Here is a 72,089-nt window from a genome sequence, read left to right as displayed (position 1 = left end):
ATCCCTTTTTCCCCCAAATTACAAAACTAGGTAAACCCTAAAAAGACAAACTGACAAGACTCATAGGACTAGTGGCTTACCGACGCAAGAGAGGGATGAACAAGACTAACGAACAATTCACGATATTGAGAGAGATTAGAGGTGATTAGAGTTACGTTTGAATGTTTTAGGTTTTGTAAAAAGTAAAAGTGAAACTGTTAAACTCAATTTATAACTCTAATCCTCTTTAATCAAACCGCGGAAAATAATTCCCGTCAGACCGGATACTCGGTCGTGTATAGAGTATACTCGGCCGAGTATCCCTTACACGGTCGAGTATTACCATACCCGGCCGAGTATTCCTGGACAGTAGCCTGACCAGAAACACACGACGCATTACTCGGCCGAGTAATAAGCCCTATTCGGCTGAGTAACAGGACTTAGAAAAACGTAGTATTACACTCAGGCTAGAAATAAAAGCATAGACGCTGATTCATCATTGTTATCCAACCATTCCAACTCGACCAAATATGCAAAAGAAGACATGTTTTTGAATTTTTGAATTTTTTTGTGTTTTTTTATTATTAAAGCAAGAAACAATGCATGCGGAAATGCAAGAAACATGCAAACAAAAATGTAATAAATATGCAAATGGATGCAAACAGACAGATGCATACCCTCCCCAAACCAAATCACACAATGCCCTCATTGTGTTCAGCAAACAATCAGCAACAGCAGAAAATATGGGAAAGGGATACGCAGAACGAGATGAATACAAATAAAGTAAAGCATAAGAAAGGAAACTTACAAAATTATACAAAAATGGCCTCCCCAAACTAGTACAAACTAAAGGAGGGATGTGGCCAACGTGCCACTAATCATCAACCTTCATCTAAGTGTATGTGAAAGTAGGCGCTCAAGGCCCTTAAAAGCTTATCATAAATATGCGCATGTGCTACACAAAAGCATAAGTAGCACCAAGATAAAATGTGAGCATATAAGATCAAAGTTAGAGACCGTCTCAGCTTGCTGGAATTTCTTTGACAACTCTCATAGAAATCCACCAAATTATACTACCCATCAGCTAAGCATGGAACATCAAAGCTCAAACCATAAGGCACGAAAGACAAACAACCGACTCCCACATCGACAACATGCTTAGACGGGTTTTCTATGTGAGTTGGAGGAGTCAAGTGTGCAATAGGAGAAGGTGGGCAGTCATCCCAAATACAAGGGGTGGTAGTCAATTTTGTCAATGAGATCTCCCATAATAAACTCATCTATTATATCGTCATATGTGTCCCATTTGACCTCGAGACCTTCCAATCGCACATTCTCACTCTCCTTATAGCAAGACTCGTCACAAAAGGGTTTCTCTAAGGCGCCCGTCAAGTCTTCCTTACGTGGCTCAGTTTTTGTAAAGTTGTCATAGAGGGGATCTAAATTAGCCTCAAAGAAGGGGTTATCAACTGAGTATATGGTCTCCTCCTCTATGCTTATGTTGACAACTTTTTCATTCTTTAAAATGGTTTCTATGGTCTCACCCACGCCCTCATCCATGTCTGACTGAAATGAGAAAGTGGGTTTAATGCATTCAAGAGCAAGCCATTCAAAGAAACAAAGGACATCGTCAATATTCTTACCACCATAATTGTAGGTTAATATCCGTATACTACCCCTTAAATTGCAGGACTATAACATAAATTTAGACATGCGAATATTGTCATAAAACATAAAAACAATAGAAACGATAAGGAACAAGAAATAACCTCGGGTCCTTTAAATTGTGGCGTAAAGAACAGAAATCAAAACAGATTTCCTCCTAATCGTTACACCCAAGACTTTGTCCGAGATATGCCCTTGTGCTAGTACAGTGTTCTCCGATTGCCTTGCAATATAGGGAGAACTGATGTGAGTTTTGTCGAGATGAGAGATCTCAGGTTTTTCAGAGGAGAATGCTCTTCAAAACCCTAGTTTTTCTGCAAATGAAATTGTCTAGGTCAAAAGGAGAGGGAGTCTCTCCTTTTTTGTTTGGGCCGGACCGAGTGCATGCATGGGGAAGTGGGCTTCCACTTCCTCTTAATTTTAGCTCGAGGTCCAGTTCGCCAAATGCTAAAATGTATATGACGGGTTTATATTATAAACTGTTATCGGTTATCGGAAATTAAGGCATCAGCTAATAATACGGGTTAGCTGAATTATTAATTCGTGTCCGACAAAAACAGTATTGTATAATTATATTCAATATACATTTAATTAAATATAAATCGTTTATATTTAATTTTACGAATTAACTGGTTAATTCGCCATAGCCCATGATATTTAATCCGTATTAAATATAATATCTCAACATCACATATTTGACTAATTACTAGTCAAATAACTCGGACTAATTGGTTAGTCAATTTTGCATCTACATGATTGTATTTCCATCTTTGTCACGTCTCTCAATCGTATCCTATAGGTGTGACTTTTAGGGACCAGTTGATCACCGCCATCCGTATGACAATAACGTCAAACTTATCTAGCAAGCCAACCGTTATTGATAAACGTGGATCAATTGATAATAATACCAAAGTATGCCCTTTGATCCTTTTAGAGGTTTATAAGTCCTTGCACTAACTGTTAAGGACACCAACCCCAACAAGCTCCCACTTGTCCGTACAAGTGTATGTGCAATGACGTTATCCGCACTAACTGGAGGACACAAGCTCCAACAAACTCCCACTTGTCCGTACAAGTGTATGTGCGATAACCGATTCTCATATTCATTTAAAAATTTCTCCCACTCAATGTAAAACAATTTTGCAGATCCGGATCCGCAAAGGTCGTATTTTACAATCGACCGTATCTAGAGTGGTTTCCCGACTAGAGAGTAACTTAAGCGATAAAACGAATCCGTATCCGAGCATGGCCATGCATTTCGATTCTGACTCCTCGAGTGGCCCCGAGAAATATCGAGTACCGATAAAGGCTGAATATTTCCTTCAACTCGACTCCTTCCGATCTAAGCACGGCATGAAATGACCCAGAAAAAATCTACTTGGCCCCCTGTTACGGATGACCGTGAGAAAGAAACCAAAGTCACCCAAAATCGCAGTAGTCTCAAGAGACGAGTCGATAGTCAAGAGATTCGACTCTAAGGATCACCATGGAAGTCCTATCCACGGCCAAGACAACGAATGTTATAAAACATTTAGGACTCCACGTCGATGTCACAATGGTGTCCTACGAAATATCCGTATAAATCGCCTCTGTGATTGGTCGGTCAACCGGTTGACTTATGGCTCGTTGAACCCACCATCAACCAACGTCACAAAATAATTGCCGAGTTATCAGCTCATGTGGGCAATTAAGGACTAACAAGATATGATGTTTGTTCGATTCACTTTGTGGTGTTCAAAATCGTCGTACAATTCCACATGAAAAACAAAATATATATATATAAAATATCAAAACGATGATGTCGTATAGAGTACAAAGGAGAATGAATCTGATCCATAAAAGAGTACTACAACTTGGGAACACGTTTGATTCCCATGGAATTAACGTGCCCTTCATGCTTATCTTGTCGTAATGCTTTAGTGAGAGGATCTGCAATGTTATCATCTGTAGCAATCTTTTCTATCACTACTGTCTTTTGCTCCACGTAATCCGGGATTAGATGAGCTTTCCGTTGTACATGTCTAGACTTGTTGCTAGACTTAGGCTCCTTAGCTTGGAATATGGCACCACTATTGTCGCAATAGATGGTGATCGGGTCATTCGAACTAGGCACTACGGATAGTCCATGTAAGAATTGACGCATCCATATCGCTTCCTTTGTAGCTTCTGACGCGGCATAGTACTCGGACTCAGTCGTAGAATCTGCATAACGATTTGTTTGAACTCTTCGGTGTTATCTTATTATTAAGAGTAAAAACGAATCGACCGAGATTTCGAGTCATCACGATCCGTTTGGAAGCTAGCATCTGCAGAATCAGGTTGCGCATAGCGTTTGGGAGCCTCCATAAGTCAATGCCCAATCTTTAGTCCTCCGGAGGTACTTAAGAATGTTCTTGACCACCCAATGTGGTTCACCTGGTTCTTTGTTGGAATCGACTTGTCATACTCAATGCATATGCCACGTCCGGACGTGTGCATATCATGGCATACATGATTGATCCTATAGCCGAAGCATAAGGAATCCGTGTCATGCGCTCTTTCTCTTCCGGTGTCTCTCGGTGCCCGAGACTTGCTCAAATGCACCCCCGGAGCCATAGGAAGAAACCCCTTCTTGGAGTTAGTCATCTTTGAATCTCTCTAGGACTTTGTCTATGTAAGACTCCCGATCGAGAGATAACATCCGTCGTGATCTATCTCGATAGATACGGATGCCTAGAATTCTCTGTGCCTCTCCCAGATCTTTCATCTGGAAATGGTTTTTCAACCATACTTTCACCGAAGTTAAGAGAGGTATGTCATTCCCAATCAGGAGTATGTCGTCAACATACAATATTAGGAAGACAATCTTGCTCCCACTCGACTTGATATATAGACATGGTTCCTCGACGATCGAGTAAATCCATTCTCTTTTATCACTTGGTCGAAGCGATGATTCCAACTCCTTGATGCTTGCTTAAGTCCATAAATGGAACGCTTAAGCTTGCACACTTTCTTAGGATGTCTTTGGATCGATGAACCCTTCGGGTTGTACCATGTACAACTCTTCCTCCAAAAAGCCGTTTAAGAAGGCGGTTTTCACGTCCATTTGCCAAATTTCATAGTCATGAAAAGCGGCAATCGCTAAGATAATCCGAATGGAACGCAGCATAACTACGGGTGCAAAAATCTCATCGTAGTGCAAACCTGGCACTTGGGTGAAACCTTTTGCAACTAGTCGTGCTTTGTAGATATCTTCTTTGACCTTCCACGAGAATGCTTTATCTTGTAAAGCCATTTGCATTGAAGGGGACGAACCTTAGCGGATAAGTCAACAAGATCCCATACGTTGTTCTCATACATGGAGTCCATCTCGGATTGCATGGCCTCAAGCCATAACTTTGAGTCGAATCGGTCATGGCACCTTTATAGGTTGCGGGTTCACTACTCGTTAAGAGTAGAACGTCATCTATGTCATGTTCCTCGACCATACCGATGTATCTGTCCGGAGGAAAAGAGACTCTTCCCGACCTCCTAGGTTCCTCAGGAATGTTCACCGCAGCCGGGATTGAAGGAATAGGTTCCTCCAATGGTTGCTCGGTGTTTGGTTCTGGAATCTCCGACAGGTCGAAGGTTCTATCACTCTTTGCATTCTCGAGAAATTCCTTCTCTAAGAATGTCGCACTAGCCGCAACAAAAACACGTTGTTCGGTTGGCGAATAGAAGTAATGACCACGTGTTCCTTTAGGATAACCTATAAAGTATGTCTTGACCGATCGCGGGCCGAGCTTATCTTCAGGTCTCCACTTGACATAAGCCTCGCAGCCCCAAACCCGTATAAAGGACAAGTTAGGGACCGTTCCCTTCCATAGTTCATATGGAGTCTTGTCAACAGCTTTAGACGGACTTCGGTTAAGTATTAGAGCGGCTGACAATAGAGCATAACCCCATAATGAATCAGGTAAAACCGTGTGACTCATCATGGATCGAACCATATCAAGTAGTGTTCAATTTCTCCGTTCGGACACACCATTCAACTGAGGTGTTCCAGGTGGAGTTAACTGTAGGGCAATCCCACAGTCCTTTAGGTGTTGATCAAACTCGTGAGAAAGATACTCGCCACCACGATCTGAACGTAGTGTTTTTATCTTTCTACCAAGTAGGTTATGCCCTATTCTGGTATTCTTTGAATTTCTCAAAAGATTCACTTTTGTGCTTCATTAAATAGACATAGCCATATCTACTTAAATCATCCGTGAAAGTGATGAAATACCTATAGCCTTCTCGTGCGGTGATTGACATAGGACCACATACATCCGTGTGTATGAGTCCTAATAGGTCAGCAGCGCGCATTCCAACACCTTTGAAGGAAATACGAGTCATCTTGCCGATGAGACATGATTCACACGTGCCAAATGATTGAAAATCAAAGGCCGAGATAGCTCCATGTTTGATGAGCTGTTTTACGCGTTTCTCATTAATGTGTCCCATGCGGCAGTGCCATAGATATGTTTGATCTTTATCACCTACCTTTAACTTTTTATTCATTACGTGTAATATTTCGGTCGTCTGATCTAAAACATAAATTCCGTTCAAGGAGACTGCCTTGCCGTAAATCATATCGTGTAATGAGAAAATGCAAGCATTGTTTTCTATTACAAATGAAAAACCAAGTTTATCAAGCGCAGAAACTGAAATAATGTTTTTGGAAAGACTAGGTACATAATAGCAGTCATATAATGACAACTCAAATCCGCTTGGAAGCTGGATCACATATGTCCCCTTGGAGATGGCAGCTACTCTTGCTCCATTCCCAACACGCAGGTCCACCTCACCCTTTACGAGGGGTTCGATGTTTCGGAGCCCCTGCACATGATTACACAGATGAGAACCACAACCAGTATCAAGTACCCAAGTTCCGTAACTTGCGTGGTTAATCTCAATCATATGAATAAAAGTAGAAGAGAGAGAAGACATACCAACAGGTTTAACACGACCTGCCTTTAAGTCCTCATGATAAACTGGACATGTGCGTCTCCAATGCCCAGTCTTGTGGCAATGATGGCATTCCATGTTTTCACTCTTGCTCTTTGTCATGCCCGATGAGTTGCTCGCCTCACCAGGACCACTCTTACCTGAACCCGACTTCTTGAACTTCGCCTTGCCCTCGTTAGGTTTGCCGGAGCTTTGCCCTTACCTTTCCCTTTGTTTGACACAACGAGAATATCCTGTTTCGAACTCCCACTGAACTTCATGTCCTTCTCGGTGCATGTACGAGGAGGGAGTGCAATTCATGGGGAGTTTTCTTCAAATCATTCATATAGTAATTCGCTCTGAATTGCGAATAACCATCGTGGAGTGAGTGAAGAATACGGTCGATAACAATATTCTCGCCGATGTTGATTAAAGGTCTCAGATTTCTCGACATTCTCAATCATGCTTTGAGAATGTGTGGGCTAACCGGTTGGCCCTTTCGGAGTTTCGCATCAAAGAAGCGAGTGGTATGCTCATAGGTCACGATTCTCGGTGCTTTCGAGAATTCCTTAGTGAGCGTGGTGAAAATCTTGTTTGCACCATGGGCTATGAAGCGTTTCGGCAAATTGGGTTCCATTGCAAAAATAAGTACGTTCTTTACCGCACCCGCTTCTAAAGCGAAATCGTTATACTTGTCGATCTCGTTTATTCCAGCCGTGGGGCCGGGGTTTAACGGCATGGGCTCAAGCGGATATCCGAGCTTTCCGTCGTGCGGCAGCATTCCGTAATGCCGCCTCCCGATCCGTGGGTTGGATCCGTCATTCTTGATCGAGTAGATCGATTCATCCGACTCATGAAGATCCTAAGCCAGGACTCACGGTCCAATGTGGCACTTGGCATTGGGTTATCACTTGAACCAACCATTTGTTGTTTAGCGAGTTTAATACGTGATCTACACCGAAAAGAAGGAAAAACAAAACGAAATAAGCAACTCATCGAGGTGATTTAAGTCTATTTTAAAATTCATTTTAAACATGTAGACTCTTGCACTTGCATAATTGATCTCCCTCAAGAATGATACAAGTGATCCCAAGACTCAATTTCAGTAAATTGATAAGCCAACTGTTTAGCTAATTCTTCCGGAAGAACTCTTGGTCGATAGATTTCGTAAATCCTATCTATAGTCCACCATGATCACAGGATCGTACGAGTGACCATAGTGTTGAGATAAAATAGGTCAATTGGTTCCAACTTACCCGACGTAGAAGGGGTCATAGTATGCCTACCGACGAAGAAGGGACTCATTGGAGTTTGACCTATAAAGACCGTTCTCAATTTTAGTTTATACGAGGAAGATCCCATCAACTAAATTATAATTCATTTTAAGTGAACGAATAACTAGCGTCTGTCGTGAATGAATTTATTTGGATGATGGCTTAAAACGTGTGACATGAGAATGTCAATGAAAACTAACTCGTGACCTCTATATGTGTGGGTTTTCATGCAATAAATTATAGGTGGTTTGGTTTTTAGGCGGAATATGATGCAAATAATCGTTGCGAAAAATAAATAAAGGAATGCAATACGTAAATAAAAATTTCCTAGTGTGGCCTATCCTAGTATAAGAACAAAATACAACTTTGGAATCCACCGTTGGACCCGAAAAGCTTGTCTTGATGTTCCATCTTGATCCAAGTAGCGGGAGTGAGCATCGGTCTCCATCTTTGGTCTTCTCAAAAAATTACAATTTAAAATTACAAATATAAACCTATTTACATTCTAATTAAAACTGTAATTACAAGTGAAAAATCCAAAACGGAGATGCGAGATCTCAAAATACAACCAAGACCGTGTTCCATCATTACGGTAACACGTTCTACTAAGGCCACACACTAAGTTACAATCAATTGTAAAAATTAAATACGTAATAAAAAGGCATTCACGGCATTCATAATTAACGATAAATAAAATGCATCAACTAAAAACAAATTCATTCGTGACATAATTCCGTAATTATGTTAAATTTATCCAAACCACCTTTTAATGATTAAAATTCATGTGATAAAACCGCTTCTATCATTTAATTTTAATCCATTACAATCCGTCATTTTAAAGACGCTTTAAAACAACTATATGGTACGTGAGTGAACCGATTCACTATTAAGCGAGTGTACTATATCCGTATAAAGTACATATAGAAGCCAAAAGAAAATTTAAATCAAAAGAAACAAATTTTCAAAGCTGTTAAAGATGAAATCCCTCGATCCAGGGACACAAGTGCTCGATCGAGGAACAAAAGGGCTCGATCGATCGAATCGCAAGTCGATCGAGGGGTATGCTAATCAGGAGTACTCGATCGACTAACCCGTAGGTCGATCGAGTACCTATATCAACAAATCTGCTCGATCGAGTACGAGGACAACTCGATCGAGCAGAGGGGTTTTGAAGGTGTCGATCGAGTACGCAAGGACTCGATCGAGCAAAAGGTTTTGAACAGGTCGATCGAGTCACAAAGCAGGGGACTCGATCGAGCAAAAAATATCTGAGAAAAGCCACTCGATCGATTGAAAACTTGGTCGATCGAGTGCAAAAATCTCTGGAAAATTCAAAACCCTCGTGAAAACATATTTCAAGACAAAATCAATTGCAAATTCGATCAAAAAAGCATTAAAACAAATTTGACAATTGACAAAACATGACATATTGTTATAATCTCTGTATAAAACAACAATATGCAAAAACCAAATCGAAAAAGAACATGAAATTACCGTGTAATACATGACACGGTTTTAAAAAAAGCTAGTGTATACTAGGCACGGTTTTCAAAGCGAGAAAATCATCGTTTCAAAACGTTTTATGAAAAACACATGAAAAATTCACGTGGCCTCGCTCTGATACCACTTGTAGGTTAATATCCGTATACTACCCCTTAAATTGCAGGACTATAACATAAATTTAGACATGCGAATATTGTCATAAAACATAAAAACAATAGAAACGATAAGGAACAAGAAATAACCTCGGGTCCTTTAAATTGTGGCGTAAAGAAAGTAAATCAAAACAGATTTCCTCCTAATCGTTACACCCAAGACTTTGTCCGAGATATGCCCTTGTGCTAGTACAGTGTTCTCCGATTGCCTTGCAATATAGGGAGAACTGATGTGAGTTTTGTCGAGATGAGAGATCTCGGGTTTTTCGAGGAGAATGCTCTTCAAAACCCTAGTTTTTTCGCAAATGAAATTGTCTAGGTCAAAAGGAGAGGGAGTCTCTCCTTTTGTTTGGTTCGGCCGGACCGAGTGCATGCATGGGGAAGTGGGCTTCCACTTCCTCTTAATTTTAGCTCGAGGTCCAGTTCGCAAATGCTAAAATGTATATGACGGGTTTATATTATAAATTGTTATCGGTTATCGGAAATTAAGGCATCACCTAATAATACGGGTTAGTTGAATTATTAATTCGTGTCCGACAAAGCAAAAGATTGTATAATTATATTCAATATACATTTAATTAAATATAAATCGTTTATATTTAATTTTACGAATTAACTGGTTAATTCGCCATAGCCCATGATATTTAATCCGTATTAAATATAATATCTCAACATCACATATTTGACTAATTACTAGTCAAATAACTCGGACTAACTGGTTAGTCAATTTTGGCATCTACATGACTGTATTTCCATACTGTCACGTCTCTCAAACGTATCCTATAGGTGTGACTTTTAGGGACCAGTTGATCACCGCCATCTGTATGACAATAACGTCAAACTTATCTAGCAAGCCAACCGTTATTGATAAACGTGGATCAACTGATAATAATACCAAAGTATGCCCTTTGATCCTTTTAGAGGTTTATAAGTCCTTGCACTAACTGTTAAGGACACCAACCCCAACAATAATCTCCCTTACCTATGAAGTCAAAATAGGCTTGGGTTTGTCTGTTCATACCTCTTATGATGGTAAGCACACAGTAAGTAAGCTGTGAGAGTTTGCCTTCGTAGTTATGAGAACGGATCCAATCATTCCATCTATGCATGTAATCGTGGAAGTTCTCATCTTCACCCTGTGGAAACTGGATGAAAACCATTAGAACGGTTTCAAGGAACTGAAGTTCCCTGAGATAAAAGACAGACAAAATAAAAACAAACATAAAATAATTGCCTCCCCGGCAACGGCACCAAAATTTGACAGGTTAAATCGCACACCTATCAAAGATAAACCAACTGGCCTAAACTAATGCAGTAGAGGAAGTCGGGATCGTATCCACAGGGAGACAATTGTGTTCCATTTGCAATTCTAATTCCGTCTGAGTCACAAAATTCGGGGGTTTGATTGGTTTATCTGTCAACTAATATAGCAAGCAAATAGAAAATTAATGTAGAAAAAGGATTTCAAATAATAGGAAGAAAGAGGCTAGAAAATCGGGTCACCACGGTCAACAACGATCAAAGGTAAGGTCAACGGTTGGCATAAAGACGGTCTGAGGGGTAATGAAAAGATCATTTTGGTCCGCTATTCGCCCTAGAGTAATAATTTAGCTTTCACTCTAATTAGGATGGTCTATTGTTTGTAGTAGGTCTAACTTCTTCCAATCTCTCGATCTAGGTCGAAGTTTCCCAGGTCATATAATCAATTGCGTGCACTCAGTTCATTAAACGCTATTAAATGCTACAATTAATAACACAAATTTATATTAATATCAAACCTAATAATCTAATTATGATCATCTTATAACCATGGCTTCCCTATATCCTAGCAAGAGAAAATTAGCTACGCATGTTTAAACTAACGATGACAATAACGATTGTATCAATAACTAGATTAGACATGATGAAAGTACGAGAATAACAATTAAACATAAAATAAAAGAAGAATAAGGAAGAGTAAAAGAAATAAGAGAAATAAATAATTGAAGAACGAAAGTTAATTGAATTACCGAATGAAAGGAGAAAGGTTACAAGTTTCAGATCCAAAATTCCAAGAAAAAGAAACGTAAAAGGAGTTTTTGCAGTATGAAAAGATAACCTAATAATATTTACTAAGTCCTCCTTAAATAACAAGAGGAGTAAATTATTAATCAAGCAACTAATGGGCCAAAATTATAGAGCATATTTCGACCTAACTGGAGATAAGTCGATCGACCAAGAGGAACAGTCGATCGACGTTTTGTCGTCGCGCAATTTCTGCAATGTGCACTGAACTTCAAATGGCCTCCATTTCTTTGTTACTTGGGAAAATAGAGTGTTTTAGGTGGCGTTGGAAAGATAACAGGATAAGCTTTCACCTTCAATTTGAATCACTTGATTATCATTTGTAGAACTTGAGTTATGGCTCTTCAAAATAGGCACTAGTAATGTAAAGCCTTTCTTTTGCTCTATAAGGTTCCTTAATTACTTCACTAAGGACTCCAAAAAGGATGATTTTCAAGCTCATTTCATACCAAGACTAGAAACGGGATCTCATCACACCTTTGTTGATAGGATTTGGCTTATATTTGCACATTTGAGCGAATAACCTGTCAAATCCATAACATGTACCCAAAGTAGCAAACGCGGGGAATATAGCAATGAAATAGCATATAAAATGCATAGAAATGCGTGCAAAAAGATAGAATAAAAGCATATAAAATGCACGCATCAGGGGTAAATTAAAGTTATGTTTTGTCGGGTCATTTCGGGTTGGGTGGTTTCGGATCAGGTCATTTTGGGCCGGGTCTGTAACGGGTCCATGAAAGCTTGGGTCATTTTCGGGCCGGGTCAATTCGAGCTTCGGGTGTCATTCGGGTGCGGTAGTTCGGGTCAATTTTGGGTCTCAAGTCAGCCTTTTCGGGTCGGGTCAATCGGGTCGAGTTGATTTTGCCAGGTCTAAATTATAGTCCTTTTTCTTTTGATCAACTGTTACCAAAGATTTTTTTTTTAAAAAAAACTATTACCTACATGTCAGGTTCGGGTAGTAAATCACACTACCATATCAAAAACAAAGTCAAAAAGAGAGGATTTCAACCATTCATTTCAAATCTTAAGTAGTATTTTCACTTCTTGTTTTGCCCTTTTCCTCTCCATTATATGTTCTTCTATTAGATTTGTCAGCAACTCCATTAATCTTTCTTCCATCTTTAATTTTCAAGTTCATCCATTTCAGTTATAAAAGTGAAGGACTGATAGCTCATACCACCTTCTTCTATGGTGTTTTTCCCTCTTTCTTTCTTCAATCTCAACCATCTCCATTATAAAAGGTTCAATTTTAATCCTAATCCACCTTCCATTTCCCCTCTTCAATCAATTTTTATCAATTTCTCTCTTCTAAATTAAAGATCCAATATTTGTGATAAATCCCCAATTTTGATTTGACGTAGTAATAGTTGATCTTAAATCCCTAGCTTAATGGGAAGAAATGGTTTAATTTTATTGGATTTGTTTTTCAGATTAATTGTTGAAGAACTCTAGGACTTTATTAAAAATTCTCACTAAATCAATGAAGAAAATGCACCTGCAATTCGAACTTATTTGGGAAATGAGATTAAATAGTAAACCTAGTCTGGGATTAAATTTGAGGAATAAGTTTAATTTGGAGGAATTTCTGATTGACCAAGTTAATTTCAAGTAATTAGGTTTAGGTTCTTAGAACAATTGATGGGTAAAAGGTTAGAAGTTAAGTTAGAGAGGAAAATGTGTTGGTAAGTAAAAGGATAACCGATGAGAGTGTAAGGTACGAATATTATGGTCTTATCAAGCACAATTTAGATGTTCGTGGTTATGTGGTAGTGAATTACTATCCAAACCTAATATGTAGATAGTAGTTTGAGTTATTTAACAAAGAATAATCTAAACTATGGTTGATCATTTTATAATAAACTCAACTTTATTTAATCTCTTAATAAATCGTACTATTAAGTATTAACCTCATATTCTCATAACACACCCAATGATCGCCTACCCGTTAGTCAGACCACCTCTAAATCAATCAACAATCTAAATCACCTCTTTATTATTTGCACTCATAATTCCCCTACAACCCTAATACGTAGAAGACTACTCACACAAAGCTAAACAATTCATAACAATAAAATGAAGATTAATCATGGATTTAAACACAAACAACACTTATAATCAATCAACAATGAAAATAAGATTAAAAAAAATTAAAGAAAGAAATAAAGAGAGATTAGAGATTATATATACCAATACAATAGGAAAATAAGAATAGATGAATCTTTTGATTAATAATATGAAGGTTTAGTCACCAATTTTTCATAAAAACCCAAAAATTCAACAACTAAAGCTTGATTAAGAACTTGATTAAGGAAAAATTAAGCTAAAATTAAGGAATGATTAGAGTAATTAAGAAAGATTAAGGCTAATTAGATGGTAATTTTCAGATATAGGGTTCGTACGTTCTAATTACAAGGGGACGGTTTATATAGGAATACAAAAGGGACGGGAAAAGGGCTTCGTAATTTTTTTTGGGCCTCCAGGATCATCCTGACCGGGAAAGGTTTGTCCGGACCGGAAAGGCCAACTGTCGAGTTTTGTCCCGATCAGGACACTACTCTTCTCCTATTATTCACTATCGTCATGCATATTTATTTGTTTAACTTTTCTATTTTATTATAAGATTATTTTAATTAAAAATAAACAAATAATTAAAACCGAAAAAACACATCCAATAACCCTTTTTTCACCCTACCAAAAATGTGACTTTAGATTTGTGGATAATTGAAAATGCACAAATTCTCATTATAGACAGGATATATCCATCTATAGTAATAGACGGGTCAAATATCCACCCACTTTAGCATAAGATAAACAACAAGTGGCATAGTGGGGCTTAAAAATGTCACCACTTTAAGCATATTTGATCCTTCTTTCACTTTAAACAAGACTAATTGTTGAAAATGGGGTTGAATAAGCTTGTCCATGTTTGAGTAGGTGGATGTAGAGTTAATTGATGAACTCCGGCCATGTTGCATGACAAGCTTGTCCCCGTCGCATCAGACACGTCTATTGTCTAAGTGTATAGCATTATCACGTATTTAGAAGCACAAATTCTCATTTATGATGGTCGATATTCGTCACAAGCTTGTCACGGGTCAAGTAAAACCCATATAGCTTAATAAGACAAATTATTTGTGATTTCATATGCATTTTAATTGTTGTCTTATCTACCCATGTAGGTAATACTTGACCCGTTACAAACTTATGATAGATATATCCGTCACAAGAAAGACTTATTGATTTAGAAGTTAGTGCTTGTGATTTTGCTAAGTTTCTCCTATTCTTTTAGCCAACTACTTCTATTTACACTATAATAGGATTACTACAACCTTCTAAAGATAATGCTGTCAATACCTACTTGTCCACTATTATTCATGTTTCTTGTTAAGGTTTATGAGTGAGAAATTAGGTCTTATTCTTTTTTTTTTTTTTTTTTTTTGGTGACGAGGGGTTGAATCCCCCCGGGCACATGCAATACCCTGCACTTAGGTCTTTTACACTAATAAAACCAAATTACAATCACTATGTAGAGAGAATATAAATTGAATGAAGGGATAGCTTGAATATCCCCTATAACTAAAAGATTAAGGTAGCTAGAAATTTTTTCCGCTTAATTTTCTTAGCAAGGGTTGGGCCTTCATTAAATATCATCACAAATATAGGAGAGTTACGGTTAAACCGGAAACTATTGTATAAGACGATTCACACTATAAAACAGTCACATTGTGTAAAAAACAACTTATATATTAGCAGTAAATGATATATATATATATATATATATATATATATATATATATATATATATATATATATATATATATTTTACAGAAAAAGACCGTATTATTCTCTGCAATTAAAATAAGTATATGACCTATAAAATGACAAATTGGTCTGTGTAAGGTCTTATATATAACAATTGATTTTTTTTAAAAGACATGTACATAAAATTTAGATATGAGAAATTGAAGTAAAATCCAATTTTTGTTACACAAATTATTAGGTAAGCGAATCATTTTTATTAAAAAAAAATTCATTTAGTTTAATACTAGTAAATGAGTTGTTTTTTACAGACTGAAACCGTCTCACATTGTCACACAATATGTATTGTTACTTTAATTAATAAAATCTCTATACATCTTAACCTAAAATACCGTGCATTAGCACGGAATCTGTACTAGTTATTGATTACAATGGTTGCTTATATAGGAGTAACAATTACAAGATAACGATAATTAGAAACATAATATGACTAGAATATATCTTAGACATATTTATGAGACATAATATTGAAAACTAGGACTAATATAATATAGTCCATCCATTCCACTTTTATGACTCACTTTTTGTATAATCCATATTCCAAATTAATTGTCCGGCCTATTTCTAAAAATAATAACTAAAATTAGTGAATTTATCTATTATACCCCAAGTTAAATAATCTTTCTTTTTCCAATTTGCTGCTTATATGTTGTCTCTAAATTTAGTGGTCAAGAGGTATTTATAATATTTCACCAATTTTTCTTAGATTAGTCAAACTAGGAAAATAATAGTGGAATTAAAGGAGTATCTAAAGATAATTTTTAAATCTAATATTTACTAGATTTCAAGCCCGGGCGTTACCCGGATGATATTCAAACAGTGTCGTTAAAGTATTACTATTTATCACGTTATTAATTAACTTGAAATCCAAAGCCTTTAGATACAAAATATTTGCGTTGCTATTTAATTTGTGTGATCTTGATAAAGTTTTAAATTGACCCATTATGAAACTGCACATTTAAAGTTTATCAATTTTAAAATAATTCGTAACAAATTGTAACAATATTACTATTATATTTTGTAGATAGTTAAAAAGATGATCTTCCATCTTTATTCTACCGATGTGGGACATGAGTTTGCACCCTAACAATATTTCTTAATATTATATTAAAGTAATTCCAAAATGCGTAAAAGTCATCTAATTCGACATTATATGCCTTGTATAGTCGTATTGATTCTACTCATATTAATGTTGTAACACCATTTCATCTGGTTTACTTATACGGTCAATTCTTGTTATAAGCTTAATTAATGTGAGAACTTACTCTCATATAATAATAATATATATACAGTAATTATATGAGACGGCCTTGCACTGTGACATGGTCCCTTTATATATAAAAAAACATTCATTTATTAATAGCAAAAAATGAATCTTTTTTTACACGAAAGAACCGTCTGATAGCATAAAACCTTCTTATTCTATAATTTGTGGATAAATAAAAAGAAACCCCCTCCTATTATGACGACTTTAGCTTGGGACACATTAAGATATATTCTATACGGTTGGATTCTATAAGAAATAACATATTATTATTGAAAAACAGAAACAACATACAAATCCTTACACTTATAAAAGTTTGGAGCTATTATCTCCAATATTAGCTTTGTTTATACGAGCTTTTTGTTGCCAGTAAACACGTTTATAGTCAAGGAGTGCATCGCGCTTTTTCAACCATCTCAATTGCGCGACTTCTAAATTGGTACTATGAGATGTGCCTAGTTGATTTTGTATATTTCTAACTTTTTTTCAGCAATTGAAAGTTGTCTAAAAATATTTCCAAAAGTAGACTGATTCCATTTCTTAGCTTTTTGTTTTAGCAATTTGCATTTTTGGGAGAGACAGAACATATAAGATCCCTGAAACTGGTATTGCCAACAACTTTTAACCTACTGAAATCATTCCGGAGGGTCCGCATGAGTTCAAATAAAAAAGGAGGGGCTTTCTTATGAAATCGGTCGTGAAACTTCACAGAGATAGGACAATGATCGGAGCTAGTGAAAGCATGATGAACAAACTGCATATTTGGATATCTACTTATCCAATTAGGAGACGCTAAAGTCTATCAAGTATTTCAAAAATATTTTCAGAACCACTTTTCTTTTTTCTCCAAGTAAAAAAATTACCGGAAAAAGGGAGATCTATACTATTTGTATTACTTAAAAACTTAGTTAATCTCACGCAACGCGCATTGGTAACCTTTGCGCCCCCATCTTTTTCACTAGGACTCTTAATCTCTTTAAGATCCCCTAGTAATAAGAAAGACAAATCAAGATTAAGGACAAAATTTTGAAATTCATTCCAAAAATCTGATTTAATAGCCGGTTGAGCCTGAGCATAAATTAAAATAAGGTAAAATTTCACATTAATTGATAAATCACACATTTCACAAGCAATGAATCTTCTTGACTTAAAAATGACATTTATCGAAAAAGTCATGGAGATACTCTTTCCAAAATAACCAAATACCGCCTGATAAACCTGAACTAGGGATAAAATCGCAATTATTAAATCCAAAACTAGCTATCAGATGAGAATCAGGCTTAGACCCCGATTTAGTGTCACAAATAGCTAAAATTTTAATTCCATTTGACGAGCAAAAGAAATTAAGTTCTTCGGCAAAATTCTTTCTTTTAGTACCCCTAACATTCCAAAAGGCAATATTCATGGAAAATACATGAAAATAAACTGACGCATAAGTGACTTTATAATGTCGCAAGGCGCTAAACTAATTAAAGTTAATAGCAACCATAACCGATAAAGTTCGTGTGCGATGTTACACGTACAAAGGAATGTAATAACAATCATATAAGATTCAAGATTATGTTTAGTTCTAATCAATATGATATTTTTTTTGTCCAACAAACAAACATTTGTCGAAACAAATGCTTGAGTATAGGCCACGAAGCAAATTAAACACAGAATAATAAATTTTGGTCTTGTTGCAGCGATAAATTAAAAGCACACCACAATCACTACGAGAATACTGTTTGTCCAGCATAAACAACATACCAAGAGACACTCTTGCTAAACAAGCTATTAGTAGATTGTTACAGTTGCGGAAATAAACTCCGTAATTGTACAAAGAATATTCTAGGACTAGAGCAAAAGAGTCAGCAAAAGCAATTCTAACAATAATCACCCGACTTAAACTAGAATGATTATAGAAGATGACTAGATACAAAAAAGCTAGCGATTTACAACACGAAGTTGAAAGTAGTACTCTAACGAATACTGAGTTCTGAAATGAAACCATACTGACAAAAAAACTTCTAATTTGGGGGGAGTATAAAGCCAAAGTTTCTTTAATGTAGACAAAATGCTGATAAGAGCTCTCTGGGTCTAATTTGGAGAGCAAATCTGTAATACCCCGTAATTTAGTGAAGTTTATATAACTAATTTACGAGATTCGAATAAATAATTAAAGGCGTTTATATTTAATAATTGAAAATAAGATGGGATAAATATAATAATAAAATAAACAAAGACGGGCTTGGTGTTGGGCCGTGTGCTATAGGGCTTGGGTCGGCCATGTATGTTGCGTAAATTAAAAATAGAGTAATTGTCGGGATCGAATAATTACTAATAATAATAATAATATATTTTATATTTCCAAATTGGTTTCTTATAACCTTAGCCTACCAATATAAATAGATGAAACCTCAAACAATGGTCCTTATTATTCATCAAATCTGAAAAATAAATTATAAAGAGAGAGAGGGAGAATAAGAAGGGGAATAACAAGGAATTTATCGTCTTTTATCGTGGTAATATTTTCAGACCGTCTCATGTATGCATGTTTGCTTTGTTATAACTTGTAAACTAGACCACCATAGGACAAGCCGTGACCATCGTTGTGACCGTGGACCACCAGGGACCATTATTGATCTCATTGGACCACCGTTGACCGGTGGGAAGGAGGTTGTTGTTAGGGTTTTCATTGGTTGTTTGGGGTATATGGTACCGAGGGTCATACGGATTTTTGACCCCTGATTTGGGTGACCCAGACCTGACCGGGGGTAGGGTTGACACCTGGGTGAAGGGTCGACCATAGTAGGTGGTTGTAGTTGGCCAAGAGTGTCGTTTGGTGCGGTTCTTGTCGGATTTCGTGGTGGTTCATTGTTGAGTAAACCGTGTATGTTCATTAAACCTGACTCTTAGTGCTCGACTAGACCTTGACCTGGGTTGGTGGGACTCGTGGTGACTAGTCGTTCTGTGTGGTGGTATTGGGTGGCTAATGGTGGTGGCTTCGAGTGGAGGCTGCCGGAATTCGCCAGAATAGGGGAAAAACGTACAGGGGGTTTATTGGTGTTTGGTTGTTGTTGTTGTTTGGGGCAGCCGTGTGTATGGTGTTGCTGTGGGTGGTTTGGGGAGATGAGTGCGGAGGAGTCTAAGCTCTAGGTGGTGCTGGTGGCAGGTTAAGGTGGAGACGGGTATGGGCTTTATACACGGTATTATCGATGTCGGGATTTCGGTAATTGCTATGTTGTGATTGTTGTTGCTAGGGCGTGAATTTGCATGTTGTAGAGGGTGGTTGGGCTGGTGGTTGGAGGTCGTCGGGGGTAAGCATGGGGTAGGCTACTAGGGGTTGGTTGTGGCAGTGTCATAGGTGGTTGGTGGTGTCGGGAAAAGGGTGGATAAAGAAGGGGGTTTGTACACGGCATATAACGTGTATATGGGTGTGTAATTGAGCTTGTTTCACGTAATTTGGGGTTTGGGTTTTTGGGTTAGGCTCGTTTAATTTAAGACGGGTTTATTTGGTGTTGACATGGGTTTTGGAAGGTCAGGTTTTTAATATAACGACTCCATATTAGTTTTATAATTAATAAAATAATTAGTTTGGGTTGTTTTAAGACGGGATTTAACTAATGGTTTGAGACGAGTTTAATGGGTAATTTACGTAGTAAATGAATTATTTTAATTACTGATTATTAATAATTAATTATAAGGAAAATATAATTAAAGCAATTAGATTATAATTAACTTAATTACTCAAAGAATCAAATAATTAATAGTTAAATTATAATTATTTATGATTAGGTGACGGTATTGTCGAGAAGCTTTATTTGGATATCTATTTATTGGATCGCGTAATTGGAGTGCTTGCTTTCGAGGTAGGAAACTACTCAATCTTGTCTTATTCCTGTTATTGCTAAAGATGGATTAAATGTATGAGGCGGTGGTTAGGTGAAGGTTGTGTTTAACTGTTTACGGCGATCTTTTATTATCTTTCTGGATTTTCTGCCTTATGTCAATATTATTGATTGTTGTTGGAGTTGGGAGATGAGTTTTGTGTGTATCCAGACTGTGTGTCTGAGGCGGGACTGTGTGTCCAGTATATCCAGACTGTGTGTCTGAGGCGGGACTGTGTGTCCTAGAGTATGACCGTGTGTCTAGAAGTGGAGTATGACTGTGTGTCTAGAAGTGAAGTATGATTGTGTGTCTAGAAGTGGGTGTGTGTCGTGGTGGGAAGTGGACAAAATGTGATTGTGGAGTCTATTTGCAAGTTGTTGTATCTTTATTAAATGATTAGTTTCCTACTCAACCTCGTGGTTGACAGTGTATTCGTGAACACCTGCCGTGAACCGTTTTATAGGGAGCAGATCTGACATGTACTAAAGATTAGCTGACTCGGGAGCAATTAGGATGAGAGCTCGACTTGGACCATAGTTGAAGTCTAGATCACATAGAATAATTATATCACTTTGTTTATTTCCGCTGCGAGTTGTAATTATTTTATATTAAGTTTTAGTTAGTTAAATTGTAATAAACATGTATTCACCAAAACTTTAATTTAAAGTACTTTGGTTTGCTGTACTTTGTTATTGTTATTCACTACCTCGGGAAACCGAGATGGTAACAATTCTATTTATTTGGGAATGTCTAGCTAAAGGCTCTTGAATAAATGGGGGTGTTACAAAGTGGTATCAGAGCAAAACGATCCTCAGGCCTAACCAATGAACAATAATGAAATTAGGATGTGTCTAAATAAAATGAACCCGGGTAGAAACTGTTAGGTGCCTCCTTAAGACTTGGGATGAGTAGGGCCCCTCGCACCAAACTTCTGGCCCTTCCAGTTTTGAAACGGTTACCTTGAGAGATATTACAGTGTGGGGTAATTTAAAATGAATATTGTTTGTTTTGTCTTGGAAGTTCTTGTTGCCTTGTTTACATGTTGTTACGGAGGAGGGATGTGATATGATTTCTTTTAAGTATTGTTATAAGCATGTTGATATGGGGAAAGTATGTTTTCATGTATGTGGGAGGTGTGAGTATGATGAATATGTGAAGTGTTAAAGAAATTGCGTGAAATTATGAAGAATGCGATTTTGGTTGATTTCTCGAAATTTTACCCTTGATTGTTTTGGCTGCCATTTACTACCTCTTTGAAATCCTTGTACGAAACTTTTATGAGTAATAGGTTTGTGAGTTAGCTTTCATATGACACTGATCTCATATTTAAATAATATACGGTTTAGGAGAAATAAATATTTTAGTAAACAGTGGTCGGAATGTCCCTGTACAGTTGTGTTTTCGCGCCATGTTTTTGTAAAATTTGCCATTTAAAAACTACATAATTATTTGTTATAATTATAACTCTACTGTTTAATAGACTCATGTATGTTTTCAAATTGATAAGCCACGTTGCAATTTAAATTTTTGACAATTTATGGTGATTTTTACAATTTAACCTAAGTTTCTGACAAGTTGCTGTGAAATTTCTGTTTTGACCAAATAAGTTGTAAAATACATTATAAATTGACCTTATGAGTTTTTGACTTGATTCTTCTTCTCATGGTTTATTAACTCTCTGTATTTTCTAAAAAGTATAAGCTCTCGAGGAATAATTAATTTATTATTTGTTTATGATTTTTAGAAGTTATAACATGTTTTCCTAGCCTTGAAATGTATAAGTTTTGTTTTTTATCTTTTGCACGTTGATAGTTTGATCTTGTAAATTATGTGAAGTAGATTACCATGTCTAGTGATATGCAGAATGTGTTACCCTAAGCCATATATATGTTCACCATGTTTAAGTTAGATATCATTATTAAGAAAAGATTAACTAAATAATTTTGCGTATTTTGTTATAGATTATTATTTATTCTGGCAATGTATTCGTCGGTAGTTAAGTAAAGTAGTTGAGTTTAAATAATGATTGGTTCGAATATACTATACAATGTGGTTTTGCTATTTAAAATTTATTTTGCCATTAATCGATGTTCTGTTGAGAATAATAGTCGTCTTATGTTGCAATGTGTATTATATGTTTTGGTGATTAATGGTATAACTATTTCGTTGGTTGTTATCTCGCACTTCGGGGACGAAGTTTATTTTTAGGGGGAAGGAATATAATACTACGAATGTTTTGAATTATTATTGTGATACCTTGTGATAAGATTGGTGTGGTTGATAATCGTAAATGGATAATTATGTTATCTTAAGTTGGATAGCGCAGTTATGTGGATGTTTATAAGTGTTGTGGTTGTAGTTATGGGCGAACTTCGGGACGAAATTCATTTTAAGGGGGAAGACTGTAATACCCCGTAATTTAGTGAAGTTTATATAACTAATTTACGATATTCGAATAAATAATTAAAGGCGTTTATATTTAATAATTGAAAATAAGATGGGATAAATATAATAATAAAATAAAGAAAGACGGGCTTGGAGTTGGGCCGTGTGCTATAGGGCTTGGGTCGGCCATGTATGTTGCGTAAATTAATAATAGAGTAATAGCTGGGATCGAATAATTACTAATAATAATAATAATATATTTTATATTTCCTAATTGGTTTCTTATAACCTTAGCCTACCAATATAAATAGATGAAACCTCAAACAATGGTCCTTATTTTTCATCAAATCTGAAAAATAAATTATAAAGAGAGAGAGAGAGGGAGAATAACAAGGGGAATAACAAGGAATTTATCGTCTTTTATCGTTCAAGGTAATATTCTCGGACCGTCCCATGTATGCATGTTTGCTTTGTTATAACTTGTAAACTAGACCACCATAGGACAAGCCGTGACCATCGTTGTGACCGTGGACCACCATGGACCACTGTTGACCTCATTGGACCACCATTGACCGGCGGGAAGGAGGTTGTTGTTAGGGTTTTCATTGGTTGTTTGGGGTATATGGTACCGAGGGTTATACGGGTTTTGACCCCTAATTTGGGTGACCCAGACCTGACCAGGGGTAGGGTTGATACCTGGGTGAAGGGTCGACCATAGTTGGTGGTTGTAGGTGGCCAAGAGTGTCGTTTGGTGCGGTTCTTGTCGGATTTCGTGGTGGTTCATTATTGAGTAAACCGTGTATGTTCATTAAACCTGACTCTTAGTGCTCGACGAGACCCTGACCTGGGTTCGTGGGACTCGTGGTGACTAGTCGTTATATGTGGTGGTATTGGGTGGCTAATGGTGGTGGCTTCGAGTGGAGGCTGCCGGAATTCGCGAGAACAGGGGAAAAACAGGGGGTTTGTTGGTGTTTGGTTGTTGTTGTTGTTTGGGGCAGCCGTGTGTATGGTGTTGCTGTGGGTGGTTTGGGGAGATGAGTGCGGAGGAGTCTAGGCTCTAGGTGGTGCTGGTGGCAGGTTAAGGTGGAGACGGGTATGGGCTTTATACACGGTGATGCGGTCGTTTTCACACCAAAAATAAATTCCTAAGAACTACTAGCAGAAGCTAGCGGCAAGTAGGGTCGATCTCCTCAGGGAAGCAGAAAAGTGTATAGTCTAATCTAAGTCTGTTGGTTTAACGGGGGTTTGTTTGATGTTTTGTCACTAAACAACTAATAAGAGTAAGGAAAGAGAAATAATAGGAAAAGAATAAAGACGTAAACAATAGAGAAAGAGGTATGCTAGGACAGTCGGTCCACCATGGTACTTCTGCAATAAACTAAAGGTAAAGGTCGGTCAAATTACTGTGACAAGGGTAGCAGTTATCTCCTTTCGGTCTCAAACTGCGAGTATCTCCTTTCGGTCTCAACTCACCCTAGATTACTTCTAGCTTGACTTTCACCCTCACTAGGTTGATCCATTAATCATGACAGGTCCGCTCTTTCCAATCTTTCGATCTAGGTCGAAGCTTAACTAAATTAATTAACTCCTCGCATGCATTCAATTCGTTAATTATCGTCACAAATTGTCTGGGGTCAATTCTCACATTAATCCTTTCTACCCTAATTATCGATTAATTGCAATATACCATGGCTTCCCTAAAATCTTAGCATAAGGGGAACTAGCTACTCATAATAACAATTGCGATAACAATAGAATACGAATAAACTGAATAAGAAAGCATAGCGATTGAATCAAATAGATCTAGAAGCATAAAGGGAATAATTAAAGCAATAACTAATAACAATAAATTGACAAGAGTGGAGAAAAGCAATTAATTAAAGAACAAGAGTTTAAGGGTAGAGATTACTAATTAATTGAAGAGAGGAAGAAGGAACGTTGTCACTGTTCCAAGCAATGTCAAGCGTAATGTAAAACTGAGAAATGTAAAATGATAGATGATCCTTTAGGTCTACTCGTGTCTCTTATTTATAATAAGAGATATTTATTATTTCCTAAAATAATTATAAAGATAAGACTAAACATAATAAATCTCGCGCAACATGATTCACGCAGCAGCTCATAGTCGATCGAGCAACAATGGCTCTCGATCGAGCACTATTCCAGCAACTCCCTCTTCGATCGAACAAGTATGGCCTTCGATCGAGTACTTTCTCAAAAAGACAAAGTCGATCGAGAAAGGGTTCCATTCGATCGACCACATAGCATAACAAAATAATTCGATCGAGCATGACTAATCACTCGATCGAGCTGCAATCAGTTCGAACCTCCACAATTGGCTTTGACGCTTATAAATACGACTTCGCGCTCTCCAATGTAGCGACATTTCCACTCCAAATCTACTCATCTCTTAAGTGCAAGCTTGTGGGACGGTTTTAGGCTCAAATATCGCTCCTTCGGGGGCACGCACCGCAAATAACACAAGAAATACCAAAGTACGCGTACCGGGACATTTTCATAGCAAATAACTACGAATAAAGTACGGAAATGCGTGCTAAAAGGGTCCTAAAACACTATATAAATAGCACGCATCAAACTTCCCCAAACCGAACCTTTGCTTGTCCTCAAGCAAACTAATGCAACTAATATGGACTAAAAAGAAAGGAGTAAAACATGGACAAGCCGTAAACCGTCAACTTAAACCATTTTAATGCAACAGAATCAACTACTAAAAGCTCAATGTCAAACAAACGAATTTATGCATATTTCAAAAAGATGTTGAACTTTCGACCTTGCAAGACTTTCAAAATCGGACTCTCACGGGTCGCTCAATCACACAATTAAGCACAAGGTGATATATAGTGTAAGGTAGAAGGAATAAAGAACACTCACCTAACTGCAACCTATAAGAACATGCATGCAATCTAACATGAATAAAGTCTCTACAACCGTACATATGCATTCCAACCAAACTGATGACCAAGACACATGCCGAGGACTTACATATGGGTAAGTGAGGTAATCGGTAAGAAGAGGCTAAAATGAATTTGGATATGTGGGGTTAATAGCCAGGCTAGCAACAACGAATCCAAATTATACAACTTCCCAACTTCGAACTCAACTAATCAAGACAAAACAGTGCAAATTGGATACACACAACTCGCTAAACACCATAAAATTATCAACTCCCCATAAAGTATAGATAAAACATGGGAGTATAAATCATAACATAATTCTTTCATTTTCCGCATATGATTTTTCTTTCTTTCTCATATTTTTTCCTTTTTTTTTCTTTTTTTTTTTCATTTTCCAATTCTTTTTTTTTTCATCTTTCTCCTTCATTCTTTCACCCATCCATCTTATAATAGGAATTAATAACCAAATGCAATCAACACATTCCCGGTATTGCTATCATTACTAGCTCGACTAGGGTAGGAAAAATATGGATTGTAGCTAAATAGGGACAAAATAGGCAATTTGGCTATGTGGAGCTCATGGGTAAAACGAAATAAAGGGATTGCCTCTCCAAACATATGTCACCAACCACAGACCCGAATGCATACAGGTACTAAGTAGACAAAACTCATGCTTATGCAATTTGATGTTACACGCCTTATAAGGAGTAACTACTCACATCCTACATGAACTGGTCATGAATGACACCGATTATAAACTCTAAACCTCGAGAAAATGGTGTAGTTTGCCAAAATTTCAAGTCAAGTCTACTAGTTCAACAAATTTTGAAACGAAATTCGAGAAATTGCACAAACTTTTGCTAAAAGAAGTGATAAAATGCAAGGCTTAAGCAAAAGACAATTTACAAAGAATGAAAACTCCAATCGACTCAACCTAAAATGCATAAATAAACATGATTTTTTTTGAATTTTTGTGAAAAATTTGTTGTTTTTATGGATTTTAATTTTTTGAAATTAAATACAATGCATGCAGAAATGCAAGAAATATGAATGCAAAACAAATGCAAATGCAGACTCAAGGATGCATTACCCTCCCCAAACCAAATCGTACAATGTCCTCATTGTACACACAAACTAACAAAGCAAAGATAGAGGATGGTAAAAATGCAAACTCAAATGCAAACGAAATGAAACTAAACTAGAGGAGAGAAAAAGAGATGGAGTAGGAAACTCACAAGACATAACCTCCCCAAACCAGCTAGGAAGTGGGGAGAGAGAGAAATCATGATCATGATAAGCGGGGATCACGAACATATATTGTCGCGCAACAGGGCCGCAACAAAAGAGGAGTAACGCGGTGAGTCACGTCAATCAAGTTTCGCAAAACAACTTGAGTTCTAATTAATAATTAAGCGGTGAACAAACCTCCCCAAACCAATTCCCAACAAAAGAGAATTGCAATAAAACAGAGATAAATAGGGGAGAAAGAACTCAGTGAAATTACCCAACAGAGAATAATTAAACCAAAATAAACAGCGTGATTTGGTTTAATTAAAACTTTGAAAAATATTTGGGTAATAAAATGGTAAATTTGTTTGCAAAAATTTGTGAAAAATAGGTAAGGGATGTAGCATAAATAAGTTAAAAAAAACAAAGGGAAAATAAGGAAGAAAAATAAACGAGAAAGAAAAGAAGAAAAACTCCCTCTAACTCGGATTATTCAAGAAGAAACACTCGATCGAAAGACATAGGTCTTCGATCGAGTGATTCTTCCCAATGAGATAGGCTCGATCGAGAGAGTAGGTTTCTCGATCGAGTGGCTCCTTGCGCGTGCCCAGCTAGTTGCTCGATCGAGAATCGCGGGGCTCGATCGAGTGGTTCTTCCATCCGGCGTACTCGATCGATCGATAAACAATTTGATCGAGTGCATGTTCTTTGGCACGCATCCCTATGCTCTATCAACTCCGCATTTACCTGAATTTTTTTTTTTTTTTTCACAAATATGCAAAACAAAAATACCAATACCAAAAACTTGTCCATAGTCATCTTAACTAAACTAAACTAAACGAAATCTAATCGTCCTAATAAAACAGTAAATAGTCTAACAAAATCCGAAATTACAAAACAAATACAAGCCGAATAGCGCTATGACTTCAAGTTCCAAAACAAGCAAGCAAACCCGCAAAGGGCTCCTGGCTCATGGAAATGCCCTCCACGTCCTTCGTCGTGGACGTCGGTCTCCAAATCGTCTTCATGGGAGACTTCTTCTTTTTCGGCTCAGCTCCAGTTTCCGTCTTCATCTCGACCTTCTTCCTTTTCGGCTGCCCATGAACATCAGCTCTGTCATCCACCTCGGATTCCTCATCCGTAGCACTACTCCCAATGACATCTCCCGTATCCGCTATACTCAAACCCGCAACAATGAAACTTGAAGAGAGTGGTCCTCCATTTTGCTCCCAAGCGGGAGGAGGTGTAAGAGCTATAACAGATACGTCATGTAAAGGAGGTATAGACTCAGTAACAGCAGGAATAGCATGGCATAGTAGAACTCGCATAGGCCCTTTATGAGTAACAGCCTTAGCGAAAACTAGTTCCTCCCCCCTACCTGAAACGTGAGGGTCCTTAACCCGACATCAATAACCGTTTGCGGAGTATGCAAGAACGGTCTTCCCAAAATGATGGGAGTATGTAAGTCTTCTGGAATGTCCAACACTACGAAATCAACAGGGATAAAGAACTTCCCTATTTGCACAGGGATGTCCTCTAAGACTCCTAAAGGTCGAGACAAGGTCCTATCAGCCATCTGGACCGTCATGTTGGTACATTGGAACTTAGTAAGTCCTAACCGTTTGGCCAATGACAGGGGTAAGACACTAACGCTGGCCCCTAGGTCACACAATGCATTATCAATTAAGTGCGTGCCTATATGACAAGGTATCGAAAAACTACCTGGGTCGGATAATTTGGTCAGACTCCTATTCTGGAGGAATGCAGAGCACTCCTCTGTCAAGGCTACAGTTTCAACAACATCGACCGACCTCTTACGCATTAATATTTCGCGCATAAATTTTAAATACGAAGGTACCTTTTTCAAGAAATTTCGATAAATGGAACATTGACATTCAATCCTCGTACAATCTCACCGAAACGCGTGAACTCAGGTTCCGTCTTCTTGACCCTCTTCAAGCGTCCTGGATATGGAGCATATTCAATGGGAACTCCTTTATGCGTGTCACGAATCAAAGCGTTATTAATCGTCCGCTTGCTCAATGGCTTTTGAAGCATTGCACTGTCCACAGGGGTCGATCGAGGAGTATTAGAACTCGATCGAACGGTTTTAGCCTCCATTCCATTCGATCGAATGGTATTAGGGGGTCGATCGAATGAATTCTCAAGAACGCATTTCGATCGAAGGGTACTTGGTGTTCGATCGAGTACATCTTCAAAGACAAAAGTGCTCGATCGAATGGAACAAGGTGTTTGATCGAGCTCTGGCACAGCATAAGACATTGTTTTCTGTACTGTTCCAGCGTGAACAGTACCAGGAGCTTCCAAGACGTCAGTTTCGGCATTTTTCTTCACCAAATCGGATCCGTCGTAAGACAAACCGCTCCGCAAATTAATCGCATTGATTGGGTCTTTATCGAAGAGTAGTGACCCACATCTATCTACCATTTGACGGAAGACTTCAATGCTAGATTGTTGCTCGAGTTGTTGCGCATGAATTGTAGCTTTAAGGTCATCATACTCGGCTTGGGTAATGCGTACTTGACCTTGCTCTATGGGATTACGAGGTTCCGTTGATCAAATCGGCATACAACTCAGAAAATGAACTTCCTTGCTTAAATTTCCTATAAGCTAGCACTCTCTTGGAATCCGCCATACAAGAAATTGGGTCATGCCCTTCCTCCCCGCATCTACCACAAATTTCTTCTTGAATATTCAAAGAAAAAACTTGCTGCACATTTTCTTTCACTTCCGTTCTAGCACTTCTTGGACTCCCATAGTCAGCTGTATAGATGGCCATATTCTCAATCAATGACCAACCCTTATCACTTGCAAGATTAGCTTGGAATCTCCCTTGTGCAGCGGCATCTAATACGGCTCTTTGCTCGTAAAGCAACCCATTGTAAAACTGGTTGCACAAGTACCATTGCTCAAGTCCGTGATGTGGAACTGAGCGAACCAGCTTCTTGAATCTTGCCCATGCTTCACTCAAATCTTCAGCAGCAGATTGAGTGAAATTGGTAATTTGACTCCTCAGCGCATTGGTTCGCTGAGGAGGAAAATACCGCCTATAAAATGCTAGAGCCAACGAACTCCAATCCTTTACCCCAGCAGCCTCCTTGTCTAAATCCCTCCACCAGTCCTTAGCATCATCAATCAAAGTAAAGAAGAAAAGGAATTCCTTCACTTTATCTTGCGTCACACCAGCAGCTAAAGGAATGGCTGAGCAATAATCAGTAAAAAGCTCAACATGTTTGACTGGATCCTCATCTACCACCCCTTTGAACAAATTCCGCTCCACCAAATCAAGGAAGGACGGATGGATACCAAAAGTACCCACATTAGCCGTGGGTAGTAAGAATCCCTTAGGCAAATCATCAGCACGAGGCTCGGAATGACTAGCAATGCTAGGCATTCTGAAAGTAGAACTGCAGCAACAGCAGGTTCAAGTGGTCCTCTCCTAGGATATATACCTGCAAACTTCACAACACTAGAGCAAATATGAGAACTGTCTCAAGGAATGAATTCCTTGAGACTAAAAACAGACCTAAATAAAACAAATAAACACAGTTGCTTCCCCGGCAACGGCGCCAAAATTTGATGCGGTCGTTTTCACACCAAAAATAAATTCCTAAGAACTACTAGCAGGAGCTAGCGGCAAGTAGGGTCGATCTCCTCAGGGAAGCAGAAAAGTGTATAGTCTAATCTAAGTCTGTTGGTTTAACGGGGGTTTGTTTGATGTTTTGTCACTAAACAACTAATAAGAGTAAGGAAAGAGAAATAATAGGAAAAGAATAAAGACGTAAACAATAGAGAAAGAGGTATGCTAGGACAGTCGGTCCACCATGGTACTTCTGCAATAAACTAAAGGTAAAGGTCGGTCAAATTACTGTGAGAAAGGTAGCAGTTATCTCCTTTTGGTCTCAAACTGCGAGTATCTCCTTTCGGTCTCAACTCACCCTAGATTACTTCTAGCTTGACTTTCGCCCTCACTAGGTTGATCCATTAATCATGACAAGTCCGCTCTTTCCAATCTTTCGATCTAGGTCGAAGCTTAACTAAATTAATTAACTCCTCGCATGCATTCAATTCGTTAATTATCGTCACAAATTGTCTGGGGTCAATTCTCACATTAATCCTTTCTACCCTAATTATCGATTAATTGCAATATACCATGGCTTCCCTAAAATCCTAGCATAAGGGGAATTAGCTACTCATAATAACAATTGCGATAACAATAGAATACGAATAAACTGAATAAGAAAGCATAGCGATTGAATCAAATAGATCTAGAAGCATAAAGGGAATAATTAAAGCAATAACTAATAACAATAAATTGACAAGAGTGGAGAAAAGCAATTAATTAAAGAACAAGAGTTTAAGGGTAGAGATTACTAATTAATTGAAGAGAGGAAGAAGGAACGTTGTCACGCCGTTCCAAGCAATGTCAAGCGTAATGTAAAACTGAGAAATGTAAAATGATAGATGATCCTTTAGGTCTACTCGTGTCTCTTATTTATAATAAGAGATATTTATTATTTCCTAAAATAATTATAAAGATAAGACTAAACATAATAAATCTCGCGCAACATGATTCACGCAAGAAACTCATAGTCGATCGAGCAACAATGGCTCTCGATCGAGCACTATTCCAAACAACTCCCTCTTCGATCGAACAAGTATGGCCTTCGATCGAGTACTTTCTCAAAGACAGGTCGATCAAGAAAGGGTTCCATTCGATCGACCACATAGCATAACAAAATAATTCGATCGAGCATGACTAATCACTCGATCGAGCCGCATGAATCGATTCGAACCTCCACAATTGGCTTTGACGCTTATAAATACGACTTCGCGCTCTCCAATGTAGCGACATTTCCACTCCAAATCTACTCATCTCTTAAGTGCAAGCTTGTGGGACGGTTTTAGGCTCAAATATCGCTCCTTCGGCACGTATTCGCAAATAACACAGGAAATACCAAAGTACGCGTACCGGGACATTTTCATAGCAAATAACTACGAATAAAGTACGGAAATGCGTGCTAAAAGGGTCCTAAAACACTATATAAATAGCACGCATCACACGGTATTATCGATGTCGGGATTTCGGTAATTGTTATGTTGTGGTTGTTGTTGCTAGGGCGTGAATTTGCATGCTGTAGAGGGCGGTTGGGCTGGTGGTTGGAGGTCGTTGGGGGTAAGCATGGGGTAGGCTACTGGCGGTTGGCTGTGGCGGTGTCATAGGTGGTTGGTGGTGTCGAGAAAAGGGTGGATAAAGGAGGGGGTTTGTACACGGCATATAATGTGTATATGGGTGTGTAATTGAGCTTGTTTCACGTAATTTGGGGTTTGGGTTAGACTCGTTTAATTTAAGACGGGTTTATTTGGTGTTGACACGGGTTTTGAAAAGTCGGGTTTTTAATATAACGACTCCATATTAGTTTTATAATTAATTTATAATTAATAAAATAATTAGTTTGAGTTGTTTTAAGACGGGATTTAACTAATGTTTTGAGACGGGTTTAATGGGTAATTTACTTAGTAAATGAATTATTGTAATTACTGATTATTAATAATTAATTATAAGGAAAATATAATTAAAACAATTAGATTATAATTAACTTAATTACTCAAAGAATCAAATAATTAGTAGTTAAATTATAATTATAATTATTTATGATTAGGGGACGGTATTGTCGAGAAGCTTTATTTGGATATCTATTTATTGGATCGCGTAATTGGAGTGCTTGCTTTCGAGGTAGGAAACTACTCAATCTTGTCTTATGTCTGTTATTGCTAAAGATGGATTAAATGTATGAGGCGGTGGTTAGGTGAAGGTTGTGGTTAACTGTTTTCGGCGATCTTTTATTATCTTTCTGGATGTTCTGCCTTATGTCAATATTATTGATTGTTGTTGGAGTTGGGAGATTAGTTTTGTGTGTATCCAGACTGTGTGTCTGAGGCGGGACTGTGTGTCCAGTATATCCAGACTGTGTGTTTGAGGCGGGACTGTGTGTCCTGGAGTATGATCGTGTGTCTAGAAGTGGAGTATTACTGTGTGTCTAGAAGTGGAGTATGACTGTGTGTCTAGAAGTGGGTGTGTGCCGTGGTGGGAAGTGGACAAAATGTGATTGTGGAGTCTATTTGCAAGTTGCTGTATCTTTATTAAATGTTTAGTTTCCTACTCAACCTCGTGGTTGACAGTGTATTCGTGAACACCTGCGGTGAACCGTTTTATGGGGAGCAGATCTGACAGGTACTAAAGATTAGCTGACTCGGGAGCAATTGGGATAAGAGCTCGACTTGGACCATAGTTGAAGTCTAGATCACATAAAATAATTATATCACTTTGTTTATTTCCGCTGCGAGTTGTAATTATTTTATATTAAGTTTTAGTTAGTTAAATTGTAATAAACATGTATTCACCAAAATTTTAATTTAAAGTACTTTGGTTTGTTGTACTTTGTTATTGTTATTCACTACCTCGGGAAACCGACATGGTAACAGTTCTATTTATTTGGGAATGTCTAGCTAAAGGCTCCTGAATAAATGGGAGTGTTACAAAATCAATGTCCACACAAAAAAGAAACTGAAGAATTAGACAAAAGGAGAGATTCCAATGAAATGAAACACTCAAAATCGGTTGGTTCAATAGGATAAAGACAACTTACTTCAGACGGTTGCGACATATTTGAAGATCTGGAATCCAAGCACACAGAAAGGTTTGTCTTCCAGGAGCGGTATCTCGCCCCATCTTCAAATGGCAACAGAGATTCTGCAACAGTGACTACATAGGCATCGGAAATAACGAAACTGCTATCGACGCCTGCTAGAGACGATCTCCAAACAGTTGAGCAAAATATTGGACTGAATTTGTAAGACACAAACAAGGAGCATGGAATAATGGTTAAATGTAGATTATACTTAGTAATGGTACAATTTTTGCCCCAAATACCTAAATAAATGAGATGGGGAACAAAAAAATCATACTCATAAGAGTATAGATCTGGAAAAAGCTTAATAAAACTGGGGACAGAGACAAGGAGGCGTCTCTTTATCCTCTTTCTTTGTTTTGATTTTTCTTCTCCTGCATTCAAGCGTACTATTTGTTCTAATTTTTTTTTTTTTTTTTTTTTTTGATTTCTCATCTCTCTAGACGATTAGACATAGTAGAAATGGTATTAAACAGTTTATAAATAAGAATGGTGCTTGTATTACTGATCAAAACCTCATTAAGCAAGAAATATCCGAGGAGTTTAAACTTAGGTTTGCGAAAAATCATCTTTGTAACTTCGACAAGAATGAGGATTTTAAGTCTATTTGTGGATTAATTACAGACAGACGAAGATAACAGATATCTTACAGGTAATATTAGTAGGGAAGAGGTTAAACAAACAGTGTTTAGTTTAGCTGCAGATAAATGCCCAGGTCCCGATAGATTTCCTGCAGAGTGTTTTCAAAAATACTGGGATATTGTAGGAAATTCTGTCACTAATGCAGTTTTAGCATTTTTCCATTCTGAAAAATTACTAAAAGAAATAAATCATACTTTCATAGCATTGATTCCTAAAATTGAAAATCCTCATACACCAAACCATTTTCGCCCGATTAGTCTTTGTTCAACAATTTATTAAATTATTGCAAAAATCTTGGCTAATCGTCTTCGAAGTGTCTTGCATAAGATTATACACCCGTTTCAAGGTGCTTTTATACCTAATAGATTCATTTAAGATAATATTCTTTTAGCACACGAGATTTTCAACTCGTTTAAACGTAAAAAAGGCCAAGGAGGTTGGATTACAATCAAATTTGATATGGAGAAAGCATACGATAGACTAGAATGGAATTTTATCGAGGAAACTTTTAAGCAAATGGGTTTTAATGCTAAGTGGATTTCATGGATTATGGCATGTATAAACACTGTTTCTTACTTAGTGTTAGTAAATGGAACACCGGGAGACGTTTTTAGACCCACTCGAGGTATTCGACAAGGAGACCCACTTTCGTTATATATATTTATTATGTGCGCCGAGATTTTAGCAAGATCTCTACAAAAAAAATAGTGATGTTAGCTCTAGTGATATTGGTATTAGAATTGGATCCGGGGTGGAGAAAATTTCGTTTCTCACTTTTGCGGATGACACTATCATTTTCGCTAAAGCCTCTAACCAGAGTTGTAGAACTATTAAGTCTATTTTAGATAAATTTTGCACGATTTCCGGACAATTTGTTAATTTTGACAAATCCACTTTTCAATGCACTAGAAATATTGAGCGTTCTCTTCGTGAATCCTTTAGAGGCATTCTTCATATGAACGAGGAAGCTCATTTGGGTAAGTATTTAGGATATCCTGTAATTGATAGAAGAGTGACTAGAAATACTTTCGAGAGCATTAGTCAATCTTCTTGCACTCAATTATCGAAATGGAAAGCGAATTCTCTATCTCAAGCAGGTAGACTAGTTGTTGTCAATGCTAACTTAGCCGCGAAGGGAACTTTTCAGATGCAAAGCTTCCTCCTCCCTTCATCGATCCATAATAGATTAGATAAAATTAATAGAGACTTTCTTTGGAATAAGAATCCTTCCCAGCGTTCTCCTAATTTGGTTGGTTGACATAAAGTTTGTTTACCAAAGTCGGTTGGTGGTTTAGGAATTAAATCTTCTGAAGCAGCTAATAAAGCTCTTCAAATGAAACTTTTATGGAAAATTTTTATGGATAAGGAAAGTATATGGGTCAAAGTGGTATCTAAAAAATACTTGAGAAATTGTTCACTCTTTGATCATAAGCCTAATTCAGCCTCTTCTTGGCAATGCCGTAAACTAATGAGTCTTCAGACTCTATTTAGAAAAGGACTGAGATGGCAGGTAGGTAATGGTAGCAACGTTAAGTTTTGGTCTGATAATTGGGTTTTTCACACCCACTTACAAGCAGTATGGTTGATGATGATAGTAACCGCGATCTTAATCTTTTGGTTAAATATTTCATAACCTCAGACAAGCAATAGGATGTTTGTAAATTATCCAATTTAGTGAATAACGATATTGTTAATCAGATTACTAACATTCAAGTTCCACATAATGATATTCCAGATACCCTCATTTCGGGGTTGTTCGTCGATGGAAATTTCTCTACCAAAACAGCAACTTGGTTAGCGCAAGGTTTGTTCGATCAAGCTCTTGACAAATGTGAATTTCAGTGATTTGGAAATTGAATATTCTTCCTAAATTAAAATTTTTTCTTTGGAAAGCCTGTGTTGACGGCCTTCCAACGAAAAGTAGACTTCTCAAGAGTCATATTGATGTCCCACCTCATTGTGTTCTGTGCAACAATCCTATTGAAAATAAAGATCATTTCTTTTACGAATGTCCCTTGATTGGGTCTGTCGTCCAAGACCTGAACATTATTAGTTTCAACGAGTTTTTGTCAAATTATAATACTATTACAAGTCAAAGTTTTCTAACGAAACATAATTATATCAAGGATTTAAATCCAAAAGATGATTTCATTAAGATTATTTTTATCACAAATTCTCATTATAGACGGACACTATCCGTCTATACGTATAGACGGATACCATTTTTCCTCACAAAATACCCATTTGTCATAAAGTGGGAAGCACATGGGGGGTGCCCCACCTTGTCCCCCCTACCCATTTTATTAGAGGTCTTTACCCGTCTATTCGCTCTACCCGTCTATACCAAGACCTATTGTATTTTTATTTGGTGGAATGCCTGGTTTCATCGAAATGATATTATATTTAATAATGTTAATTTAAGTATCAGCAGACTTATTACTTTATGTAATAATAGTACTAAGACCTGGAATGTGACTAGATTTAAGGATCTCAACAATCCCGAGATAGAAGAATCAACTAGAAACAACTCTAGTAAGGAAGAAATTTGGTGGGAAAAACCTAGAAACGGTTTCCTAAAGCTAAATTTTGACGGATCAAGAATAGAAGGTGATAAAGCTGCTTTAGGATTCTATAAGAGATCACAATGGTAAAGTCATTTTGTTGGGAGCAAAAAAGTGCGAATCCAATAGTATCCTTATTGCGGAAGCTCTGGCTTTAAAAGAAGGTATTTTAGTAGGTAAATACTTAGGAATCTCAAAGTTAGTTGTGAAGGGTGATAATTTATGTGTTATTAACTCAATTCGAGGTACTTGGCAAATTTCTTGGAAAATTTCTAGTATTATCAAGGATGTAAAATTAGACCTTCATCTTTTCGATGAAGTGATAATTAAACATTGCTTTCGTGAAGCCAACAAGGTTGCTGATTTCATGGCTACTATTGGACATTCATGTCCAACTCTTCAAGGTGGTCTTCAACTTACCTCCCTCATTCGAAAAAATTGGAGTTGTATACACTGTAGTTATGAATAGTGTGCACCAAATATCAGCCGTTGATTTCTCCCTCACAATCCTAGCCTTCTATTCTGCATTTATACCATCTTTTATTCCCTGCCCTTCATTTAACATTCCCCTTTCTTCTTTCCTTCTGTCTGCTCACTCAATCTCTAACCTATCTACTTCACGCCCTCACGCTCAATCGCAGTTTCGCAGCTTCCTTGTTCTTCAATTCCCATCCTCATCTTCTATGGTTCTCGTTTCCATCTTGCTGCTCACTCTCACTCAAAATGGCGAATTCTCGATTACCATCTTCATCTACCTTTACATCAGTTCAATTTTATGGGTATTTAGGGTTCCGCATATATTAATCATAATATTCGTGATTTTTGCCCCTTCAATTTTCTGGGTTTTTAGCGTTTCTCGTATGTTAATCGTAATATTCATGATTTTTACCCCTTTTTTGTGTATATTTATTTGGTGGTTAGGAATTGCAAAATGACATTGGTTTGTTGAACCCACCATTCGAGTTTGAGAACAGAAAGCACAAGTTCAAGCGCCTTTTTCAATCCCCCAGCTCTTTCTTCATGGTCAGTTTTTTTTTCCCCGTTCTTTTTTTCCTTTTTTTTTTTTTATTTTGTTTGCCTTCACTTTTCATCTTCTTCCTCTACAATTTTTGGCTTCACATCTTTTAAAATGTTCTAGCATTAATTCATTTTGTTGTTTATCATTTCCCTAATTGCGATTTTGTATGCCATTTTTGTTCTTTACTGATGATTGAGTGTGCAGTGGACATGAGCCTTGGGCTGCAGTTGGCGGGGTGAGTTGAAGTTTATGCACCGCCTAAGGTAATCCTAGAATATTCGAGTATGAAATTGGTTGTTTTAGCTGTTCCTTCTTTTTCGCAAGTGTTGCGGTATTATATTGAGTTCTTGGTTAGTAATTGGTTGTTTTAGGTATTGTATGAAATTCGTTTTTGGAGTTTATTCAGTTCCCTAATTTGCTGATTTCATTGTTTTCTTTTTTAGCTTCGCAAACATGCGTCTGGTTGGGAGTTCGGCTAACAAGCTTGTCTTTGAAGGTATCTGTTCTAATTATATTTTGATTTGGGCCATTATTTTCCCAGATGAGTTAAAGTGTTCGTGTTATTGGTGTTGATGCTTCATGCTTGTCTTATATTATTTATTATAATTATCATTGGTAGTTAGTGATTCTTTGGTTGGAAATTAGTTGTTTTGGGTGTGATTTCGTTATTGTTTGGGTATTATAATGATTTCTTGGTTGGAAATTAGTTGTTTTTGGTGTTGTGTGAGAAGCGCTTTCGTAGTTTATTTAGTTCCCTAATTTGCCGATTTCATTGTTTTTGTTTAGAGTTTAGGAGCTTCTAATTATGCCTTGATTTTGCCCATTATTTTCACCGATTAGTTAAAGTGTTGTAGTGTTATTGGTGTTGATGCTTGTCTTGTATTAGTATATACAATTTCTTGCTTAATTATTGCTATTACAATTGTTATCTTGGTGCTGATTACTCTTCTTATTGTGATGCGATCAGAGTTGTCGCCTTCCCTTTATCGCTTTTATATTTACATTTTATTTAAATTAGCTGATTACTTTTGGCATTGAGTTGGTTAGATGAAATCTCTTTGTGATTCAAAAACAATGGTAAGGATGCCGCAAACATTCGACCCCTTAGTCTCTATTGGTGGGCTACATTGTTTTATCTTATTTCTTATCTCTAAAGTTTATCTCACCAGCACTTTTGTGGATCTGGATTTCATGGTCAGGTACATGGCAGCTTCCAGCACAGCTCGTCATAGTTGTTTACGAATTTGGTGTCGTTTCCTGGGGTTGGCTTTTATTGTGCTGAACATTACATCTTGCAGTGGAGCCATGAAGTCTTGGCTGCTACTCGGTGATTGTTTCAGTTTGTTTATGTGCGTTTAAGTAATTTACACTGGGTGCATCTTGGTAGCCTGCGACGTGCCATAAGGTATGTGTAACCTATAATCACCTGCTCAGGTACAGATGGTATTAGGACACATCACTTTACCTAATGCTTTGCTATTTTTTTACAGCCTTTATGGCTTCTGTTTCGATGTAGGTTTATCTAAAACCTCTCAACCATACATTAATTGCTGCTTTTTGTAAAATAATGCTTTGCTATTTTTTTCCAACCCTGTGTGCCTCTTTGTAAAACAACAGCAATAATAACAGCTCCTGGCCATTGTGTTAGAAGGTACTACACATAAACAAATATACTATACACAAAATGTGTTAGAAGGTAAGACACAAAATGTACTATACACTAATTATCCCTTATCTTTGTTGATTATTACTTTTATTCTAAGCTTCCTAGGTTGGAATTTACAGCTCCTGGCCATTGTAGTTCTGGCACAGATGGGGGTGACAGTTTGATCCCGGCAGCACTTGAAGGTTGACGATTGAATCGGTGGTACCAAAGCACAGGTAACGATTTCGCTAACCTAATGTCTGTTGATTTTTCCCTTGGCCAATGCTGATTTATTTTACCAACTCCATCTTCGTCATATGTCTGCTGCTGCACTGGTATCTTGTGTATATGTGGTAACGAGGCATAGGTCTACTGGTTGGGGGGGGGGGGGGGGATTACGTATTGCGTTGTTGTGCATCGATTTTATACAATGTGGATTGCTCTTTTTCAGGCTGACTTTTAATATGGTTAACATTGCACATCCGGCACAGCCATAGAAAAACGGCTATTTGATACTGCTAGCTCGTGCATATCGGCAATATCATAAGCGACACCAAAACACAGGTGCTTAATTCCTTTGTCTAATATCTGTTGTTTTCCATTTTGGCAATTGTTGATTGGTTTTTCTATTACCGTTGCCGTTTTGGTTACTTTTACTGCCCAGTCACCTGAGAATATATATTCACATGGCATTGACTGCCGTTTAGGTGAGCCCTGGGAATGGAATTTCTGTGTTTCACTCCTTTATGTCGCTTTTATATTCTGTTTTGGACTTAATTTCTCGAATAGATCTTTAACATGCTAAGCATTACAGTTTAGGCGTGGCAGAGGCAGATAGGACTCTCAAGCTGTTACCTGCTGGTGCTTTATGTTTGTCAACCGCATTGGTGGCGCCAAAGTGCAGGTATTGGTCTCGCTGCCCTAATAGGCACTAGATAGTTGGCTTGGAGTTGACTGGCTCTGACATTTCCATTGACGTTGTTTTCCTTTCCTGGGGCAGTATTACATGTATATGTGGTTGTAGAGTACTGGGCTGCCGTTTGCGAGGGGTCTGGGTATGGGAATTGTGTGCCATTATCATAAACTATTTTTTTATTGACAGGTAGATGTTTCGGCTATATCAGCCTAAATTTGGAGGTGCTGGATAGTGGAGAATCGGTGCAGCCAGGGAGGGCGCCAATTTGATTTAGGCAGCGTTTAAGGTTTTCCCTCGTACACCGTGATTTTCTTCATTTGTTTATGAGTAGGAGCTTGTAGAATCTTGAGGCTAAATATTAGCTTACCTGTACTGTCTTCAGGCTGCTAATTGGCTAACTTAATTGGCTTGTCCCTTAAGCTTTGAGTTTGTTTCCAGATTACTGGTTGTATCCCTTAATTAGGCTTTAGTTTGTTTACGATATTAGATTTCGTCTTAACCCTAATTGTACCCTGAATTGCAGGAGTGGGGTGCAGGTTGGCTGCGAAGAGATGATTCTGGATTTGTTTGCGTGTTTGTCCAGGTGGTTATTTCGTATTTTTGATTCATGTTTTGTTGGATTTTTCAAGTGATTTAAAAATTTCCCCTGCCTATCTTAATTGGTTTGATTTCTTTTCTCTCTTTCACTCTCTACAACCATGTCTAAGCAAGTTCGTATTCCAATTAAGTTACTCTTAATATGATTACTGGTTGTTTCGGTAGTAGGTCATTTGTTCTATTGATTTGATTGTCCATAGTTTTTGTCGTTTGAAATTTTTCATAGTTATTTGATTTTTGTTGAGTTTGATTGTCTGTCGTAATTCTAGTGATTAAGTGTTGTTTATCGTTATACCGATAGATTGTGATGAGACCATCGTGTATAGGAATTAGTGAGCAAATAGATGGAGGACTTCTTTTGTTCTAGATGGAGGTGGGGAGTTTGAGAATACTGAAACTTGGTGATATTTGAGTAGATGACATAAAGCATCATCTCCTCTCTTTTTTAGGTATATGGTGTGCGCGGAATTGTTTGTGTTTTTTACCCTTCGTGAGGGCCTAGATACTTTCATATTTTTGGGGCGCGATTTTATCTGGATTGTGGCGATCAGTAGATTTGGAGGGCAAACCCCAAAGGAGAACTTTTCCAATAGCATCTATTGTTTGAACCATTTTTGTTAACTATCTTGATTTTAAGGTAGTTGTATTATATTTTACTAAATTTGATTACATTTGGTTAAAGTTCAGGTTTATTGGTTGAGACGAGGTAAATTGGTAACAAAATGTGATTGCGAATAAGTTTTTTTTGGACCTTTGCCATTAGTTTTGGGCTGATTTAGTCAATGTTTGATGAATGAATGTAAATAGGTTTTGGTGATATAATTAAATTTGGTTAGCTTTGAAGTTTCTTGGTTGAGATAAGGTGAATTTGTCGGTCATGCCTCGCAACTCGATGTAGTGATGGTGCTACAAAGGACATGTGTCATTTTAAGATGATAAGATTGTAGATTTTGGCTACCGACCTAAGTGTGGAGTTGACCTAATAGGCCTAACCTCATCACCATCAGAGGACCAGGCACCACCATAGAGTTCACACTAGCTATAGTTGAAAAGTTTTTAGGTCGCGAAAAAAGCAATCGAGCTTGCAAAGACCGTGCTTGAAAAATAATGATTTGCACGTTAATCTTGAGTTTGGATGAAATACGAGTGGCAAGATGAGCTATATAGTGTCATTCTGTGTATGAATAACGTGTCATCGGAGTCATGCTTCAGTGGTTTACCGACCGTGGTGTATGAATAAAAAGCTTGTCTAGAACATGTTTCAGTCATGACTTGTACCTTTATGTTGCATGATTGCATTTCCAAGTACTTGGTGGTTTCTAGGCTACATTCACTCTCACTCTTGACTCCGACTCTGCTCATAATGTTGCGATAGCTCGGTTGCCAGGCCGTATTGGAAAAAAATTATCTGGGCCTGCATTCGGAGTATTTGTTACCTTCCTTTTATTGCTTTATAGATTTAGATATTTTTGTTGTTGTGGTTGCAGTTGTCCCTAGTTGCGGAGTGAGAGCTTCAGCTCAGATCTAGAGGTATCTAGAGGTATTGATTCTGACCCTAATTATTCAAATTCCGCTTGATTGTGTTAATTCGTTTTTCGTATTCCATTAGCGTTTTTTCGTCATTGTTTATTATTTTTATCTTTGATTTCTGGGTGGGTTGGTGGATTACAGATTGCAAGTTTTCATACGCAGGATATTTTCCATTTGTTTGAATGTGGAGCTGTATTTTTTTGAACCTCTGGATGCGTTAATTTTGTACTTAAGTGAACAAATCTTTGCCTTGTGATCTGTAAAATCATTGTTTGGTTTAGTCTTTGTTAGGGTATTTTAATCATATTTAAACAAATGACTCAGGCGGTGGAAGTAGTGCTTAAAGCCCTTACATCGGCTCACTCAATTTTGTTTATGAAATGGAGTTGTGACATGTTTCGGAGCATCTTATAATTTTGATGTTCAAAGGCTGAAACTTTCTTAGGAATTCATTAATGTCTAAAGAAATGCAGAGCTGACTTGCTTAGGTGGTTATTACTTATTAGTGATAATTTTATTTAACCTCGACTGAGTTGTAGATATGTTCTAATGATAGTTGTATTGTCTTACCTGGTCGCCGTCACAGCTTTAACTGTTCCCATTGACATGTAAGTTTTGGCTTATTTTAATATTAGGGAGCTGAGCTGCTGTGTGATAGTCTCGCATGTTAACCTAACCCAAGTTCTTGAATATTTCTACTTCAACAACAAACCGTGTTAATCGGTTGGTATAACATATTTGACAATCTCATACAAGTTGTTTTTGTGTATAGAATACTCTTGCTAGCTCTACTTGTGACTCATTTTCCTGTTTTGTTCCTACAAATATAGTGGATGGAGTGATGAATGTGAGCGAGCCAACACCGTGGAACACGATGTTGAGTAAGCTATGGTCAATCTGAGCGAGAAGTGTCACTGTCTGTTAAATTAAATAATCACTCTTCACCCCTTATCAATGCTCTGTGTACTTGCTATGAAGGTTAGTTAGAGGCCTGGGATACTTGGTAATATTTAACGAATTGGTGCAAAAAACTGGTTTGTGTAATGCTATGGTGACACTTCCATTCTTGGGTTTTTTATGTAATGCTATGGTGACACTTCACGGTTTGTAATCGTCTTATAATTCAGCAATAGTTAGTACCTTGTTTCTTCACTAATTATGTTCTTCTCAAATGTAGTTTTTACCTTTTAAAGTAGCAATAGTTCTCTTGTTGGACTATTTTGTGTTGCTTGAGATGTACGTGGAACTATAAAGTTGCGCGGAAGGGTCGGCTACCTTCCTGACAGCCATCCTCTATCGACAATTTAACATATTTCCCAAAGTTAATTTTATCGTTGTAATAGAACTATATTTGTACATAAATTAATAGCAGGATGTAAATCAATTCATAACACAGATGCTACATATGGCTATCAAGTTCTTGTTATCAACTGGCATTATGAACTCTCCAAATCAAATGTTCAATTTCTAAATCAGTACTTGGTAGGAAAACATAGGAAGCAAGCCTTGCACAAAAAAAAAACCGACCAAACGGCCAACATATGAGAAGTTTTTTGTATATTCGTGTTCGTTTCATTATGGTTTTTGGTTTGGTAAATTTATTTGATCTTATAATACATGTTTATTATTCCAAGTTTGGTTGTTTGGTGTGTGAAAGAGATGGTTTATCGAAGAATCAAGCATTCATAGCCCTTAGTTGATAACAAAGGCTGAACAGTTTCGTTCTAAGTAATATTAGCTGCATTGTCATGACTCATGACCGTATTACAAATATTAATGGTGGACTTTTTCATCATTTTTGTTGGACCTAGCTTAGTACTTCACAGTAATCAAAATTTGAATTATTTGTGAATTAACTTGATATTTCTTAACATGTAAGGCTAACTGTATGTGAGCTAGCTAAGGGTCGAGCCATTTAATGTTGATGATGTTTGAAACTCCTTGGTTTAGGTGTTTTATGTACAGTCCAGTGTTGCATATGTGTGTAGTTCCGCAACTAAATTTCCATTTCTATGCGTTTATATGTGCTCGCCTCAACGGTTTTCCAAATTGCGGATCGGGCGCGGGCATCAATTAGTAATGAAAAAGATTACATCAAACACTACTATCATAACATGAACGGGACAATAAGTAAAAATCTTTAATTTGTTTACACTTCAATAATTAATTAATTAATTGTTTAATTTCAATATTTTACCATTCACGGGCCTGTTTGTAGTCCACTGTTGTGTATAATGTAGTATTTAAAAAAATATTTTACCATCAAAACTACATGTTCTTTTGTTTGTGTGGTGTTCTACCCATATATGAGGTGAATGTTTTAATCAAGTAATTGCAAATGTATCATGTCCTAGTCATTTGTTTACTTATTTCATTTCTGGGTGCCTCAATTATTTATTTACCTTTTTATTTTAAAAAAACCTTTAATGGGTAATTTCATATACATTCAATTTGCTCTACTTGTCCTGTAATATTGTGGTTCACTCCTAGTCAAATAATAGTATTCCCCTCATGTAAAATTATGTACATTATATCATGGTTATGTGGAACAAAACGCATTTAAGTTATTCTTTTTTATCACTTTTTCGCCTTTTTTCTTAGCATTATCGTTTATAAAACTACCAAATTAAAACATAATCTCTGTCAAATATCATGATACAAATTGTTCTACATAGGTTAATGTGTACCTCCGGCCAGTTTGTCAAATAATTAGGTTATCATGATATAATGTACTCCATAATTTAACAATTTGTAAACAGAGAAAATAATATAATAAGTCACCTATAAGTTACTTATATTATGGATACAACGAAATATGGAGTCTCACTCTCGCATTATTGCAGACAATTCTAGGACTTGTTTGGTTGCCATTCAAAAACACATGAATTGTAATTCATGGGAAGTGTAAAAATAGCTAGTTGTTTGGTTGCCCAAATTCACATGAATTGTAACTTCCTAGGAACTATAATTCCTCCATAATGAAGGAAGTTGCTTACCTAGGCCCCCATAGGTAAGTGGAAGTTCCTATGGAATTGGAGTTCCCACATCCAACCAAACAACTTTTCCAAATTCACATGAAATAGAATAGCATAGTAATTGGATCTTCCTAGGCATTGCAATTTCCCATTGTGAACCAAGCGACTATAGGATAAACGTCTCATAGTTATGGAATCGTATTTGTATTTTATATTTTATGTAGGATTTTGACTCTTTTTAGTGTTTTAGTTTTATTGGAAAACAAAGAATAAAAGAGACAACAAAGAATAAACGTCTCTTATTAGCATGTTATAGAAATATATCAGCCATATATTTCGGATATATGGGGATATATTGTAGTAATGTTAAGATATTATGTTGTATATTTTAGATGTTCTGTTACCTTTCTTCTAGGATGTAGATTAGGGTAGTTTTGACTATTATTGTTAGATGGTGTAGTATATAACCAAAGCTTGTAACCCTTTTTGATCATTAATTTTATTCGTGCTGTTAGCTAATCTTTCACATAATTCCTTTTCTCAGTTTATCATGGTATCATCGGAGTAGGTTTGATCCTTGCATCCGTCACCTTTAAATTTTCTCATTTTTTTCAAATACATCTTCAATCTTCATAATGACGAAACTCGAAAAATCCGGTTTCGATAATGGAAAAGGGAAAGTCAGTGGTGCCGAAAATATGGGTATACCTCTGTCATCCCCCATATTCCTATATCCTTCAGATAGTTCGAGTCTCAAATTGACTCAGACAATTTCCAATGGTGATAATTACGATCTCTAGGCTGATGCGGTGAAAAACGGGCTTGACGCAAAGAATAGATTAGGCTTCATTGATGGGACCGTAAAGAAACCCGAGGGATTCGAAGAGGATAATTATGAAGTGGTGGCTTGACGTCAATGCAACGCCATGATAAAGCCTTGGTTGAGGAATGTGATAGACGAGAAGTTGCATCCAAGCATTGCTTTTTCTGGCACTATTGTCGAGATTTGGAAGGAGCTAAAGGAACGGTACGCAGCCGGAAATGCTCCCCATGTCCATCAACTCAAGACTGATTTGAGAGAGTGCAGGCAGGGGAACCGTTCCGTTGTTGATTACTATACCCATCTGAAATCAATATAGGACGAGTTAGCCACCTATAGCCGTGTTCCATTGTGTACTTGCGGTGCCGGAGCATAGTTTCTTAAAGAGAAAGAGGAGGAGAAGGTTCATCAATTCATTATGGGGCTCAATACCGCCTTGTATGATAATCTTCGCTCCAACTTATTGATGGATGATGACCTTACTTCTCTCAATCGTGTTTATGCTATCGTCTTGCGAGAGGAGCGCCACAAGGCCATGACCCGTGTCCGAGAGGAGCAGACGAATGAGGTTGCCATGAGTGCTCATACTGGAGCAAGTCGAGGTCGTGGCAATACTGTTACTACCCAGGCCGAGCAAAAGGAGTATGAACCACCGAGGTGCACTCATTGCAATAAGTGGTACCACACGGAGGAGAACCGCTGGGAGAAACTCGGGCTTACTGGTAGAGGCAGTGGCGTGGAGGCTGTGGTGGAGGCCGTACTAGCAGAGGCTCTGGAAACAATCACCAGGTTGTTAATGCTGCAACAACCAGTGAAGAGGAGTCCTTCAAGAAGGAGTTCACTGCCGAAGAAATTGAACAGTTGCGGACTCTTCTAAACCCCAAGGTGGAAGGTAACGGAAAATAAACAGGTATGCATCATGTAAATTAAATTTAAGTGAATAGATTCTTGATAGTGGTGCGTCGCATCACATGATGGGGTGCCGGGATGTACTTACCAGCCAATGGCAGGGGGCGCCGTCGAATGTCGGGCTGCTGGATGGTTCCACCATTGTAGCAAGAGAACACGGGAAAGTTGTGCTCAATAAATTTTTCAAGCTCAAGGATGTTTTATATGTTCCAACGTTAACCTGTTATCTTATTTCAATTCCTGAAATTATTTGTGAAAATAATTGCTTCGTGACATTCACCTCTGATTCTTGTATAATACAGGATCAGTCTTTGAAGACGGAGATTGGACATGGTAAGCTACGAGACGGTGTTTATTATTTGACACGAGTTGAGGAGGTAGTGGCACGAGTGAACGTCAATGAAAGTCGGGTATGGCATCGAAGACTAGGTCACCCTTCAAGTCATATTTTTCCGTTTTTGAGCAATTTAATTAAGAAACCTTTGTTTTGTGATTCCGAATATGTTTGCGACCCCTGTTGCCGTGCAAAACAAACTCGTTCCAGTTTTAATCTTAATAATAAATGGCATACAATTTTATTTCATTTGATTCATTGTCATATATAGGGACCATATCATACCAGTAGTCTATCCGGGGCACATTATTTCTTAACTATCGTTGATGACCATAGTAGGAGTGTTTGGGTTCATTTGATGAAAGGCAAAGGGGAAGTTTGTGATTTGATGAAATTTTTTGTAAAATGGTACACCCCCAATTTAGAAAGCAAGTCAAGGTCATTCAAAGTGATAATGGTACCGAATTTCTCTTTGGGCCATTAAAACATTTCTATAATGAAAATGGTATGCTTTTCTAAACTAGTGTAATTGACACCCCTCAACAAAATGGACGGGTAGAACGGAAACATAGACACCTCTTAGAAAAGGCGAGGGCACTTCGTTTCCAAGCCAACCTGCCTATCGAATTTTGGGGGGAGTGTGTATTAACGGCGGCTTATCTCATCAATCGCACACCTACTAAAGTTTTGGATGGCCGAACACCCTATGAGTTACTCCATGGTCACGCTCCTAGCTTTGATAATTTACGCGTCTTAGGTTGTATTGCTTATGCTCATAATAAGCAAAGACCGAAAGATAAATTTAAAGAACGAGGTACTCGATGTATTTTTATTGGTTACCCGAAGACTCAAAAAGGGTGGAGAATGTATGACTTAAAAGAAACGTCTATTCGTTTCAAGAGATGTTCAGTTTTACGAAAATATTTTTCCCTATTTGGATTCGACTGAAACACTAATAGCGAACACACGTGTAACCAATGATGATATACCAGACCCCATCATGGACCTTGCGTTTGGACGGCCCAACCAGGAATTTGTTGTTAATCCAACTTCCGAAGTAACAGGGGAAACATGGTCTCCCTCGCAAAGAGAAACAGAGTAGCCTTTGGATGACATTATTGCGACAGAAACTACTACATGAGAAGGAGAAGTTAGAGATACTGTCATTGAGGGGGAGAGTGAGACAAGAGTTGAGGAAACGAGACTTGGTCGAGGAGAGTGACAGAAGTTTGAGCCCTCATGGAGGAAGGATTATGTTTGCAAATCAACTCGTTTCATGTCTCCGAACAATGCTCACCTGTCCCAAACTCCGTCATCTATGAAAGGTACTCGCTATCCAATAATTAATTATGTCCCAAGTAGTTTTTTTTCATTGTGTCACAGAAATTTTCTTGGAGCCATTGATGCGGTTAGAGAACCGAGAAATTATTTTGAAGCCATGAACACTACAAAGAAAAGGTTCCATAGCGACGGATAAATCCGTCAGAAATAACGATATACCGTCGCAAATATAGTATTTGCGACGGATATGCGGCGGAATTACCCCGTCGCGGATAATCGTCATAAAATAAAATTTTACGATGGAAATTCGGTAGCAACTGAATCCTGCGATAGACAGAGGCGTTGCAGAATTCCGTCACAAAATCTCTACCTGCGACGAAAATTCCGTCGCAAGACATTGTTCATGCAGGCCACGTGGCCTCTAAAGTCAAAGCCATAGTCAACATCTGCGACGGAATTTCCGTCGCAAATCACTGTTCATGCAGGCCACGTGGTTTCCAAAGTCAAAAATATAGTCAAGATCTGCGACGGAATTTCCGTTGCAAATCACTGTTCATGCAGGCCACGTGGCCTCTAAAGTCAAAGCCATAGTCAACATCTGCGACGGAATTTCCGTCGCAAATTCCGTCGTAATAAAAAAAGTTCCAGGGGGTTTACAACGTTCCCAGCTCCCCCAAATTGCTTAGAAAGCAATTACATACGGTTTCCTGCAAACACACTGAAAATTCCAGCATTTGACAAATTCACAACTCGTTCAAGACGAGATTTCCAAACAACGTTTTCGCATTAACTTAAAATAAAAGGTTTACATAAGTTTGGTACACAACAAACTTAAACTAAATACGTGTTCAACAAACTTAAACTAAATACGTGTTCAACAAACAAAGCTAAATAAGTCCATAAACCAACTAATAGGTACTAATCAATGCACGGGAGTGAATGAGGTGAAAGGAGTAGAACTAGGCCTAGCATTGTCGCTACCATCATCATCAAAGTCATTTCTACCTTGAAATACACCTCCGGGGTTATAAGTTTGAGTAGTAAAACCTTGTTGGCTCAAGAACTCCTCTATTGCCGCAATCCTTTGAGATTGTTCGGCCTCGACTTGCTTAAGTCGGACATTCTCTTTTGCGACTCTACCAACAAAACCCGGAGTATGAGGAGTAGAAGTGGCGTTACCAGTCGAGCGGCGGTGGTGCGTCCAAATGTGTGGTGCTGCATTTTCCGCGCCAAATACTCTACCTTTCTCATCAAATCCTCCATGTTCTTCAATATAAATCTCAATATCGTCGATGTTCTCGACCCCTTGACTCTGAAGCTGAGCTTTCTTTGAGATGATCTTACCCAATATCATTAAAAAGAGAAAGATTAGATACCATCTACTTAATAATCATGATTGAAAAAATGAGTTAAATTAAATAATTATAGTAACTTACGAAGAGTTGACTGCCTTTTTTGGATAACCATCCTTTTGTGCCATGCTTCTTTGACTTCTCCGACAACTGCAAAGCGGGCGGAATTGTTAAATATAATAAATATAATTACTAACTTTAAATAAAGTTAAAGAAAAAAAAAGGTAATAAATTAAAAAAAGCAAGTGAAGAAATTACCATTGAGTCCATATATTGTATTGTGTTTTTTCGACCCATTAGGTGAGTACCCAACGCCTTCCCCTTCTCGTCACATCCCGACTTACGGTTAGCCGAATACTGCTCCGATTTTTCCCTAAAAGTAGGTTCTTCAAGTGGTGTTTTCTTCAGTTTACGGTGCAACTCAACACTAATCCAATCCGGCTTTTCATGCTCTTCCTTATGATAAGCTCTATAAATCATTTGCCGTAAACGGTTCTTCATGGCATCTTCCCAAGCCTTCTTAACCCTTGCCTTGCAGCGGGGATCATAACTAACTCGCCACTGTTCAATAAACGATAAAGTTAGAAAATGAACTTCATTGTAAATAAATATAAAATAAATGAATAAAATACCTAATATTTAAATAAATGACAATTGCTAATACCTCAAACCAATCCCACCAATGCTTCTTTATAGTAGATGACGCCATTTTCCAATTAGGAGCATGTTCTTTGTAGTTACATCCAATATTGTCCGATATCAAGTTCACAACGGATGCATCACTGAACCTGAAAAAAAATGACAATATAATAAATATATATATAAAAATCGTTATAAAAATAATTAATTACGAAAAAAATGACATACTTACCAGACGCCATCTTGCTCAAGAGAATCGAGAGGAATTTTCTCAATTGGCGCATTTTGTTGTTGCTCTTGATGACCTGCTGGTATTTCTTCATTCTCGTTTTCATTTCCCCGGTTTCCTACATTACTATTACTACCTCTTCTTCGTCCCCTCGTCGCCATACAAACCATCTAAATTCTTCAACATTGTTAGAAATCAAATAGTAGCAACAAAATAAAAAATCAAATAATAGCACCAAGTAAGAAATTAAATAGTAACAACTATGTACGAAATCAACAAAATAAGAAATCAAATAATCAAATAATAGCAACAAAGTAAAAAATTGGCAAAGTAAGAAATCAAATAATCAAATAATAGCAACAAAGTAAGAAATTAAATAGTACTCTGTGACACCCCCATACTCCAAGTGCCTTACCAGGACCACTTAAGGTATGAGAACATCACCATCTCGGTTACCCGAGGCAATGATAACCAAATGACAATGAAGAAACATAATTTAAATAACAATATAGTTTAACGTGATTACATAATCAAAACCAAAACTGTTAAACTGAAATACAAGGTTCTCAGACGGTCTACTGATAAAACTGTCAAAACCATAAAACATCGTCTGACACAGCGGAAGACTTCTAACTGCCACGTGATGACTCATCCCAGCTATCCCATACGCGTCATAACATACCTGCTCAATAACTGCTCACCATCCCCGAATAGATCACCACAGTTTTTAAAACATTTAAACGGGTCATTACTAATTACACAATCAAAGCCACACTGAAACAATCATACAAACATCTCACACACAATCCCAGTCTCCATCTCCAATCACCTCATAACTGACTACACACTAAAGTGTGTAGCCCTGCCAGAGTACCCATCGCAACAGATACTCCTCGCCGCCAGTGGGAGACCGCAGCCGTTCTGTGACACCCCCATATACCAAGGAGCCTTATCAAGGCCTTCCCTAGCATATAAGAGCATCACCATCTCGGTTGCCCGAGGTATGTAATCATCAAAAGTCGATAAAAGAACATATAAAGTTATTTTCCAAGTGATACAACCCAAACATCGAAGGAAGATACAACTCGTGAACCTAAATACTACTACTGTCGATACTCGTGAAGACTCATCCCTGCCAGGACTCCAGCTACCATCCAAGACAACACCTGCTAAGACAGACTGCTCACCATAAGGGATCACGGCAGACACAACAGAACAAACAAGACAACCACACAAGGTCAGTAACTGAGGTATGACACAACAAACAATACCAACACATTACAAACACAACCAAACACACATACACAGTCACAACCACTCCAACCAATCTCCGTCACCGACATCCCTTTGGACAGCCCCCCGCCCGCTGGGGGACCGCAGCCATTCCCACCTAAGCCTCGCTCATCATACCGAGCGAAAACCCTGTCCCATTAATGTGCACATCCCCTCTCGTGGCGGATTCCACGGAGGGCGAAAATAGGGTGTGAAGCCACTCCCGCAAGTGACTCCACTCAGCCGAGGACGCACCTCGAGAACCAGAGACAATCAATCACACACAGCTGCAATACAACCACAACTAACAAAACAGCGTACACCAACCGATTACCACATATACTCAGTCACACGGTCACAACAACAATACGACAACCGACACATTAAACAACCAACAGAAACTGAGTAGGCAAACCTACCTTTAACCAAAAGCAGCGATTCCTCGATCAACCATACAACATCAACCAAGCAAGCAATCCCTATACAAACAGCATACAAGCCTATTACTACCAAAACAACCCTACCAGGAACAACCAAGACAAAGATGATGATGACGACATACCTACGCAACTCACAACGGCGTTAAGACCACTACCCGAATCAAGCAACTCATCCTCAAGGCACTAGCATCCTCAAAGGCTCCCATGGAAGGTATTTGGTGAATAGAAAGGAGGGAAGCGACCTATAGATCTGAAGGAAGGAGGCGGAAATGATTTGCGGTTTTAACAAAACACGATTATAAACCCTCGCTGAAAAGATGCTACTCGATCGAGTAACCCCCTTACTCGATCGAGTGGCCCCTACTCGATCGAGTACCCAAGCTACTCGATCGAGTAACCTCTACTCTATCGAGTACCACTCACTTCTAAAGGCAATCATGGCAAAAGGTAACTCTGGCGCGCATCACTAAGGGCTATTACCTACTCCCAAGGTTGGTCAACGGGTCCCTAAAAGGACGGGTATTACACGTTCCCACCTATGCCCCGCTCATCTCCATTGAGCGATAAACCCATGTTCATTAATATGCACATCCCTTCTGTGACGGGTTCCACAGAAGGCGAATCAAGGGCGTTAAGCCACTCCCGCAAGTGACTCCACTCAGCCAGGGACGCACCCCGAAGAACACAGACAGTTAAACAGTAATCACAATACAATCTCAACAACCGTCTGAAACAATCAACAATATGAAATCACAACCGTCTGAATCAACCAACAATCACTAACTACAACACAATTACCACACATTATGTAATTAATACTGAGTAGGGAAACCCTACCTGAAATAAGCCATCACAAGACCGCCACAAGCAGCTAATCAAAATGCTCTTCTACGAAATCTCCTCCTATAAACACATATACAATCATGTAATTACTACTAAGCCAATCAAACACCCAAAACCCGCAAATTACCCAATTAGGGCTTTGAACAAACTCAACGAATCACTATAAAAATTATACAAGAATCTTACCCTCGACGCGAAGAACTCAACGGTGTAAAGAACAAGACAATCCGACGATCCTAGCCCTTGGGATTTGTTAACAACGCGAATAAGGAGAACAACGTAACTCTTTTTCTCTCTTGAATTATTTTAGAAAAGTGAAAACTGACTAAGAAAGGTGGCGGAAATCCTTTTATATTAATCACGCGTTATTAACAAAACCCGGCTAAAATAACCCGTAAGACTCACTTACTCGATCGAGTAAGGCACTTACTCGATCGAGTGCCCCCTACTCGATCGAGTACCCAACTTACTCGATCGAGTACACTACAGGTAGACTACTGTTTTGCGTCAAAAACTACTTACTCGACTGAGTAAGCCCCACTCGATAGAGTACCCATAGACTCATAAAACCGTAGTATTACAGTCTTCCCTCCTTAAAAAGAACTTCGTCCCTGAAGTTCTACCCATAAACAAAAACAAGACATACTAACTCGATCAAGACATAACAACGCAAATAAGAACTCAAAACAAAACTCCAACCCATCAAACATGGACTCCCAACACCAACTCCACCAACTATGTCTACCCCCCCACAACATGACTCACGATATCATATCCACCACATTATAGCCTCTCTCGACACTAACTCCATACACTAGTAACTACCCTCCACAAACTCCGCTAGCTCCGTTTCACTAACATATTATCCAATAGAAAATCCAATATCAAGACACCCAAAACATCAAACGAAATGTTATATTCTACCACCCTTAAAAGGAACTTTGTCCTCGAAGTTTACTCACACTTATAAACATCATTATCCAACTGCCAAAACTATGGAACTCATAATCATCATCATCCAACTGTCAACACTTTCGAAATGTTCTCACACTCCTAAGCATCACACTACTACTGGAACGGTCATGGCCCTTTTAACAATATCAACCACAATATATACAATTCCATCCTTTATGCTACACCAACACTCTAATTCCAATTATACTACAACATGTACAACCAACAAACTCACTTGCATCACATCTTACTCCTCTTAAGGTGAATGTTATGTCCTTGTAACTCACTATACTAAATCCTAGCTATATCTTCTCATTATCCTCATCACCACCGCATGTCAAAGATAACCGCCTATACTCTAAACACTGACCATTCCTATATCCAAGGCTCTCTTACTTAAACAGTTCTCATACCTCAATTCACTCGGCACACCACCTAACCTATACCACAAAATCTTTAGCTTAACCAAAACGTCAACTGTTCCCTATTATCGCCAAAACGACATAGTCCTCTATACAGACATCTATCACCATACTCATAACTCACGATCCAAAATTATTACACACACTCACACTAGATCCTCAAGTTCTTTTCTTTCACTATCGCAAAACTCATCCATAACTTACCATGATACTAATTTCCAACACTCTATACTCACTGTCCCAATAAAAGATTATGAACCACTTGCAGTTTCCAGATCAGTACAACACATATCCCACCATTCACTTGCCATTACTAAGTCTACCAACACCTCCTCTAAAAGAACACCACAAGTATTCCAACAACCTCTCGCAACTGTGTCCCATCAACAAGATGTCACTATACCATGACAACAACGAAAACATGCACAACTCTCTTCCATATCATACTCTACCCTTACTCCCAAACTAAAACTGGTAAGAAACATCAATAAACAAAACAATCGTCTATATGTACAACCCAAAACTCACAAAAATCAACATCAAACAAAACAACAATCTATGTATATCTGGTATGTACTTTCAAAAATCGAATTGCAATCATCCCGCCTACTCCACCACAACCAGTGACGACATCGAAACACCGCCACCAACAGCCGCACCGCAGCGCGAAAATACCCGCATCACAACACGAAGTACCGCGCCCGGATCATCACCCGAGGCACAACAACCACGTCGATAGACATCACAACCACATACAATTCCCATAACCACTGACTCAGTATAACTTTATGGACAAGAAAACTTACTCAAAACTGCTTTACTGGCTCATAACACAACATATTATACGGAATAAACAGACAAGAATCTCATGAATATCATCCATACCTTTTTATGGAATAAACATATATCAGGAATACACATACAAGTATAACTAGCCATGCCAGATCACCCAAACTATCACTTTTGAACATCATACCATTAGTTTACCGTACCGAACATATATCACAAAACATTCATATAACAACTTTATAACTATCACACCATACCATCTCTCGTGAGGTCAGAACCTCACAATAACATTTATACATATCATAGATCTGTAATCACATCCAACTAGTCAATTGTAACACCCCCATTTAGTCGGGAGCCTTTAGCTAGACATTCCCAAGTAAATGGGAGCGTTACCATTTCGGTTTCCCGAGGTAGTGAATAACAAAGTCCAACTCACCAAAGTACTTTAAATTAAAACTTAATGATTACATGTTTATTACAACTTAATCAACTAAAACTTAATATAAAATAATTAAAACTCGTAGCGGAAATAAATTAAGTGATAAATCATTCTATGTGGTATAGACTTCTATGTAGGTTGTTCAAGTCCTCACGCATTCCCATAAGCTCCCAAGTCAGCTAATCTTTAGTACCTGTCAAATCTGCTCCCCATAAAACGGTTCACCGCAGGTGTTCACGAATACATAGTTAACCGCGAGGTTGAGTAGGAATAAATACTAACAACAAAAACATACGATAAACAATCCAATTTCCTTTTTCATTGCGCAACCCCCTGACAACGTGCTCCTTTCTTTACTTACGCGTTACACTAATCATCCCGCCAATCCCTGGCCGGGGCAGCCTCAACCCGAAGGTGAGTAAACACACACTACATTACCAAAATATAATGTCTGCCTCAACATATAGTTGAGTAATATCCACCAGATGGCCTGCAGACCAATCTGGGGCCTGCCTCGACTAAACACGATAAATATCGTCTGCCAGAGTAAATCTGTTCAACCACTCCACATTACTATAAGTAATGTCTGCCAGAATAAATCTGTTAATACTACAACAATACTCCACCACAGTATAACCAACATATACAATATAAATCTCCCTTCCAACAATTACGATTATATCAACCAACACAATTCTCATACGATCAATTCACTTTAATGTAAACCATCCAACAAACATTATCGAGTAAAAGTTGAGTAGGATTTATCCCTACCTCGAAAACAAATACTCCAAATGGTGCAATCCAAGCTAATTAAATAATATATTCCCTTACAAGATCGTCACCTAGCAAATATAATAATAAATATACCATCACTAATAATTCTAATTATATAAATTATAAACAATTAAAATAATTTTGTATCTTACTTATTCATTAATTAATTAACTAATTAATTATAATTTTTTATATTAATTATGTGCTCGTATAAATCATTACGTAAAACCCGTCTTAAATAATTAAACCCACCAATTCCCACAATCCCAAGTCAACCCGTATAACACACCAAAACACCTCACAGTTGACCCGTCACAATACACCCGCAACACCCATGTAAAAGCCCTTAAACCACCACCAATCCCGACACCAACACCTCCACCAAACACCCCCACCATGAGCTCCCTCTGCCCCCTACACCGCTACACCACCGCTACCACCATCAGCCACCATACACGGCCTCAACGGTCTCCCCTAACCACCCTACACAACTCCATCAACCACAACACTCAACACACACCTACAACTCCAACCCGCCAACAACCAACAACTAATCACCATGCCCCACCACCTTTGGCCACCATCGTCATAACCAACGACCCACGATGGTTCCAGGGTGGTTCCCTCATTCCCTCGACCCACCTACAACAGCCACAACTTCCTCCTTAAACCCGACTGCAACAACACCATCACACCCCTGTTTCTCGTTTTTCCAGCCACCAACCACCACAAATCACCACCTGCAACCTCCCTGCCACCTCTACCTTGGTCGACCCAATTACCAGGACCTAACCAACCAGAGTTCGAGTCAAAATAGTCACGGTAAAGTGTAAAAAACTGGGTCACATGTATAAACTACATCATACTCTTTTTGTCGTATCTCCGGCCAACCACCGTGCAAACCACCGCCCATAACCACCCTGACCACCCACGATGGCCGCCTCAACCCAAGGTACCACCCTAACCAAGCCTAGGTCACGAAGGTCAAGGCAAATGGTGTAAATCCATGCTAATCGCAAACACGACCGCCTCAAACAAACCCCCTGCAAACACCCTCTCCCTGTTGGAGCTTGTGTCCTCCACAAATTAGTGTGATAACATTTATAAATCTCTTTTAGGTTCACAAGGGTATACTTCGTATTTTATCAGTTGATTAACGATTACCTAATAACGGTTGGCTTGCTAGAAAGTTTGACGTTATTATCATACAGATGGTGGTGATCAACTGGTCCCTAAAAGTCACACCTAAAGGATGTGTTTGAGAGATGTGATTATGGAAATGTAATCACATTGATGCCTTATATGACTAAACAGTTAGTCAATGTGTTGATGAGACGATTATTTAATGCCGATTAAATAATATTAGCTGAGACGAATTAACTGTCAATTCGTAAATTGGATATAATAAGTTATATTTAATTATTGTGTATAATGTTAGCTTGGACGAATTAATATGTTAATTCGTAATTAAATGTAATCGGTTATATTTAATTAGCTAATTATAAATATGCGATATTTATAGTTAAAGTATATTTTACACGAGATTGTTATAATATATGTTGTCAGGCCGGACTTAATAAATCGACCACAATCAATTATGTATGGACTTATTAAAACGGGACAACATTTATGACAATTAATAAAATGTACACATTATATATAATTTTAGAAAAACCCAAAATAAGAGAAAAAAAACTCCTCTTATTATTCGGTGAGATGGGCCGAAAAAAAATGAAAAAGAAAAATCGACCCTCATCACTCCTTATACACGTTTTAAAGGGAGTGAGGGAGCATATATTTTTCTAACCTAATTTTTCAACCTAACCTCCTCTCTCATCAGAAAAACACAAAAACCCTAATTAATTTTACAGAAAATTGGGGATCTCATTCTAGCAATTTGAGGGGCATTTCTCGGATCATCTTGGGTGCAACTAATAGGAGAATATCATTGTGATATTGTTTTTAGGCCGAATTTGCTAGGACCGAAGGTTGATTCATCATCTCTTCTCTACTTTTGTTTATGCAATTTATTTTATGACTACTTTTCATCATTATAAATTTCGTTATAATCCTTAAAGTTAATGGGTTGCATACAGATAAATCCCACAAGTGGTATCAGAGCCAAGGCCACGAATTTTATTTTGATGATTTTCATAAAATTGGATGCAAACAATTTTAGGGTTTCGAAAAAAGAAAAAAAAAAGGGTTCGGCTGTTTTTTTTGGCCGAGGAAATTTTTTTTTTCATCCGTTTTTTTGTTTTTGTTTGATGATTTATTTCCATTTTGATTTTTCATATTATTGTTTTAATCAGTTAAAATAATCATATGATAAATCTGTAGATGTTAGGTTTAATGAGGATTAAATCATAATGTAAATGGAAATCGTCTAATTGTTGACGATAAATTTTTTTTTGCTATAATGTTTTTGGCATAAATAGTTCTAAATTGTTGTCTAGAATCATGTTTCATAAATTTACATGTTTAAATTATAAGATGAATATGCCAATCTTGTTAATAGCAACAATAAACGTTTTTTTGTTCATCAATATCATGTTTTTGCAATTAGGGCATAATGCCGAATTGATAAAAAAAATTGGGGCTGTTTTAATTTTTTTCCCAGCCGAGACACAAAAAAAAATTAGGGTTTCAGTTTTTTTTGTTGTTTCGTTTTTCCAGCCGTGAAAAGTAAAAAAAAAAAAAATTTGTTTATGTTACTGTTCACGTACTTGCAAATAAAAAAAAAAAATTGTTTTGTTTCGGTTTTTACATAAAAACCGTGTTTTAAGAAAATTAACGGGCTGTTTTTGTTTTTTTTTTCTGTTTTGCCGAAAAAGAAAAAAAAACACTTGTTTTTTTTCTTCCTGTCATGCCGAGAGCATTTTTGAAGAAACATTTTTTTCCTGTTTTTTTTTGTTGTTTTTGGCCAATTAATTATTGTGAAGCGGTTCATAATTCATAGATACCTAATTATTTTAAAGAGGTTTAAAATAATGAGTGGATTAAATTCATATTACAAGTTTAATGTGAATTAAGATTAAAATTAATGTGATTAATTGGGGAATTGTCACTTAATTTGATCAATTAAATAGGTGGTTTGGATAAAATTAATCTACATAATTAAAGAATTATGTCTTGCATGTTTAATTTATTTTAGTTGATGCATTTTTTTTAGTTGAATGAATCGTTGAATGGTTTTATTTACGTATTTTTGCAATCGGTTGTAATTGGTAATACCTAGTGTGGCCTTAGTCAAATTATGTTTTCGTAATGATGGGAACATAATTTTTAATGTAATTTGAGATCTCGTATCTCCGTTTTGGTTTTCTTTATTTATTACGGTTTTGAAATTAGAATGTAAATAGGTTTATTATGTAATTTTTAAATTGTAATTTTTGAGAAGACTAAAGATGGAGATTTGAGCTCACTCCCACTACATGGATCAAGATGGAACATCAAGACAAGCTTCTCGGGTCCATGGATGGATTCCAAAGTTGTATTAATGTTCATTTTGATAGGATAGGCCACACTAGGACTTTATTTTGTTTTACGTTTTATCGTTCTTATTGCTTTTCATTCACATGCTAGTTAATGCATCATATTCCGCCTAAATCCAAACCACCTACTAAAATGCATGAAAATTGACACATATAGGTTGTATGTTAGTATTCATAGACATACAGATGTCACATGTTTATTAAGCCATCACCTTAGTTTATTCATTCACGCATGCTAGATATTAGTTCACTTAAAATGAATTAAAATAAAGTTGATGGGATCTTCTTCTAAAACGGAAATTGAGACTAGTCTTTATAAGGGCAAACAACTATGAATCCCTTCTTCGTCGGTAGGCATAATATGACCCCTTCTACGTTGGGTAAGTAGTTTGTGTTGACTTAGTTTATCTCAACATTATAGTCCGAAGAGTTTCTTGTGATTATGATGGACTAAAGATAGAATTTACAGAGATTTATCGACCAAGAATTCTAACAGTAGAATTAGCCAAAAGGTTGGCTTATCAATTTACAGATAATTGAGTCTTTGGATCATTTATATAATGCTTGAGGAAGGTCAATTGTATAAATGCATGAGTCTTCGCGTTATAACAGTATTACATTAGACTTAAATTAAAATCGATGCACATGCTTATTATTTATTCCTCCTTTCGCAGTGTAGAACACGTTTATATTACTGTTACAACAAATGGCTGGAAATAACGAAATCCCAATGCCAAGTGCCACACTTGGACTCGAGTCCTGGCTGAAAGTTTTTATGGACAACATGAATCAGTACACGCGACTGAAGAATGATGGGTCCAACTTTGCGGACTGGGAGGCAGCACTACGGAATGCTGCCATTGCTGAAGGTAAGCTCAAGTACTTAACTGAGCCAATACCGGTAAACCCAAGCCCCAATGCGGGAGTTAACGAATCACTTGCTTATAGTGATTTCGTTATGGAAGCGGGTTCGATAAAGAACGTACTCATCTTTGCAATGGAAACAAATTTGCAGAGACGCTTCATTGCCCAAGGTGCGAACAAGATTTTCACTACGCTCACTAACGAGTTCTCAAAAGCACCGAGAATCGTTACTTATGAGCATACCTGTCGCTTCTTTGATGCGAAACTCCAAAAGGGCCAACCGGTTAGCCCACACATTCTTAACATGATTGAGAATGTCGAGAAATTGGAGGCACTTGATTGTAAAATCAGTGAGAGCATAGTCATTGACCGTATGCTTCATTCTCTTCACGATGGTTTTGCCCTTTTCAGGGCGAACTACTACATGAATGACTTGAAAAAGAGTCCTCATGAGCTACACTCCCTTCTCGTACAGACCGAGAAGGATATGAACTTGAGTGGGAGCATGAAGCAGGATGTTCTCACGATTTCCAACAAGGGTGAAGGTAAGGGCAAAGCTCCAGGCGACCTAACTGTAGGTAAGCAAAAATTCAAGAAGCCAGGAAACGGTAAGAGTGGGCCTGGTGAGACTAGTGGCTCACAGGGCAAGGCAAATAGCAAGGGAGGTGACATTGAGTGCCACCATTGTCACAAGACTGGACATTGGAGGAGGAACTATCCCGTGTACCGTGAGGACATAAAAGCAGGCCGCGTCGTTCCTGTTGGTATGTCATCTTATATTCATATGATTGAGATTAACCATGTAAGTTTCAGAACTTTGGTACTTGATAGTGGTTGTGGTTCTCATCTGTGTAATCATTTGCAGGGCCTAAAGAACATCACACCTCTCGGAAAGGATGATGTGGACCTGCGAGTTGGAAATGGAGCACGAGTTGCTGCAGTCTCCAAAGGAACAAAAGTAATCCAGCTCCCTAGTGGGTTTGAGTTATTTTTAAATAACTGTTACTATGTACCTAGTTTATCTAAGAACATCATTTCTGTTTCCGTACTCGATAAAGACGGATTTGCATTTTCAATAAAGGATAATAGCTGTATTTTCTCTTTCAATGAAATGATTTATGGCAAAGCAGTTTCCATGAATGGAATTTACATCTTAGATCAAACCACGGAAGTATTGCACGTGAATAATAAGAAATTAAAGGTTGGTGACAAAGATCAAACCTATCTATGGCATTGTCGAATGGGACACATAAATGAGAAACGCGTAAAGAAACTCGTCGATAATGGGACTATTCCCGCATTCGAATTTTCTACATATGGCACGTGTGAATCATGTCTCATTGGCAAAATGACTCGAATTTCCTTCAAAGGTGTTGGAATGCGCGCTAGTGACCTATTAGGACTCATACATACTGATGTTTGTGGACCTATGTCAATTACCGCTAGAGATGGCTATAGATATTTTTTCACTTTCACGGACGATTTGAGTAGATACGGATATGTCTACTTGATGAAGCATAAAAGTGAGTCCTTTGAGAAATTCAAGGAATACCAGAACAGGGTTGAGAACTAACTAGGTTGAAAGGTTAAAGCACTCCGTTCAGATCGGGGTGGCGAATATCTTTCAAATGAGTTTGATCAACACCTTAAAGACTGTGGAATCGTTTTGCAGTTAACTCCACCTGGAACACCTCAATTAAATGGTGTGTCCGAACGGAGAAATCGAACCTTACTTGATATGGTTCGATCCATGATGAGTCACACGGTAGTGCCTGATTCATTATGGGGTTTATCTCTTTTGTCAGCTGCTCTTATACTTAACCGAAGTCCGACTAAAGCTGTCGACAAGACTCCATATGAAATGTGGAAGGGAACGGTCCCTAACTTGTCCTTTATTCGGGTATGGGGTTCAAGGCTTATGTCAAGTGGAGACACGAGGATAAGCTCGGCCCGCGATTGGTCAAGACATACTTTATAGGTTATCCAAAAGGAACATTTGGTCATTACTTCTATTCGCCTACCGAACATCGAGTTTTTGTTGCGGCTAGTGCGACGTTCTTAGAGAGAATTTCTCGAGAACAGGACAAGTAATAGAACCTTCGAGCTGTCGAAGATTCCAGAACCAAAAACCAAGGAACAGATGGAGGAAGTTGTTCCTCCAACTGATGATACGGTTAATATTCCTGAGGAACCTAGGAGGTCGGGTAGAGTCTCTAATCCTTCGGACAGATACATTGGTATGGTCGAGGAGAATGACGTTTTGCTCCTAGAGAGTAATGAACCCGCTACCTATAAAGGTGCTATGGCCTGTTCCGACTCAAAGCTATGGCTCGAAGCCATGCAATTTGAGATGGACTCCATGTATGAGAATGACGTATGGGATCTTGTTGATTTACCTAATAAGGTAAAACCTCTACAGTGCAAATGGCTTTACAAAATAAAGCGTTCTGTAGACGCGCAACCAGATACCTATAAGGCACGACTAGTGGCAAAAGGTTTTACTCAAGTGCATGGATTGCATTAGGATGAGATTTTTGCACCTGTAGTCATGCTACGTTCCATTCGGATAATCTTAGCGATTGCCGCATTTCATGACTATGAAATTTGGCAAATGGATGTGAAAACCGCCTTCTTAAACGACTATTTGGAGGAAGAGTTGTACATGGTGCAACCCGAAGGTTTCATAGATCCTGAACATCCTAAGAAAGTATGCAAGCTTAAGCGTTCCATTTATGGACTAAAGCAAGCTTCTCGGAGTTGGAATCATCGTTTCGACCAAGTGATAAAAGAGTATGGTTTCACTCGATCGGTCGAGGAACCATGCTTATATATCAAGTCGAGTGGGAGCAAGATTGTATTCTTGATATTGTATGTCGATGACATACTCTTGATTGGGAATGACATTCCTCTCCTATCTTCGGTTAAAGAATGGTTGAAGAACCATTTCCAGATGAAAGATCTGGGTGAGGCACAACGCATTTTCGGAATCCGTATCTACCGAGATAGATCACGACGGACGTTATCACTAAGTCAAGAGTCTTATTTGGATAAGATTCTTGAGAAGTTCAGCATGACCAACTCCAAGAAGGGGAACCTTCCAATGACGTCCGGGATGCGATTGAGCAAGTCTCGTCACCCACGCCCTGAAGGATTGATTTGCATGAGTCGTGTTCCTTATGCATCTGCAATAGGATCAATCATGTATGCCATGATATGCACACGTCCAGACGTGGCATATGCATTGAGTATGACGAGTCGGTACCAAAAGAATCCATGTACCTACGGAGGACTAAGGATTGGGTATTGACTTATGGAGGAGAAACTAAGCTATGCGCAACCGGTTACGCAGATGCTAGCTTCCAAACGGATCGAGATGATTCAAAATCTCAGTCCGGGTTCGTCTTCACTCTTAATGGTCTTCATGTCAGTGGAAGAATTCCAAACATGATGTTGTAGCAGATTCTACTACTGAATTATGATAAGCATGAAGGGCACGTTATCTCCATGGGAATTAAACGTGTTCCTGAGTTGTAATAGTTGATTATGAATTTGATACATTATCTTTTTCATATACTATTTATAACTTCATCGTTTTAATATAATATTTTGTTTTTCATGTGGATTGTACTGACAACTTTGAACGCCACAAAGTGAACTGAATTACATTATATTTGTTTTGGTCCGTAATCGCCTTAATGAGCTGATAACTCTGGCTATTATATTGTGCAGTCGATTGATGGTGGGTTCAACGAGCCATAAGTCAAACGGTTGACTGATCGATCACATATGCGAGATTATAACGATACCTCGTAGGACAAATTTTTGTGACAACGTAATGGAGTCTTAAATGTTTAAAACATTCGGTGCCAGGTCGTGGATAAGACATCCATTGTGTTCCTAGAGTCGATTCTTTTGACTATCGACTGTCTTTTGAGATTAAGGCAGTTTTTGGGTGACTTTGGTTTCTTTCTCACGGTCTGCTGCCGTGAATCGGAGGCTAAGTAGTTTTTTTCTGGGTCATTTCATACTGTGCTTACATCTGCAGGATTCGAGTTGAGGAAAATATCCAACCTTTATCAGGTATAGTTATTTCTCAGGGCCACTCGAGGAGTTGTAACTGAAATGCATGGCCATGCTCGAATGATGATTCGTTTATCAGTTAAGTTATTCTCTAGTCGGGGAAACCACTATTGATACAGATCACTTGTAAAATACGAACTTTGTGAATACGGATTTTGCAAATTGTTTTACATTGACTGGGAGAAATTTTAGGATATGAGAATCGGTTATCGCACATACACTTGTGAGGACAAGTGGGAGTTTGTTGGAGCTTGTGTCCTCCACAAATTAGTGTGATAACATTTATAAATCTCTTATAGGTTCACAAGGGTATACTTCGTATTTTATCAGTTGATTAACGATTACCTAATAACGGTTGGCTTGCTAGAAAGTTTGACGTTATTATCATACAGATGGCGGTGATCAACTGGTCTCTAAAACTCACAGCTAAAGGATGTGTTTGAGAGATGTGATTATGGAAATATAATCACATTGATGCCTTATATGACTAAACAATTAGTCAATGTGTTGATGAGACGATTATTTAATGCCGATTAAATAATATTAGCTGAGACGAATTAACTGTCAATTCGTAAATTGAATATAATAATTTATATTTAATTATTGTATATAATGTTAGCTTGGACGAATTAATATGTCAATTCGTAATTAAATGTAATCGGTTATATTTAATTAGTTAATTATAAATATGCGATATTTATAGTTAAAAGTATATTTTACACGAGATTGTTATAATATATGTTGTCAGGCCGGACTTAATAAATCGACTACAATCAGTTATGTATGGACTTATTAAAACGGGACAACATGTATGACAATTAATAAAATGTACACATTATATATAATTTTAGAAAAACCGAAAATAAGAGAAAAAAAACTCCTCTTATTATTCGGTGAGATGGCCGAAAAAAAATGAAAAAGAAAAATCGACCCTCATCACTCCTTATACACGTTTTAAAGGGAGTGAGGGAGCATATATTTTTCTAACCTAATTTTTCAACCTAGCCTCCTCTCTCATCAGAAAAACACAAAAACCCTAATTAATTTTACAGAAAATTGGGGATCTCATTCTAGCAATTTGAGGGGCATTTCTCGGATCATCTTGGGTGCAACTAATAGGCGAATATCATTGTGATATTGTTCTTAGGCCGAATTTGCTAGGACCGAAGGTTGATTCTTCATCTCTTCTCTACTTTTTTTTATGCAATTTATTTTATGACTAGTTTTCATCATTATAAATTTCGTTATAATCCTTAAAGTTAAAGGGATGCATACAGATAAATCCCACAAGTGGTATCAGAGCCAAGGCCATTCCCTGATATCCCACGGTCAAGGTCACGGTCAAAACAAGTCATATGGTGGTCTAGTTTACGAGTTATAACATAGCAAAGTATATACATGAGACGGTCTTAAATACTACCTTGAGGCGATAAATTGATTTCGCTAAATTCCTCCTTTCCGTCTTTAGGTCTCCCTTCTCTCTTTAATCAATTATTTTCAGATTCTTATGAAAAATAAAGTCTATTGTTATAGGTTGTCTTCTATTTATATAGGTAGGTTAAACTTATATGGAAATCAATTAGGAAAAATATGTAATTACCATATTATTATTATTATTATTATTATTATTATTATTATTTTACCAATATTATTTTCCTTATAATCAATTACGTAAATTAGTATACTAATGTCATTATTACTCCATATTACACTTGCCCAAGTCGACACTAGCAATAAGCCCGTCTTACCTTATTATTTAATTCTTTTAATTACCGTCTCACAACAATTATTATTATAAATACGATTATTACTAATTAATTAATTATTTGAATTACATAAATTATTCACTTATCAACCTTTATAATTACGGGGTATTACAGTCTTCCCCCCTTAAAATGAACTTCGTCCCGAAGTTCACCCAGAAATGCTAACATACCAATCATATAAAACTCGTAACACAAGGTTACCACTTCAACCATCATTAATTGCAAACAATTATCAATTACACAAAATGTATTACCAACTAAATCTCAAAATATATCACCATGAATTAAACTTAACACGAAAATCTATCTCGAAGTACTCAAAATATGAGGTGTCACATGCATTCTACCCTCCTAAGAATAAACTTCGTCCTGAAGTTTGCAAACAATTGTTATTAAGGTACCATAAATTAAATTCCTCCACTCAAACAAAATAAAATAAAATGAAATATAACTTTCTAAACCACCCAATATCTAGGTCTTCTTTCCTCCACTCTCCTGCATGGTAGCAGCTGTTGACTTCCCACCATGGCTTTGATCACCATGGTTGTTACGGTTTTGATTAAAGTAGTTATTAAAACTCTTTTGGTTACTCCAACCTCCTGATTGTTGGTTGCTCCCAAAGCCTGACCTAGGTGTATGATAACCTCCATTCCGGTTCCCATTTCCAGGTCCTCTCCCATGTTCTCCCACTCTAGTTTTACACTCAAACTGCTTATGTCCAAATCCTCCACACTTGTGGCAAATCACTCCGGCCTTTGTACCAGCACTAGACCTCCCCTCAGTAGTCTGCTTCTTGCTCCCCTCTGCACTCTCACTAACCGCCTCATTCTTCCTCTTTTCTCCCTTTCCTTTCTTCTCTTCCTTCTCCTTCTTCTCCTCCTTTAACATATCAGCAATCCTCTCAGCGTGTCCATCCCTTTGGTAAACATCATCCATGCTACTAGGTTGCCCAGCTGCCAGCCTCTTCTTAATGTTAGTGGTCAATCCCTTCTCAAATCTCATCGTTAAAATCTCCTCACTAAGGTTCAAATCGGATACATACTCAGCCAATTCCATAAATCTATTGTGATAGGTTTCCACAGTCATCTCATCTGTCATTTTAAAAGAATCAAACTCAGCCCTCATCCTACTCCTAATATGCTCTGGTACAAACACATCTCTCATAGTCCCCTTAAAACCCTTCCATGAGATAAAAGGTTCACCACTCTCCCTCCAAGCTTCCCTCAAGACTTCCTTATTACGGGTCCACCACAATCCTGCCTTTCCTCCCAAATAATAAGCAGCTTGATCAACTTGCATCTCCAGAGGACAATTTAGTAACTCAAAAAGATTGTCAAACTCCCTATGCCACTCCCCTAGTGAAGATGGTTCACCTAACCATTATACTGTGTTGGATTATGCCTTGCAATGTTAACACTCATTTTTGAAGAATCATGGGTTGATCCCTTAGCCTTAAGTGCATCAGTTAGGGCCTCATTCATAGCAATCAAACAGTCTACTTCCTCTTGTGACATGGTAGTGGGTACGGTCTTCTTTGGAGGCATGGTTCTAAAACAAAAGAAAATAAAACAAAATGTAAGCTTCTCCTAAGGAATTAGGCATAAGGTTTTTAAACTAACATCCTCACAATAACAAACAAAATGTGATTCATGGCTCATCACGGCCACCAACCACGCCGTCTCAACCTTCCTAAAACGGTCCATTAGTCCAATTAAACAACAAGCAAACTTAGCAAAGCTCCTTCTTACTATCATCGATCATCCTAAATGTCCCCAAAACGTCCCAATCACAAGGTTTTTGCTTCCCACCCCCCTAAAAGAAGGGTTACGTCCCCGTAACCTCCTTACTTAAGCAAAAGACCAAGACATACAAAAACAAACATGGTTTCGGGGTCACAAAATCCTCATATCTCTAGACATATAAATTCTAATACACATTAACACACCATTTAAACATGTGAAAGAATCCAAGTCAAACAATTACTTCGCCCAATAAGATTCACAACTTCATGTTCAGAAATAAAACAATTTGAAATTCTCAAAATTTTCACAATTTAAAATTCACCCAATAATATTCACAATTCACAATTTATTCACAATTTCATGCTCTCAATCAAGTTATTCACCATCTACTACTTCTCAGTATCCATATCTTATAACTCTCAATACATTACTTACTTCAATTCACATCTTGCAACGAAATTAGAAATTCTATCTTATGACAACACTTGACCCTTAAAACACAAAAAATACTTCCTAACTACCCCACTCATTTAATTTCTCTCGAGGTGTCTGGTTCAAAACTGAGAGGGCCTGAAGTTTGGTGTGAGGGGGCCCCTAACTCATCTCAAGCTTAAGTGGGCTCCTAACAGTTTCTACCGGGTTCATTTTATTAGACACGTCCTATATTCATTATGAAATTCATTGGTAAGGCCTGAGGATCGTTTTGCTCTGATACCACTTTGTAACACCCTCATTTAGTCGGGAGCCTTTAGCTAGACATTCCCAAGTAAATGGGAGCATTACCATCTCGGTTTCCCGAGGTAGTGAATAACAAAGTCCAACTCACCAAAGTACTTTAAATTAAAACTTAATGATTACATGTTTATTACAACTTAATCAACTAAAACTTAATATAAAATAATTAAAACTCGCAGCGGAAATAAATTAAGTGATAAATCATTCTATGTGGTCTAGACTTCTATGTAGGTTGTTCAGGTCCTCACGCATTCCCATAAGCTAATCTTTAGTACCTGTCAAATCTGCTCCCCATAAAACGGTTTACCGCAGGTGTTCACGAATACACAGTCAACCGCCAGGTTCAGTAGGAATAAATACTAACAACAAAAACATACGATAAACAATCCAATTTCCTTCTTCATTGTGCAACCCCCTGTCAACGTGCTCCTTTCTTTACTTACGCGTTACACTAATCATCCCGCCAATCCCTGGCTGGGGCAGCCTCAACCCGAAGGTGAGTAAACACACACTACATTACCAAAAGGTAAGGTCTGCTTCAACATATAGTTGAGTAATATCCACGGATGGCTGAGACCAATCTGGGCCCGCTCGAGTAAACACGATAAATATCGTCTGCCAGAATAAATCTGTTCAACCACTCCACATTACTATAAGTAATGTCTGCCAGAATAAATCTGTTAATACTACAACAATACTCCACCACAGTAAAACCAACATATACAATATAAATCTCCCTTCCAACAATTATAATTATATCAACCAACACAATTCTCATACGATCAATTCACTTTAATGTAAACCATCCAACAAACATTATCGAGTAAAAGTTGAGTAGGATTTATCCCTACCTCGAAAGCAAATACTTCAAATGGTGCAATCCAAGCTAATTAAATAATATATTCCCTTACAAGATCGTCACCTAGCAAATATAATAATAAATATACCATCACTAATAATTCTAATTATATAAATTATAAACAATTAAAATAATTTTGTATCTTACTTATTAATTAATTAATTAATTATAATTTTTTATATTAATTATGTGCTCGTTTAAATCATTACGTAAAACCCGTCTTAAATAATTAAACCCACCAATTCCCACAATCCCAAGTCAACCCGTATAACACACCTAAACACCTCACGGTTGACCCGTCACAATACACCCGCAACACCCATGTAAAAGCCCTTAAACCACCACCAATCCCGACACCAACACCTCTACCAAACACCCCCACCATGAGCTCCCTATGCCCCCTACACCGCTACACCACCATCAACCACCATACACGGCCTCAACAGTCTGCCCTAACCACCCTACACAACTCCATCAACCACAACACTCAACACACACCTACAACTCCAACCCGCCAACAACCAACAACTAATCACCATGCCCCACCACCTTTGGCCACCATCGTCATAACCAATGACCCACGGTGGTTCCAGGGTGGTTCCCTCATCCCCTCGACCCACCTACAGCAGCCACGACATCCTCCTTAAACCCGACTGCAACAACATCTCACTTCCCCTGTTTCTCGTTTTTCCAGCCACCAACCACCACAAATCACCACCTGCAACCTCCCTGCCACCTCCAACCTGGTCGACCCAATTACCAGGACCTAACCAACCCAAGTTCGAGTCAAAATAGTCAAGGTAAAGTGTATAAAACCGGGTCACATGTATAAACTACATCATACTCTTTTTCTCGTATCTCCGGCCAACCACCGTGTAAACCATCGCCTATAACCAACCCTGACCACCCATGGTGGCTGCCTCAACCCAAGGTACCACCCTAACCAAGCCTAGGTCACGACGGTCAAGTCAAATGGTGTAACTCCATGCTAATCGTGAACACGACCGCCCCAAACAAACCCTCTGCAAACACCCTCTCCCGTCGATCAACGGTGGGTCTGGCCATTCCCTGATATCCCACGGTCAAGGTCACGGTCAAAGCAAGTCATATGGTGGTCTAGTTTACGAGTTATAAAATAGCAAAGTATATACATAAGACGGTCTTAAAGTATTACCTTGAGGCGATAAATTGATTTTGCTAAATTCCTCCTTTCCGTCTTTAGGTCTCCCTTATCTCTTTAATCAATTATTTTCAGATTCTTATGAAAAATAAAGTCTATTGTTATAGGTTGTCTTGTATTTATATAGGTAGCTTAAACTTATATGGAAACCAATTAGGAAAAATATGTAATTACCATATTATTATTATTATTATTATTA

The 72,089-nt window shown here is 37.8% G+C and overlaps 1 long non-coding RNA gene across 10 annotated transcripts; it reads left to right on the top strand.

The window, feature by feature from the left end:
* The first annotated feature begins 37,542 nt into the window (after positions 1 to 37,542).
* On the top strand, positions 37,543 to 47,841 carry LOC141633201 (uncharacterized). 10 transcript variants are annotated; one of them, XR_012538012.1, is made up of 11 exons: positions 37,544 to 37,765; positions 37,908 to 38,009; positions 38,209 to 38,267; positions 38,448 to 38,500; positions 39,204 to 39,885; positions 40,101 to 40,213; positions 40,464 to 40,553; positions 40,752 to 40,851; positions 41,089 to 41,148; positions 42,650 to 42,702; positions 47,699 to 47,841. It is a non-coding gene; the product is annotated as an uncharacterized LOC141633201 (long non-coding RNA). The 10 variants fall into 10 exon arrangements; XR_012538007.1 differs by lacking the exon at positions 47,699 to 47,841 and adding an exon at positions 43,523 to 43,848; XR_012538010.1 differs by lacking the exon at positions 47,699 to 47,841 and adding an exon at positions 43,328 to 43,516.
* The last annotated feature ends 24,248 nt before the right edge of the window (positions 47,842 to 72,089 follow it).

The sequence above is a fragment of the Silene latifolia genome, chromosome Y (genome assembly GCF_048544455.1).
Source record: "Silene latifolia isolate original U9 population chromosome Y, ASM4854445v1, whole genome shotgun sequence".
In the NCBI taxonomy this organism is placed as follows: Eukaryota; Viridiplantae; Streptophyta; class Magnoliopsida; order Caryophyllales; family Caryophyllaceae; genus Silene; species Silene latifolia.
This window is presented reverse-complemented; position numbering and strand designations above follow the sequence as displayed.